The sequence below is a fragment of the Lactuca serriola genome, chromosome 3 (genome assembly GCF_051521515.1).
Source record: "Lactuca serriola cultivar US96UC23 chromosome 3, Lser_US96UC23_V15, whole genome shotgun sequence".
NCBI lineage: Eukaryota > Viridiplantae > Streptophyta > Magnoliopsida > Asterales > Asteraceae > Lactuca > Lactuca serriola.
The window spans coordinates 207720308-207792396 of NC_136410.1; the positions used below are offsets into that span (position 1 = coordinate 207720308).

A 72089-nucleotide genomic window follows, 5' to 3' on the forward strand; every position below is an offset into this window, starting at 1 on the left:
AACTATACTAGAGGAAGAACATATACAACTATACTAGAAAGAGAACATATACAACTATACTAGAAAGAGAACATATACAACTATACTAGAACGAGTAACATTACATTACATATACATGAATACGTTAACCATTGTGACCTGAATCGGAGCATGACTTCAATGTCATGGCCCGTGTTGTAGCCAGAGTCTCTTGAAGGGAGAGCGTGAGTTTGCGTATAGATCTATACTGGATTGACTATCCTACACCTTGCTGCTAGCTACAGCCGGACCTACAGGTCTGCGGGTGCCAAACGTCATTTCTTTTTACGGCCATTCGTATGTTGTTGTTACCAGTCAATAGTATGGTGCAATTAATCACATGATACTGTAACATCCCAAAATTTAAGACTAAAAATTTCTTTTAATAAAACATTACTTTAAGCAAATTCATCATTTCAAAACATAAACAGAGTATTAGTTTAATACATGTTCGTTATCAGAGTAAACATTCCTAGGCTGACTAATCTATGGTGTGTGCCATGCGATCATCCCGAGCTCCATCATCCACTACCGGAAGTACCTGAAACCAAAACTGTAAACCGTAAGCACGAAGCTTAGTGAGTTCCCTCATCATACCATACAATCATATAACATACATATACTGTCAGGCATATCTGGGTGCCCGACCTACCCCTTCGGTCCTCTCGACCGGATACTGCCTAGCATATCTGGGTGCTAGCCTCCCCTTCGGTCCTCTCGACCGAATACTGCCTAGCATATCTGGGTGTTGGCTCCCCTTCGGTCCTCTCGACCGGATACTGCCTAGCATATCTGGGTGCTGGGCTCCCCTTCGGTCCTCTCGACCGGATACTGCCTAGCATATCTGGGTGCCGGGCTCCCCTTCGGTATCTTTCAACCGGTAACCGGGGACTATTTCACCCCTAACACCACCACATAAAAGCATATCATAAACACATAAGTCATATACTGCCTAGCATATCTGGGTGTTGGCCTACCCCTTCGGTCCTGTCGACCGGTAAGTGGGGACTATTTCACCCCCTACTACCACTATCACATAACATCATATCATGCTAGCACATAAACATAACATCACATACTGTCAGACGTATCTGGGGTGTCTGACTATCCTTCGGTCCTAACAACCGAACTCTACTGATGAGCCAGGGAGCCCCGTCCTTGCTCCTACTGATAGTGAGATACGGCCCCAGCCCTACCTCACTCTTTCCCTATCTTGGGCCTCGCCCCTAATCTGCTGCTAATGAGATGTGGAACACCATCCACACTCTACTATTGGTGAGGTACGGGACCTCGCCCACACTCACCACCCTACCAGGCACATACAAGTATCACACAGACAACAAGTATAAACTATCACATAAACCATTCCTTGGGCACCCGCCCGCTATCATTGGACCTTGTCCTGAATATCATACTAGCATACTGTGCCTAGGGCTAACCCCCGGGTCTTCTACTCATAACTACATGGGCCGGCATTGTGGCCGTAGACCCATTCACACAAAGGGAAACTCACATGCACTGGCTGATCTGGCTGATGAACCCACTAGCTGCTGCACGACAACTCTCTGAACTTCAGCTCCACTCGCTCCCCGAACTACCAATATCAATACAACACTGAGTCTAACTGACCCTTGACATACAGACAACCAAGTCAACTCTGGTCAAAGTCAAAGTCCTGGTCAAAGTCAACCTTCCAGGTCAAACCTACTCGCCGAGTCACCCTATTGAATCGCCGAGTTCATATGTTCAGAGTCCTTCTCTTTGCAACTCGACTCGCCGAGTCAGTCCATGACTCACCGAGTCTACCGATTTCTGAGTCCTGACCTGTCCAACTCACTGAGTCTCCATTCGACTCACTAATTCGAGTCTCAACTCGAAAGGTTTGGGGGGTTTCGCGACCTGACTCGCCGAGTCCAAGAACAGACTCGCCGAGTCCAAGACAACCTTCAATAGACTCGCCGAGTTGTTCATCCAACTCGCCGAGTTCCTGCCCAACTTCATCTGACTCGACGAGCTGTTCATCCCACTCGTCAAGTTCCTTCTCGTCTTCATGCTACTCGCCGAGTCCATTTAGATCTCCATACATGCAGAGGACTTTTGAGTCATGCATGGACTCCAAACTGTAGATCTACCCTTCCCAAGCCTATTCCTCACGTAAAGTTGCAAACTTTACGTGTAGAGAAAGAGATCTAGGCAAAATACACCATAAACTAGGGTTTAAGGCAAGGAGGCTCCATAATCAACTCAAGGGCTGAAACTTTATGCTTCCCAAGACCAAAATCGGCTTAGATCTGAAGTAGCAACTCCAGATCCGGCTTCTAACTCAAATGGGCAACTAATCATGGCTAAAAAGCCCCAAAACTCACAACCAAAATAGATCTAAGGGAAGGAAATGACTTAATACCTTCAATACCTCAGAAAGGCTCCACAAACTCCAGATCTGAAGCCAATCCTTGAAGCTTCACTGATTCCCCTATTTCTTCTTCCTTCAAATCACCCAAAAATGGCTTGGAAGCTTGAATGCACAACAATGGAGGCTTAGGGTTCGCTTTCTGAATGAGGGAGGCTCTAAGGAACCCTAATGGAGAGAATAAGGAGCTTAAATAGCGCCCAAAGTCCCGGATTTAGGGTTTTCCTCGCACAGACCAGACTCGCCGAGTCCACTTGGCCGACTCGCCGAGTTGGTCACTTACACCTCGACCCGGATCCCGCTCGGACTCGCCGAGTTCCTCCTAGGACTCGCCGAGTCGCCCCTAAAAATTAGGGTTTCCTTTCCTTTCTTGGCCTTCAAAACTTTGGGTGTTACAGATACCTTAATATAAATCCGGTTTAAGGTAGTTAGTACAACAGTAGATCCTATAATACAACACTACAGTACTACAGTAATTTACCCTTTACATATATTTAGTGATTATTTCACTTAAACATTAATGTACAAACTATATTTTGTTAATGATTGTTACACTTGGGAAATTACACACTTTTACAACAAACGAACATACGGAACAGTTAAGCCTTGGTAGAAGGCTACCTTAATAGAAAATATAGGTTTTTCTAGGAGATTCACACTTTTACAAACACTTACAAACATTTACATACCTTTTACAAACTCATACTTAAAACCATGTTCAAACGTTTTGATAACAAACACCGACACTAAAATACTTATGAACTCACCAGCTTAATGCTGATAAACTCTTTCAAAATAACTTGTATTCTCAGGTTGACAGTAGACAGGTACTGAGGCCAGCTTTTGAGAAGATGGAGCGCATACAAGACTCATCTTATTATTTTGATTTACATTTTGGTGTCTATAACTGTAAAGAACACAATTGTATTAAAATTATATATTTAATGCAATGGATGATGTTGTTTGCTTATTTACTGTTATACTGTGTTGTGATACTTTACATGACGTCCTCCGCCCCAGAACGTTTCCGCCGTTCTTGGTTTTGGGGTGTGACAGTACGGCCACATAGGGTGTGTACGGTCGTACACCCTTGATGATCTTGAAAAATGGTCGATTTTATGTTAAACATTAAGAGTTTCTAGCACATAACAAGGTATGGAAGGAATACTCACAATCTGGAAGCTTGAAGGGGTGTTTAGAGTCCAAAAACTTAGTAGGTGTTCTTGGTGTTTTTGGTGAACTGAAGAACACTTGATGATCTACCAAAATGAAGTGATTTTATGGATGAAATCAGTGATCCATACAAGATAGTGAAGGGAATCAACAAAACAAGGGAAAAACTACTTACAATCTTGAAGATTTGGCTGAAAAATCGGATGATAGTTGAGAGAAAACCGAGTTCCAGACTTAGGGGTGTGAAAAGGGTTGAATGAGGGCTAAGACTCTCATTTATACATGAGAGTGTACGGCCAGAAGGGGTGTACGGTCGCACACCCAAGTGTACGGCCGTACACTCCTCAAGTTGGAGTGTTTGACCATTTTGTGAAGTGTTGAACTTGTGGAACCCATTTCTAAACCCTAACTTTGAAGGTACTAGGCTTAGAACACTCTAATTGACTCAAAACAATGCTAGAAGATAGCAAAACGAGTATGAACTTGATTGACTTGAATAACTGAACAAGATAGAAATTTCGGGTTGTCACAGCTATAAATGGTCGAAAGATTTAATGTACATTGCTAACCGATAAATTTTGACTAGCGAGGCTTTAATACAGATTATACATAAAAGCATGTTTGCAGCATATATGAATATCACAAACATTTAGAAAAGTTGGTTTTATTGGAAAATGTATTATCACATATTCACGGTCTTATATTTGCGATATATATCAGTGAGTTTTTTGGAGCTTTTATCTTTTAGTTTTTTAAGGAAAACTCGAATTCAACAAACGTCAGAGACAATATGACCTTTTAACTTTTATTATAAATGAAAAGTTTTTAATCTAAAACTTGAAGCTTTTTTATTTTTATGTAATTTTATATGTTTATAAACTACAGGATATTTTTATATGAATAAACGCTACAAATTACCGACTAATTTTGTCTAGAATAACCGCTTTATAATAAAAGTTAATAAAAATAGGTATTTAGGTGTATATCACTTCGAAATAAATGAAAGAAATTGGTTATTTTATTTAGAGAAAACTGCAAAAAAAAAAAAAAATCTTATAAATTGGCATCATAATCGATTTAGTCTTTATATATTTTTTATTCAATTAAGTCCTATTCACCGATAATCGTATTCAATTTAACATTTTTACATGGTCAACAGATCATCCAACTTTCAAGAATTACACTTTTGGCCCAGAAAAATATATAAATATGTATTTATTATAAAATAGGTGTTTATAAAAATATAAAAATATATATATTTATAAAAGAAAATATAAGACTTTTTATGTGAAAATATGTTTTTTTTTTATAAATATGATCTTATAAAGAAAAAATATATTCGAAATTTTTTTGAGAAAAAATGTTGTAAAAAAAACTCAAGTTAGGATGAATTCATAACAAAATTCTAAAATTTGGGTCAAAATGATAAAATTTTGACAAAGTTTATAATAAAATATAAAATCTAGGCTAAAAGTGTAAATTTTAGACCAAATTTATAAAAAAAATTGAAATCTAGACGAAAAATATAATTTTTGAAAGTTAGATACCTTGTTTGTCAAAGTCAAATTTAATAATTTTTGGTACTTAATTAAATAAAAAAATTATATAAAAACTAAATTGATCATGAGAAAATATATATATATATATATATATATATATATATATATATATATATATATATATATATATATATATATATATATATATATATATATATATATATATATATATATATATATATATATATATATATAGTTTTTCATTATTTATTAATACCCAAAATGTAGTATATTCGAGGGAACGAAAGAAATAGGTTGCGTTGCATGCCCGGGGTGGCCAGTGGCCTGAAGCAAATCGCATTTAAAACCCGAATTTCGCCATTAATTAAGCAAACCTTCGCAGATGAAGGTTTCGTGTCCGAACCGTTTGTTTGACTCCTTCCTTTACGTTTCGCAATCGCATTTGCTATCAGATCGATGTTATTTCACTCTCTTTATTTGATAATCGATGATGAAAGAAAGATCGACACTCAATTTTAAGGTCTGATCATACAAACACAAAATGGCTACCGCTAGTACTGGTAGCAAACAGGCAAAGGAAGTGATCCGATTGGAGCGCGAAGCTGTAATTCCAGTTTTGAAGCCTAAGCTCATCATGACTTTGGCCAACCTCATTGGTAATTATATATTTTTCTTCAATATATATAATATATTGTCGCTCATTGTTTTCAATATATATTCGTTTAAACTCGAACGAATGGAACCTCTTATCTTATTCTAGTTGTAATCCTTGCAAAAATTAGGACCCGTTGCAATGATGTATCTGCATTTTTTTTTTTGGCTCACATACTCGTTTCGTGTTCTAAATTTTGGATTATGATCACTTACGTTTATCTGAATTTCTTCTCCTGTACGAAATTTAGATACCCAAAGAATGGCATCTTGTATATTGACTTTCACATTCATGTGTTGGTTTTGTTAGTAGTGACATTTGTAGCCAGTCCATTCCATGAAATTTTTTCTATATACAACCTGCTACTTTACAAATGAAAAAGTAACTAGATCCTCTAGTATGTGTTGTAAGGTTTAACTAGAAGTTATTGATTTAGAATTTGAAATTATCAAATTTAACATCAAATGTCAAAGCGTCTTTGTTGAAATTCTTGATGCATTGCAGCACAGAGTTCCGACCGATCAGAATTCTTGAAGCTCTGCAAGAGAGTTGAGTACACGATTCGAGCATGGTATCTTCTTCAGTTTGAAGATCTTATGGTATTTATCTTGATTCATCAACTTATTCCATTGTCTACATCTTGTTCTCCAATAATTCTTTCTACCAGATTAATTGTATTTGATTTCCTTTGTTCTCTCTTGCAGCAACTATATGCACTCTTTGATCCAGACTATGGAGATCAGAAACTTCAGCAGCAACATTTGTCTTCAGATGAGGTTGATGTTCTTGAACAAAACTTCCTGAACTACATGTTTAAGGTACTGTATTCATTTCATCATCATGTAGCATGCATCAATTAATCTACCATGAACTATTATTATATTTGATCATGTAATCATGAAGTATTTTTTAATTATTCAAATTGGAAATGTAGGTAATGGAAAAGAGTAATTTTAAGATTGCTACCGAGGAGGAAATTGCAGTTGCACAATCAGGGCAGTATCGTCTAAATCTTCCCATCTCAGTGGATGAATCAAAGGTTTGTTACAGATTATATATATATATGCACTTGAATATGGTTATATTAATTAGGTGATATTATATTCATTTCTTTTAACATTTCTTCTTCTTTCTTTATATCCCCCTTTGTTATTGTAGCTTGATAAGAACCTGTTAAAGAGGTACTTTTCAGAGCATCCTAGAGAAAACCTTCCCGACTTTGCAGATAAGGTGTTTCTAATATACTTTTCATTCGATACACATGTGGAAATTTAGTCATTTTGTTAATATAATAAAAATATATTGTTCTAGTATATAATTTTTCGACGTGGCATTGGAATTGATCGGACAACTGATTACTTTATACTGGAGAAGGTGGACATGCTCATTGCCCGTATATGGGGATGGATCATGAGAGTAACTAGGCAAGTTTTCTTTCAATCCTCACTAATTTAATATTGTTCTTGTGATTGTATATATGAAATTATAAAGAGAAATTGTGCGTTGTGCTTGAAGGCTAGAGAAGTTATTTCCTAAAAAAACAAGGGCAATAATTAGGAAAGTTATGAAGAAAGAGGATGAAACCAAAGATATAAAGAAAGAAGGTGAAAATAGTGATGAAGAATTTCAGGATGACTTGTATGTTGAGCGGATCCGTATTGAAAATTTGGATTTCAGGTTGTAAAATAAAATAAAAGTTTTCTTTACATTAGTAACTGATAACAGTATCTAACTGACTCTAGAATGAGAATGTACTTTATTCAACCAGTTTACAGAATTTGGCAAGTAAGATTACAATCCAAGAGCCTACATTTGACAGGATAATTGTGGTTTACAGGTATGATTCATATTTTTGTGAAGATTTCATTCCTTGATTTGTTTCTGAATGTAGAAAGATGTTGTTCATATGCAGGCTAGCAGGTAGTAAGGCAAAAAAGGAAAGAGGGATATATGTGAAGCATTTAAAACAGATCCCAATGGCAGATATGGAAATAGTATTGGTGAGTTATTATTATTATTATTATTATTTTTTGGAATTTAAGTTCGATTAATGAGATTCTTGTAATTTATTGTATAGCCTGAGAAGAAAAATCCAAGTCTAACACCTATGGACTGGGTCAAATTCCTTACCACTGCTGTACTTGGTCTGGTTAGTCGTTAATATTACCATGAAATTCAATTCCTTAAATTTCCTCTTTATTAAAAAATATTCAAATTCCAATAGTTCTTTCTAGAACATTCTGCAAACCAAACGCCCCCATTGGTTCCCTCGTGTTTATTTGAAGTGTTTTTGTTTTCAGGGAGCTGCGACTGGTTCAATCCAGACACCCGAAGCTGACTTTTGGGTCATTGTTGCTGTTGTGTCTTCAGTGATTGGATACTGTGCCAAAATATATTTTACGTGAGTCTTCTTTCTCTGATGAAATTCAAGTGGATAAGATTAACTTATTATATGTTTGTCTTCTTGTGATGGTGTTCTTGAAGTTGGTAATAAAAATTATCATATTGGTTCAATTGATTTGTTGATTTTACGTTTTGTTGGATGTTTTGTGGTTTTAGTTTACGAATATTATACAATCCAAAATTGAAATGTAGGTTTCAGGCAAATATGGAAATGTATCAGAACTTAATTACACAATTCATGTATGACAAACAACTGGACAGTGGAAAAGGAACTCTTCTTCATTTGTGTGATGATGTGATTCAACAAGAAGTAAGTTTGGTATCTTACTTATTAAGACATTGTACTTTAAATTTTTATCCAAGTTATATAACATGGTATTTTTGGTAATTTTTTATTAAGACTTTATGATTTGAAAAATCTACCCTATTATAGTAGTAAAGATTGCTTTGTATTTGGATGACACTGCTATAATTGAGCAGTTTTTTCAACGCAGAATGTTGTAATAGGAAGAAATGAAAGTATCTTTCATGATCTTTAGTATTCTACGGTAGTGATAAAAAAAAAGTCATTAAATGGCATAACACCATGTCCTAATTGGTAGCTAACAAAATCAAATAGCCATTTCAGGTAAAAGAGGTGATCATTTCTTTTTTTATATTGATGGAACAGGGCAAAGCAACTTTAAAGGTATTACTATTGCTCCTTGTGATTAATATGAAGCCAATGAACAAATTTGCACAACTTAACATTAAAATGGTCATTTGTCATGTTATCTTACAGGAACTTGACAAAAAATGTGAGGAACTAATAAATGACGAGTTTGGTGAGAGATGCAACTTTGATGTGGATGATGCTGTCCAAAAATTAGAAAAGCTGGGTATTATTGCTAAGGTGAGTTTGCACCTCTGTTTTTCTCTTTCTTACATCACTTCATGAGAATATCTTCCCATTCTTGAAATATCTCCTATTTTCATTCATTCGGATTTAAGTAAACTACTAATTAAGGTTCCAAAGCGAGTAATCCATATCCTTAAAAAAACTTCTCCCCCTTGCACCATTCACCAGTGATAAGAAAAAAATCTAAATGCATGAATAATACTCCAATAAAGACATTCCTATAATTATCTCTATAAGTGTTATCACCCACACATTGGTCTCCTATAATGTATATATCATCTCCTTGTACTTCCTTGACTCTAGTTTTGAAAATGTGAATACATGCCAAATATCAAAGTGAGAATAAATTTTGGTATCAAACATTTGATGCATAAAGGTAAGCGATATGCAATATGTAAATAATTGAGGCAATGACTCATGCAAATGAACATGTAACATCTCAACCCAAAGTGGCCTCATATTAGGGGTGTTCATCGGTTCACATCCAATGTTTTTGGATAGAACTGATCAGATGGTATCATCCTTTTCATGTCAGATTTTTCAAACAGATATAATTCTGGTAATTGTAATCGACCAAATCCAACCAACCCAATTAAATGATGGGAAAAACGCAGCCACAACGGTAAATAACAATGCGGAATAATATTTCGTTTGACTAAACTATTCCCGTCTTGAATGAACATTTTAGGATGCAAACAAATAAGATATTTTCACTTGCAACAAATCAGCCTCAATGCAAGTTATATGATCAATATAATCAACCCAAAAACAATAAGTAATCAACCAATAAAGACATCAAAATTTTAGCGTGGAAATCTCTCAAGAAAGGAGAGTAAACCACGAGACTATTAGAGCCGCTTCAAATCCACAATCACAAAGTAGAGCAGCACAAAATCTTCTCTAGATGTACTAGAGGCATACAATAATCATCATATACTTGGAACTAAATCACATCAAGCATATGGAATCAAATAAGCAAAAACACAGAAGAATATCACCAAAAACGTTCCTAATTTCCAGCAGCAAACAGAAGCGACGATTCCCGAGACTCTGGAGCTGACCTCGACAATTCAACCGTTGGATCTGAAGGTATCATTGTCTGGAAGCTGCTGTCCAAAAATCAAAGAAAACGGACCGTTGGATCTCTGGGAAATTACCAAACACTGCAGGTGTATCTTCAAATATGGGAATTGAGAAAAAACCCCTATTTTGCTTCTTACTCTCTCTAACTTTCTTGGTGGCTCTCTTAGTGGCTGAAATTTTTTGTGTGTTTTTGAAATTAGGGCATGTAACACACACACACACACACACACATATATATATATATATATATATATATATATATATATATACACACACACACACACATGGGTTAAACAAGTGGGCTTTCCTCATGGGCTAAAAAACCCAAGAGAAAACCCAACAAATCTCCCCATTTTTGGCCTATGAGGAAGAGTTCGCCATCCCGACGATCGAGCAACATATCTTCAACTTCTCCCTTGCTAAAGCTTTATTCAACATATTGAAACCATTATCATCAGTATGAACTTTCTCAAGTTCAAACATGTTGTCTTCAAGAGCATATCTAATCCAATGATACCTCACATCGATATGCTTTGTTCTTTTGTGAAACATAGAATTCTTAGCAAGGTGAATGACACTTTGATTATCAAAAAGAACCATGTAGCGTTTTTGCATAAATCCAGGCTCTTGCATAAATCTTTTCAGCCATAATAACTCTTTGTATGCTTCTGTTGCTTCCATATATTCAACCTCAGTTGTGGACAAGGCAACACACTTTTACAGTCTTGATTGCCATGACACAGCTCCTCCTGCAAAAGTCATCAAATATCCAGAAGTGGATTTCATGTTGTCCTTATTTCCTACCATATCAGAATCTGTATAACCAACAAGCATAGATGCTCCATTTCCAAATGTTAAACCCAATTTGGAAGTACCACGTAGATGTCTGAAAATCCACTTAACTGCTTCTCCATGCCTCTTTCCCGGATTTGACAGAAACCGACTAACAACACCAATTGCATGGGCAATATTTGGCCTTGTACACACCATGGCATACATCAAACTTCCAACGGCTGATGCATATGGAACTCTATCCATCTCTTCAATCTCCTTCTTAGTAGAAGGGCAATCTCTATCAGTCAGCTTAAAGTTGGTAGTTAGAGGTGAACTAACTACTTTAGCTTTATCCATGTTGAATCTGCAAAGCACCTTCTCAATGTATTGCTCTTGTGACATATGCAACTTATTTGAAGCTCTATCTCTAGTAATCCGAATGCCAAGAATCTGTTTTGTTGGCCCCAAGTCTTTCATAGCAAAAGACTTGCTTAATTGTTTCTTCAGCTAAATAATTTTCTATGCATTCTTGCTAACAATCAACATATCATCAACATAAAGCAATAAAATGATAAAATTATCATCACCAAACCTTTGCATTCTTGTACCACTGTCTTGGTGCTTGCTTCAACCCATAGAGACTTTTCTGATGCATACACATAGTCTTTTTTTTTAAGAGATACACACATAGTCTTCTTTGCCTTTAACTTGAAAACCTTCAGGATGCTCCATATAAATTTCCTTGTCAAAGTCACCGTGAAGGAAAGTTTTCTTGACATCCATTTGCTCAACCTCAAGATCAAGGCTAGTAGCCAAACCAATAATCAGCTGAATGGAACCCATTTTCATGACCGGAGAGAAAATCTCATCAAAATCAATACCTTTTCTTTGACTGAACCCTTTGACCACCAATCTAGCCTTGTACCTAGGCCGTGAGGTATGTTCTTTAGTCTTCACTTTGTAAACCCACTTGTTCTTCAAAGCTCTCTTTCCCTTAGGCAACTTCACCAACTCAAAAGTATTATTTTCATGTAAGGAATTCATCTCATCTTACATAGCTTTAACCCACTCTCTTTTATGCTCATCTTGCACAACCTCTGAATAACAATTTGGTTCTCCCCCATCCGTGACCAGTACATACTCATCAACAGAATAACGGGTGGAAGGATGACAATCTCTTGTAGACCGCCTAAGTGTGACAAATGGTGGTATATCAGGTAAAGACAACTCTGGACGAAGATCCTCATCCAACTCCGACTGCTCCAAAGCATCATTGTCATCAGTACCATGTTGTTCTTCATTCTGAACATCTTCATTAATTGGCTCAAAATGTTGAGGGGGGACCCGATCCAAATCAACACGATCATCAGTAGATTGAGGAACTATCTTTGTCTTCTCAATATCTTTTAAACTCTGATCTTCAACAAATACAACATCACGACTCCTTACGAGTTTCTTCAGAACTGGATCGTATAACCTATAACCAAATTCATCTTGGCCATAACCAAGGAATATACATGGCTTGGTCTTCACATCAAGCTTTGATTTTTCATCTTTAGGAATATGCACAAAAACCTTGCGTCTAAAGACTCGTAAATGACGATACGAAACATCTTTGCCACTCCAAACCCTGTCAGGAACATCAAAAGACAAAGGAACACAAGGAGTAAGAATAATAACATGTACCGCCGTATTCAAAGCTTCTCCCCAAAAAGAATCAGGTAATGCTGCATGTGAAAGCAAACATCTAACTCTTTCACCGAATGTTTTATTCATCCGTTCTGCTAAACCGTTCAACTGTGGTGTCTTTGGAGGAGTCTTTTGGTGCCGAATACCTTGTTCTCTACAATAAGCATCAAAAGGACCAATGTATTCACCGCCATTATCTGTCCAAACACACTTCAATTTCTTTGCAGTTTGTCTCTCAACCAAGGCATGAAACTGCTTAAACATATCTAATACTTGATCTTTAGTATTCAAAGTATAAACCCATACCTTCCTTGTATAGTCATCGATGAATGTGACAAAATACAAGCAACCCCCAAGTGTCCTAGTCTTCATGGGACCACATACATCGGAATGTACCAGATCAAGTATATTCTCCTTCCTGGAAGGAGGATGAATCTTAAAGGAAACTCTATTTTGCTTACCTGCTAGACAATGAGAACATCTCTTCAAATTCACATCATGCACACCGCGCAACACATTTTTCTTCAATAATAAAGACATCCCCTTTTCACTCATGTGACCAAGTCTCTTATGCCACAAATCGGTCATGTCACAATGTATCGATGCATGGATCGATTCTTTGGAGATCCTTGGATGTGTCATGTATAACTTTGAGCTTCTTTCACGTCTTGCCACGATCAAAGAACCACGAGTGAGTTTCCAAATGCCAACACCAAAGGTACTATGGTAGCCGTCATCATCAAGTAAGCCAGCAGAGATTAAACTAAGTCTAATATCTGAAACATGTTTTACATTGTGTAAAACCAACTCCATCCCAGTCCCAAACTTCAAACAAATATCTCCAACACCAACAATCTTTGATAACCCATTATTACCCATCTTAACATTCCCAAAATCACCAAGAGTGTAAGATGTGTAAAAATCCCTTTGTGATGTCACATGACAGGTAGCACCACTGTCAACAACCCAAATCGAATCATCATGTGAAAGATTAACCATATCATAATAACAACAAATAAAGAACTCTTCGATAGCAGTGTTAACTTTAGTAGTATCATTACCACCATCATCTTTCTTGTGGTTGTTCTTTTTATTGTTGTAATTTGTCTTCTTGTTCTCCCTTTTCAACTGTCTGCAGAATCATATTGTGTGCCCTTTTCTACCAAAATGATTGCACTCATAGTCAGCAAACTTTCCTTTAGATTTACTGTGCTGCTTCCCTTTGTTATTCGGACCTCTACTTTGACTTCTCCCCCTGCTTTCTGTGACCAAGACATCTGAATGAGAAGAGGATCCTTGAGACTTTCTTCTCATCTCTTCATTTAAAACACCGCCTTTAGCCAATTCCATGGTGATAATACCATCTGGTGTAGAGTTGGACAAGGATGTCCTAAAAATTCCCCAAGAATCCGGTAAAATGCCAAGGAGCCATAAACGTTGTAACCGATCTTTAAAATTGATACCCATTCCTACAAGCTGATTAATAATTCCCTGGAAAGAATTCTAATGATCACTAATAGGATTTCCATCATGGTACTTCAAGCCAATCAACTGTTTAATCTGGAACAATTTATTGTTCCTGGTCTTCCGAGCATACAACTGCTCAAGCTTGTTCCACAAAGTACGATCAAAAGTCTCCACACTAATATGGTTCAAAACGTTATCATCAACCCATTTTCGAATATACCCACTACATCTGTTTTATCTTCAGGTTTTTCAGTATTAAACACAGGCATATAATAATCCTTCACATAAATAAGGTCTTCCATCTTGCCTCTCCAAACTTGATAACTAGAACCATTCAAATTTACAATCCTATTTGTATTAGCTTCTATTGTTCAAACAAGTAATCTAATAACAAGAACCAGGATTTGATACCAACCTGATGGGAAAAACGCAGCCACAACGGTAATAACAATGCATAATAATACTTCATTTGACTAAACTATTCCCGTCTTGAATGAACCTTTTAGGATGCAAACAAATAGGATATTTTCACTTGCAACAAATCAGTCCCAATGCAAGTTATATGATCAATATAATCAACCCAAAAACAATAAGTAATCAACCAATAAAGACACCGAAATTTTAGCGTGGAAACCTCTCAAGAAAGGAGAGTAAAACCACGGGACTACTAGAGCCGCTTCAAATCCACTATCACAAATATTAGAGCAACACAAAGTATTCTCTAGATGTACTAGAGGCATACAATAACCATCATATACTTGGAACTAAATCACATCAAGCATATGGAATCAAATAAGCAAAAACAAAGAAGAATATCACCAAAAACGTTCCTGATTTCCAGCAGCAAACAGAAGCGACGATTCCCAAGACTCTGGAGTGGATCTCGACAATTCAACCGTTGGATCCGAAGGACTCTTTGTTAAGAAGTTTCTGCCCAAAAATCAAAGAAAATGGACCGTTGGATCTCTGGGATATTACCAAACATTGCAGGTGTATCTTCAAAAACAAGAATTGAGAAAAAACCCTCTTTTGTTGGAACTAAATCACATCAAGCATATGGAATCAAATAAGCAAAAACAAAGAAGAATATCACAAAAAACGTTCCTGATTTCCAGCAGCAAACAGAAGCGACGATTCCCAAGACTCTGGAGCGGATCTCGACAATTCAACCGTTAGATCTGAAGGACTCTTTGTTAAGAAGTTTCTGCCCAAAAATCAAAGAAAACAGACCGTTGGATCTTTGGGAAATTACCGAACATTGCAGTGTATCTTCAAAAATAGGAATTGAGAAAAAAACCCTCTTTTGCTTCTTACTCTCTCTAACTTCCTTGGTGGCTCTCTTGGTGGTTGAAAATTTATTGTATGTTTTTGAAATTAGGGCATGTAACACACACACACACACACACACACACATATATATATATATATATATATATATATACATGGGCTAAACAAGTGGGCTTTCCTCTTGGGCTAAAAAAACCCAAGAGAAAATCCAACATTAAACACTTTTTATGTATTGGATTTTACAATTATTTATCCAATGTATCATATTGGATCTACCCAATGTTTATCCCTATTTTTATGCAATTACAACCAACTAATATACAATAGATCATTTAAATAGAAACCATACACTTTAAAGTTCAACCAATATACCATAACAGTTCCAAAATAAAACATACACTTCAAAATTCAACCAAAATACCAACTGCCAAGTCACGAATCTTCAATATAAGAGAAAAAAACAATATTAGTATGTTGCAATTCATAACGGAACATTCGAAAACATAAATTTAAAAGTGAAATATGAAAGCTTTTTGTCACTTACCAGCTTCTAATGCTTCCACTTCTTCAATTTTTCCATGACCACCAAATGATGTTTTTTGATGAATCCAATTTTGAGTATATTTGAGTGGACCTTCATAAGAGAAATATCACCATCCTCTATGACATCTCTTACAAAATGATATCTAACATTTATATGTTTGGTACGAGCATGATAAATTTGATTCTTAGCTAAGTGAACTGCACTTTGACTATCGCACCACAAGTCTACACAATCTTGCTCAAACCCCAAATCATCTAAAAAACCCCACAACCACAGTGCTTCCTTTACACCCTATGTTATAGCCATGTACTCAACCTCTATAGTAGCAAGTGTCACTGTTGTTTTTAGCGTCGATCGCCGGCTAACTGGAGCACCATGTATATTGAACATATAACCAATAGTAGATCGACATCTATCAAGATCACCAACATGATTTGAATCCACAAATCAAGTAATTCAACATTTATTTCCACCAAAGCATAAACCAATATCAGTGGTTCCTTTCAAATATCTCAAGACCATTTCATAGCTTCCTAATGTGCCTTTCCTGGGTTCGCCATGAACCTGCTGACCACACTGACCGCTTGTGAAATATATGTACATGTACACACCATGACATACATTAGACTGTCGATTGCACTAGCATAAGGCACACACTGCATGTATGTCTTGCCTTTCGCTGTAGTGGGAGATTGTCTACTAGAGAGCTTTAAATGTAGAGCCAATGGAGTCACCACTGAATTGGCATTTTGCATCCTGAACCTCACAATAACCCGCTCAATGTATCTTTTCTGACTTAAGAACAATCGATGGTTCGTCTCTCTCTTCTAATCTCCATACCCAATATTTTCTTGGCAATTCTCATGTTCTTCATCTCGAACTGTTTACCAAGTTGAGATTTCATCTATCTATCTTCACCTTGCTCTTCGAAGCAATAAGCATGTCATCCACATACAAAAGAAGATAGATATAATCACCTCCATGAAGCTTCCGCATGTAAACATAACAGTCATACAGACTTTTGGAGAACCCATGTTTCAGCATGAAAGAGTCAAATCGCTTCTACCACGGTCGAGGAGATTGCTTAATTCCATATAGTGATTTCGTCAAGCGACAAACACGAATTTCCTTATCAACAACCTTGAATCCATCAAGTCAATGTATATAGATTTCCTCATCTAACTCTCCATGCAAGAAAGCAGTTTTTACATCGAGTTGTTCCTGCTCCAATTCACCATGAGCAACAATACTCAATAAAACCCGGATGGAAGTATGTTTCAGTATCGGAGAAAATATCTCATTGTAGTCTACTCCCTCTCTTTGTGCAAACCCCTTCACTACTAGTCTTGCCTTGTACCTTGTAGCACCTAGTTCGGAAGGATCCTACTTTTTCTTGTACACCCACTTACAACCAATAGCTTTCTTTCCAACGGGCAATGGGATTACCTGAAAAGTCCCAAAAATTCATACTAAAATTTTTTTGTTTTTAAATTAATAAAACTATTATCCAAAACATCGTCATCAAAATCATGGCGAAACAAAGTGTATCAACATCACAAAACATCAGAGTAACATAAAATGCGGAACAAGGTGGTGTGTGCACTGCAATCATCTTGGGCTCTTCCCCTTCAAACCAGAAGTACCTAAAAACATAAATCCCATCATGGACCTAAATCCCAAAAAGCCCAATATACTAGTCAAAAGCCCAAATCAGAAGTCCAATGGCCCATCAAGGCCCAATCTTAAAAGTCCAACGCATGGCCCAAATCAATGAACGCCAAGCCCATGTGTCCATCTGCTGAGTAAGCGGGGTGTACTTAACTCGTACACCCATCGTACATCTCAAACTCCCAAACCACTTCATTAAGCACTTAAACAGTTAAGACTTTTTGCCGAACTCTCAGATCTGGTCCATAATGGTGACTTAATACATAGAGTTGGTGTAACATCCATAAATTTCACGAAAAATTTAAAATTTTTAAACAATCCAAAGTCATCTAATTTGTTTACAAAATAAGTTTTCCAAAACATGTTTATTATCAGAGTTTTCCCAAAATCATAAACAAAACATGAGGAGGTGCACGATCAAGCCTTCGCCTTCCCGCGCTCATCTGAGGTACCTGAAACATAACCCAAAACTGTAATCCCAAAGCTTAGTGAGTTTCCCCTAAAGTACCAACCCAATACAAAATCAACATAATAACAATAAACAACATGCATATAGAGCCTTCGGTCTAACTGGAATGCTCCACCGGCCTGCAGTCTACCTGGTACGCTCACAAAACCTTCAGCATGACTGGTACGCCACACTAGGCGTTCAGCCCATCTGGACAGTTCTTCGAGCCTTCGGCATGACTAGTACACCAGCATACAAATATCCAGCCAATAACAAGCAGAAAGATCCTACAGATCATTAAGCATAGCATCATCCTATCTACCAGGATACATATCTAGCAGATTACTATAATACTCAATCATACGATAATCAGGATAACAATCTAAAGGGTCGGCCTTGGTGCCTTCGACCCATAAATATAATGAGGAAAACTCACCCACACTGCTGAATCACACTAAAATTATCTGACTGCTAGCTCACTAAAATCCCCACACTATCACAACATAAAAGTCATCCAACATAAAAATCCCCGCACTATCACAACATAAAAGTCATCCAATTAATACTTGGATTACAATCTAAGCTAAAAGTCCAATATTAGGGTAAATGGCCACTTTACCGTTTTCCTTAGTTGGGCTAAGACCCAAGCCCAAATCTTGATCCAAAAGGCCCAACTATTAAATAACCATCATAGGCCCATAATTGGCCCAATTTTCCAAATTTTGCCCAACTCCAACTTGGACCTTACCCCAAAGTCCAATACTTCACTTGGCCCATAACATCAATACTCATATGACCCACAGAGGACCCAAGAATCTAAGCCCAAAAAGGTGGCCCAAGCTGGAAGCCTAAAACCGCAAAGCCCACAGATTACGTACGCGGGGTGTACCCAGTTGTACGCTAAGTGTACTTGCATTGGGGCTTGTATGTTGCGCGTACTGGCTTGTACGCCCAACATACTCCTCTGCTAAGCCATTATTCCCATTAAGCTCTTAATACTTTAAGTTAAGGCCCCAAATGTAGATCTGACTTCTGTGAGCTGAAATAACACGTAAAATAGCTAACTTTACGTTCATGCATGGCTAAATGAAGCTATTAAGCTTACAAATGACTTAATGCATGAATGATGACTAAGGTGCTGTTTGTTTTTTCTGAGGCAAAATGTCTGCAGTCTGCGGACCACATCTGTAGACCTCTGCAGCAGAAGAGGTGGACCAAACGTCTGCAGTCTGAAAAAAGAAGATTGTTTTTTTTAACATCTGCAGGCTATTAAAATAAACTAAAATCTAAATATACTGATTTTTTTAAATTACAAAGTGATTTTTTAATATATTTATGACTTTGTTATAAATAATTAACAAATCTAAATCAACTTTTACGTAATATTGTATAAAAAGTAAAAATAAAAATGGTATAAATTAACGTATATATTTGATAAAAAGTAACAATTTTGGTCGCAAAGTTATACCTAAACATTGTAATCAGAAATCAAAGAATTTGATATATTAATGGATGGAAATAAACTTCGATTTTTCAATTAAATCAATTAAAAACGTGTCATAAAATATTTTTCAAAGAAATTGATGATACTGTATTAAATAATGTTTTATAAAATTTGGCATAAAAATATAAAAATATATTATTTTATTTTATTTATATTTATATAAAAAACTTCAATGACCGTTATTCTAATAAATTTTTATTTATAAATTTGCCAAAAATATCATGTTTGTGTCGTCGATTTTTTTTAAGTATTATAATTTTTTTTCAAATTGTTTATCACTAATAAAGTTGGAATAAATAAATATAAATTCAAAAAAACAAAAATAAATAAAGATGTATGTGTTTTTTAGACTAGAAGATGTCTGAAGATGTTAGAAGACTCGGGTCCACATCTGCGCCAAGAAGAGGGCACGCAGACATTTTTAGGTCTGCAGTCTACAAAAAAACAGTCTACGAAGGCTAATGTCTGCGCATGGTCTGTGCCGTGCAGATAGAAGAGGCCAAGAAGATCTGCGGAGAAAAAACAAACACCACCTAAAACACCATAAATTTGGCACCTTTATGCCAAGGAAGCCTCTAACAAGGTCAGATCTAATGAAATGATCCCTTCAAATCGTCCCAAACCATCAATCCATGTAAAAGGGACCAAAAGTGAGCCAAATCAACCCATAAAGAAAACTATACATTGACAAGTCAAGGTTTGAACTTGATACCTTAGGAAGCTTGCAATGTGATGGAGGGTTCTGGATCTCAAGTCTCCCACAAAGCTATGAACTTCACTCTCTTCTAGGTTCTTCAAAGATGGACCAAAACAACACAAATTTCTCCTCAAGAGCTCAAAGATGCAAAAATGGAGGCTAAGGGGACATTAAAGGTTTTCTGGAGGTTTAAGGACAAGAAATGAGGTCAACCCTAAAGGTTAAGGATGAATATATATGGTGTAACACCCCACTTTAGGGTTTCTGGAAGTCATACATAACCCCCATCGTACATAAGCGTACACACCTACTGTCCCGGTCCAACTCTAGCCAGTACACTAAGCGTACCTAATGGTACGCCCCGCGTATCAGCTTCAAGGGCTAAAAAAATGCAAATTTAATAAATGTAGGGGCAAAAGCAAACATACCAAGTTTGGGGTGTTACAGTTGGCAAATTTACATCCATGCATAGCTTAATGGGACCCAACACTCAAAAAGAAGCTTAATAAAGTTCGTAACACTTGCATGGACCAATATCTTTCACAAAGTTTGCATTTTTATGAACAATGGGACCTCCATGGAGCTAAGATCTAACATCCATTGCTTATGGAGTAGATCAAAAGCTCAACTTTAACTCAAAAGACTCAAAAATGCATAAATAACACCGTAAAACAGATCAAGCACAAATCACCATCAATGTGAGAGCTTTTTACCTCAAAAGGCTTGCAAAGGTGAAGGTAACTCTGGATCTACAAGCTCAAGCTATCCCTCCAAGTGTTCATCTTCTTCTTCTTCACTACAAAACACCAACAAACTCACTTTCAAGCTCAAATCTCACCAAATTCACTTAGGGTTTCATTTCCAAGGTATATAGAGATGGAGGCTGGCCAATAAATGTCCAAGAGGTTTTTTAAGTTGTTTAAATAGGGTGAAAACCCTAAAAATTAGGGTTTGTCCAAACCGTGCATACACCCAACATACTCCCATCTTAACATCAATCTCCCTATCTTTGGCTCTCATAATCATATCCTGTCTTACAACTGGATGGGCTAACAAACCGTCGAATATCACTCCTCAACATCTCATGGCATCTCGTCTTCTTCATCTCCGTTTCCGCCACATACTGTAGAACCAACAACGCCCTCTAACGGAACATTGCAGTGATCTCAGCCACTATCTCAGTAGTCTGGCAAAGGCCCTGAAACTACCTCGCCAACTATTGCACCTCAATCATTGGTGCAAACTCAGCTCAAAATCTAGTCACAAAATCGTCCAATGTCATCGTATCAACTACTTCATCACCAACGGAGAGCCTAACCTCCTCCCACCAGTCTCGAGGTCTGTCTTTTAGAAGACATGAAGCAAGTTTGACATTTTCCCCATCGGTGCAACTTCTAGTGTCGATGGCGTTAGTGACATCCACTAACCAATACCTGCTCGCGATCGGGTCCTTCTCCCCGAAGTACTCTGGAGCCCCACATGCCCGAAACTCCCTGAAAGTCAATGAAAGTGCCCCAATCAAGCCCACCATCTCAGAACGGAAAGAGCCCAAGCACTCCTCCAACACCTCCACGATACCCTCCTTGATCGTACCAAAGATCATATGAGTTTGCTCAAGTATGTTGCGGGTAATCTTAGAGGAAATAAGCTCCCACATCTGATCATCCAACTGCATGGCTCTAGAACCCAAGCTAGAACCCTCACCAGCACCAGAACCACCAACCGGTCTACCTCGAAGAGTCACCATACTGAAAATAGACCATATAAACCATCAGAATACACATCAATAAATATATTGAGGAGTCTCATACTCTACAAGTTTCCTGGTTTCACCATAATTCTCCTTGACTCAAGTATGGATCCTCTGCTTCCAGTAGTATGGGCCCACACTACCTTCCACATCTATCAATACTTTCCTCAAGGATCGCTTTAAATCTTCCAAGTCACTCCTTATCCACACATACAATCCTCCACAAAACAAGGCTCCCAACACTAAATCTCTTCCTAGTTTTTCCTAGGGTAAACACCACACCAATCTCCACCATCAACTGCAGAAGGAACTCCTACCAGCACCCTTTAACTAGCTCATGAATACAATTACATATTACCGACACCAAATAATTCTTCGAATGAAAGGTTTCACACTACAACGGTTGGACTCAAACAAGAGTTGCATAATAGAGTTAAAACCTAACCTTCTAAAATTATTTAGTTTCTGTAACATGTAATTTAGCATATTTTCTTACTAGTTAGCCGAAGTTAGTGAGAACTCTTAAAAAGTACAAAGAAAGCAACATTTGAGCATTGAGTAATCGGAATCAAGCATAATCTAATCAGGCCACCCTACCACTGATTGATCAGTACTAGCATGCAAGTCTACCAACTGATACATTAGGCATAAAAAGGCATCTCATGCAAATCCTTAGCCCTAACTAGCATGCGAATCATAGATTCATAAATCAAAGCATATTATAAAACATGTACGGGTATTTTGGAAAAACTTACTTGAGCTCGGTCGATTGCATGCACCACACCCTTTTCTTTTATTAGAAACTTTTTTTATAAACCATTTCTTTTTTAGATTCTACAAAACCATCAGTTTGAGTTCAGACATACCCGGGAGTATGTCCGAATCCCTCAAACTAAGGCTTTGATACCAACTTGAAACGTCCCAAAAATTAAGACAAAAAAATTTTCGTTTTTAAATTAATAAAACTACTATCCAAAACATCATCATAAAAATACTTGTGAAACAAAGTGCATCAACAACATCATAGTAACATAAAATGCGGAACGAGATGGTGTGTGCACTACAATCATCATGGCCTCTTCCCCTTCGAACGAGAAGTGCCTGAAAACATAAACTGAAAACCGTAAGCACAAAGCTAGTGAGTTTCCAACATCATCATAAAAATACTTATGAAACAAAGTGCATCAACAACATCATAGTAACATAAAGCGCGGAACGAGGTGGTGTGTGCACTACAATCATCATGGCCTCTTCCCTTTCGAACCAGAAGTACCTGAAAACATAAACTGAAAACCGTAAGCATAAAGCTTAGTGAGTTCCTAGAATACCACATACCATACATAATAAACATATAATGGGCCCCGTCTGTCATCAGGCCCCGCCCGACATCGAGCCCTGTTCGGTATACAGATCTGTTAGTCATCGGGCTCCGCCGGTATACATTTAAACATAAAAGCATATAAACACATAACACATGCAATAATCACAAAGATAAATATCATATAGAGTGGTCATTGGGCCCCGCTCGGTAAACGTATAAACACATGACATATGAAAGAGTTGCACAAACATCTAGCATGCAAAACATAATAAACCATGGGTCGGCATTGGTGCCTTCAACCTCTGCTAAACACAGTGAGGAAACTCACCTCTAGCTGCTGAAGCACTCAAATGAATCTCAGTCTACTGGTTCAGAAAATCCTCGTGCTAACATCATCATAATTATATCCAATTACTAATTAGATCTCAACCCATAACTAAGAATCTAAGCTACTTAACCCATAACTAGAGTAAAACACCATTTTACTCTTTTTCTTACTTGGCCCAAAACCAAGGACCAACCCAGCTACTTAAAAGACCCAATTCCCTAAATGGCAACCCAAAGTCCAATATGGCCCAGTTTCCTAAATTGGGCCCAAAACCCATAATGGGCCTAAATCCTAGGAATCCCAATATACTAGCCAAAAGCCCAAATCAAAAGTCTAATGGCCCATCAAGGCCCGATCTTAAAAGTCCAAAGAATGTCCCAAATCCATAAACGCCAAGCCCATGTGTCCATCTGCTGAGTATGGGGGACGTACTCAACTCATACGCCTTAGACTCCCAAAACACTTCATTAAGCACTTAAATAGTTAAGACCTTTTGCCAAACTCTCAGATCTGGTCCCTATGAGCGACTTAATACATAAAGTTGGAAACTTTACATCCATGCATAGCTTAATGGGACCCAACACTCAAAAAGTAGCTTAATAAAGCTCTTAACACTTTCATGGACCAATATCTTTCATAAAGTTTGCATTTTATGAATAAGGAACCTCCATGGATCTAAGATTTAACATCCATTGCTTTTGGAGATCAAAAGCTCAAATTTAACTCAAAAGACTCAAAAAAGCATAAATAACACCATAAAATAGATCTAGCACAAATGACCATCAAGGTGAGAGATTTTTACCTCAAAAGGCTTGCAAAGGTGAAGGTAACTCTAGATCTAAAAGCTCAAGTTGTTCCTTCAAGTGTTCCTCTTCTTCTTCACCACAAAACACCAACAAACTCACTTTCAAGCTCAAATCTCACCAAATGCACTTAGGGTTTCGTTTTCAAGGTATAGGGAGATGGAGATTGGTCAATAAATGTCTAAAAGGTGGTTTAAGTTGTTTAAATAGGGTGCAAACCCTAAAAATTAGGGTTTGCCTAAACCGTGCATACGCCCAACGTATGTGGGTGAAGCCTACGACCAACAAAGAGCTAGTACGATAAGTGTACCCATAATGTTCGCCCCACGTACTTGCCAGGAACCAAAATCAAAAAAGGATTTTGCATTAAGGGTAAAAAGGAAACTTACCAGAATACGAATGCTACAATTCTACCCCACTTAATTCAGACTTCGTCCTCGAAGTGCACTTCCCCAAATAACTCTTGGTAGTGCTCCCTCATCTCATCCTTCGGCTCTCACATCCATTCTGAATCCTTGTGATGCTGCCACTAAACGTTCACCAACTCAACAACCTTGTTCCTCAAGGTTTTCATCGTCCGGTCAAGAATCGCCACCAGTCTCTCGATATAATTTAGGCGATCATCCACCTAAATATTCTCTAGTGAAATCATCGTGGAATCATCCACTAAACATTTCCACAACTGAGAGACGTGGAATGTGTTATGGATCTGACTAAACTCCTCAGGAAGATCCAAGCGATAAGCAACCCGGCCCACCCGGGCTAAAACCCTGAAAGGATTGATGTACCTGGGGACCAGTTTTCCCCTCTTCCTTAATCGGATGACACCATTCCTAGGTGACACCTTCAGGAGAATCATCTCCCCAAACTAGAACTCTAGATCTGATCGGCGCTTGTTGACATAGCTCTTCTGCCAACTCTGAGCTGTCTAGAGTCTACTCCGAACCTGCTGAATCAACTTGGTTATCTTGAGTACCATTTAGGTACTCCCAATGACTTACTGACCGACCTCACCCCAACATATCGGGGTCCTGCATTTCCTCCCATAGATCATCTCAAAAAGATGTTGATTAATATTGGCGTGATAACTGTTGTTATACGAAAATTTCGCGAAAGGGTGATACGTATCCCAACTCCCACCGAAATCCAAAACACATGCCCGAAGCATATCCTCTAAGGTCTGAATAGTCTACTTGCTCTGACCGTCAATCTGCGGGTGGAAGGTTATAGTGAAATGGAGACGAGTACCCAAATCGTCGTGGAACCACTTCCAAAATCTGGAAGTGAACCTGACGTCCTGTATGAAACCACAAAAACTGGCACCCCATGTCATGGTACGACCTCTCTGATGCATACCTCAGCCAACTTCTCTGTAGAGATACTCTCCTGAATCGGGATAAAACATGCACTCTTAGTCAATCGATCAACGATGACCCAAACCGAATCCACTCTGCGCGCAGTCCGTGGAAACTTTGTAATGAAATGCATGGTATTCTCCTCCCATTTCCAAACGGGAATATCTAACGGATGCAACTTGTCGTGAGGTTGCTGATGCTCGGCCTTGACTTTCCTGTAAGTCAAGCACCTCTCCATATACGAAGCTACATCCTGCATCATGCAAGGCCACCAATAATCAGGACAAAGATCTCTATACATCTTCGTCACCCCAGGTGAATGGAGAACCTCGATTTTTATGCCTCCTCCATCAGAACCTGTCGCACACCACCCTAATATGGAACCCACACTCTCCGATGAAGATTCAATAACCATTGGCTATCTTAATCAAAGGAAGCCACACGACCCACTATGCACTCACTCTTCCGGTGCACTTCCTTTATAGCCTTAATCTGTGCTTTCGGAGAGACACCCTCTCTTCTTCCATTGCAACCAACCAACTCTTATTATTTCCATTCTGTATAGCTTCCTTGAAGAAGATTGGATCGTCTTCTTCCATCAAGAGTGCATACTCAACCAAATTTGTTTGCCCGTAGTGCTTCAAGGGTTGATCAAACCCCAACTTTTTAACTTTATTATATGCTTGCCTCGGTCTAGTAGAGACCGAACTGTCCTCGAGTTGTTGTCTCTCTGGTTCGTATACGTTTTCTTTTTGAACCATCTCATGCTCAATATCATCTTGAATACCACCATGATCTTCCTCTTGAACAAGACTAGAACCTTGTTGGCTTTTAGGTTCTATATCAACTACCTAAGACTTGATCGTCTTAATGTCATCACCATTTCGCATTGTAGCTTTCGAAGCTACATTTGATTTCTCATCAAAGGTAACATCTCTAGTAAATATAAAATTGGAATCTTTCAAACACCAAAGACCATATCCTTTCACACCGGATGCATATCCCAAGAAAATTGCCTTCTTGGCTCTTGCCTCAAGCTTTCCCTCACTAACATGATAATAGGTTGTACACTCGAAGATTATGAATTTCTCATAATCTACATGTTCCCCTGGCCATACCCTATAAGCTACATCTCTATCTAGAGACGCATGAGGAGACCAATTGACAATGTAGCAAGCTGTAGCAACCAACTATGCCCACCATTCTCTGCCCATACCAACATATGATCGCACACACATTGATCTCTCTCGCAATGTTGGATTCAGCCTCTCTACAGCCCCATTCTGTTGTGGTGTTTTCCTGAGTGTTCAATGTCTAGAAATTCCTTCATGATCACAAAATTTCTTGAAGGCACCTTCAATTTACTCTATATCGTTATCAGAGCTAAGTGTCTTCAATTTCTTGTCTTTTCTATTCTCAACCATTGCTTTCCACTTCTTGAACGTGTTAAATACCTCATTCTTGTGTTTCAGAAAATAAATCCAAACATACCTAGAATGGTCATCCACAAAAGTGACAAAGTATCTGGAACCTCCCTTGGAAGTGGCTAAAGCAGGACCTCAAACATTTGTATGCACATAGTCTAAAATTCCTCTGCTTTTTTGTTTGCTTGACTTGAACTGAACTTAATATGCTTTACCATACACACAATGCTCATAAAAATCCATGCAAGGATTCTTCAAATTCTTCAACAAACCTTCTTTACCAAGCATATCAACACTCTTTTCATACATATGACCAAGTCGTCTATGCCATAACTGAGTGCTTTCACATAGGCCACCACCACTACCATTTGTTCCAACTGTCGCATCATCTATCACCGTTGTACCCAAAAGAACATAAAGGTTTCCTTGACCAGTACCTTTCATTACAACCAATGAACCACGAACAACCTTCTTTACTCCTTTCCATGTAACTATCTTACACCCACCGGAGTCCAATACACCTTTAGAACTGAGATTCTTTCGCAACTCAGGGACATGTCTCACATCCAACAAAGTTCTAACCACTCCATCATGCATTTTGATTCTAATTAAACCATGCCCACCATTTTTCAAGAATGATTATTATCCGTTACCACGGTTCCACCATCTATGCTTCTATAGTTAGCAAACCACTTCTTATTTGGGCACATATGGTAAGAGCAACCCGAATAAAAAATCCATTTACTCAAGATTTCTTCATCAGAAGTTACAAAGTAACAATCATCTTTGGTTTCTTCTCCCGAGGCTTAACTAGCTTCTTGTTTCTCTTGTAGATTTCCTTTGTTGTTCTTGTCTTTGTTCCATCCCACTCTCGTGTTAGGACAGTTTTCTTTGTAATATCTAGGCTCGCCAAACTTGAAACACCTCCTTTCTGCAAGAGGTCAAGATTTAGACCTAGACTTTCCTCCCTTGCCTTTTCCTATCTTATTACTTCTACCTCTTGCAAACAGTCCTTATACCTGGTCTTTGTTACCACTAGCAGTGACCATGTCATCAGTTACAATCTTTTGAAGATCATCAGCTATAATTGACCTTCTAGTCTCATCTATTGTAAGACTGTCACCCACAAGTATCAATGTTTGCACAAGATTCTCATAAGACTTCGGCAAGGAAAGAAGTAGTAAAAGTGCTTGATCCTTATATTCTACCCTCATATCAATGTCTTTTAAATCTGATATACACCAATCAAATTTACTGATGTGTTCCCGGGTTGAAGAACCTTTATCCATTTTGCAAGTAAATAATTTGGACTTCAAATAGATCCTGTTTGTTAGAGTTTTCGTCATGAAATGTGCCTCCAAATTTTCCCACACGCAGTTTCCAATTCCTCATTACCAACCGGGAAAGCAACATCCCTTTTAAGGCATAAAATGATTGATGCTCGTGCTTCAAGATCAAACTCCTCCCAATCCTCATCAGACATATCTTTGTGCTTTTTTGTCTTACCCACCAAAGCCATGTGTAACTTTTGTGAGATAAACAGATTTTTCATTTACATCCTACAATAAGAAAAATCATTCTTCCTATTGAACTCCTCTAATTTATACTTCTCAACTTTAACTGCTCCACTGGTAGATGCCATTTACCCGCTTGTTTTAGAATCTGCCTCTCTTAGGACTTTTATCGAACACCTTGTGTGCATAACACAAAATACCACCTAAATACCTTAAATCTAAGCTCTACCACTCGAATTTGATATTAAGCTTTGATAGCAATTGTTACTTTGGTGGAAACAATGCATAAAACAGAAAGCAAATGCAGAAAATAGGAAAATGACAACAGCTAACCTCTCTCTGTTCATATTCATGTTATGCCCTTAGACCCAAGAACATGCAATGACAATAAACAATAAGGAAAGTAAATAGATAACGAATAAAAAAAACAAATTTCCATGGTTCAACAATAACCTGCTTACATCCACAAGAATAGAGAGAGCTTTGTATTAGGTTAAGCAAAAAAAAAGACCTCACTTTTTGTCCCCTTTACAAACTTACGTTCTATTTCTCTTTGCAGTTGAGTATTAGCATATAAAAACAAACATACATGGGCTATTCAAAGTGGGTCATTTAACTCAAAGTTGTTGGGCTAAGCCAAGCCAACTCAAATTGAACAAATGTAATAAGGTCAGATCAAGAGTCCTAAGGCTATGATATCATAACTATGCACAACCCCCATGTCATCCACTCGGCGATCTATCAATAGTAACACAACCCAACAAACAAACCTGACAGATATACTAACTTAACATTATCCTAATCTATCACATAGTTATATACATATAACACACAGGCACCTTACCACTCATTAGACTTGTAATGTCACATATAATATAGTGAAGAAAGTCATCGGCTCTAGTTAATCGACCATAATCCTCGCACACGAGTCAACATTGACGAACCTGTTAGCACGGACCACTTAATACTAATCAGAGACTGATCCTCAAATCCATCCAAGTTTGACCAAAAGTCAAACTAGTCAAAAACAGTCAAGGACAGTTGGGCCAACGCGTCGCGACTCAGCTCTTGGTCGTGTCACAACTACTAGGCGACAAAACAGCTTCAGGCTCACGTTCCATAAGTTAATGACTCACAAACATACTATCATTCCGTTATAAAATGGAACTATTAAACTCATTTTCAGTATAACCTTCACCAATATCTTAATCAAAAGTTTCACCAAAACCTTTAAAAGTCAAACATTTTAATTCTTGACGTTTCTATAATTTGTAAATGAAATTCATTTTTAGTTATAGTTATAATATGAACCCATTACTTGATTCCATCCAACAATTCCATCATTCTTCATAATAAGATCAAAACATGATATTTCTAACACCAAAGGTTTGATCGGTAATTATAAAAATCTTCAAATCCTGTCAAGATTTTAATATTCATCACTAATAACCAAAAATTTCCCACATCCCAACTAGAAAAAGCTTATGTACTGGCATTTAGTGAAAATGTGATAGACTCCCATCTTAGTTATATATTATGGCTTGTCCTTATAACTTAATCACTTGTAGTTTTCATCCATTAGATATCTTAAACTTTATTATCCTTATATCTGGTGCATTACTAGTTTGCCAAATCCCATAAATTCATAATATTTTTGCCAAACATATAGAATACTTGCATACATTCCATCGTAACTTCCATCCACACTTACAAAATATACTTTCTCATTATTACCCATTTAAGGTGGCATACTTTCACTTTTCTCTTTTCCTCATGGTGTAATACAACAAACAAAAACTATATTATAAGATACATTTTTTTTCTTTTACATGAAGTTATGTGATGAAAATAGCAAGTGATCATATATGCATTTATATTAATACATGAAGTTATGTGATGAAAATAGAAAGCGATCATATATGCCTTTATATTAATTCAATGGTAGTTATTTATAAATAGTTTTTGTTATCATATGTGCTTCTGAATTTAGGATGCAATTGGGAGGTATTATTGTGCTGGTCTTAAACGTGCAAATGAGATCATTGGCACCACCACAGAAGAGATGGTACTTAAGGCAAGACAAGAAGGTGGTCCTTAAATGTGTTTCCATGTGTGTGGTAAGCTCTCATTCTTCAATATTCATGTAATTTCCTAAGGAATACATTTTAAATTAGACTACATGCAAGAAATAACAACCTACTTTCATTTCATTCCATTAAAGCATTTTAGTTTCAATTTATTTTTCTTGTTAAGACATTGTGGTCTATAAATCAACCCAGTTATAACATTGTACTTTTTATTTTATTTTTTAATTAAGATGTACTTTGCAAAATCTATTTGATTATAGCAATGTAAATCGTTTATATTTGGATGATGTTGCTATAATTAGGAAGATTTTAAAAGTTCAATGCTTTAATAGAGATAAATGAAAGTGGGACATTTAATAACAAAAAAAAAACAATATAGGTACTTTGGTAGGTGATGCAGCGTTGGCCAACTCAAGTGTTTTTGGAAGAATAGCATTGCACATTGTTTTTTCCCAGCATGCATGGTGGTTTCTACTTTCTACTTTCAATTTTATGTTTAAAATATCAGTTAAAATTAGACTTAAAGGATTCAAAGTAGAGAATTATATATATGTTATATATAAATGTTGAAATATTTTTCCTCATGTATTATAGATTGAATCATAATATATAAATATAGTCATTTCAAGTGTAGTAATCTTTTTTAGCTTTAGCACTATTCAAAATGACTATCTTATAATTTATCTAAAATAAAGATGAATTAATTGATGAATCAATACAAGAATCCATTTTAAAGAGTTAAATGCAAGAAACAACAATGTTATTTTATTGATTAGTTTATTATAACATTTTTTATTTCTTAGAAATATCATTAAAATATAAAGAAAATTTCAATGTTATAAATAGCCAGAGATTTCCAAGTATGAAAGTTGAAAGTACGATTTTATAATTCCTAAATTTTCGAAAGTACAAATTCCCAAAATAAGAAAAAATTGGAAATACAAGGATGTAAGATATTATAGTGCATAAAAATGAAGATACAAAGTTTCTTGCATTTAGCCATTTGAAATGAAATGACCATGCTTAAGAATAAGATTGGCGGATTGAATACATAGTGTATTATTAGCTTTCTAAACATGTGTTACCAATTGAAACGATAATTTCATGCTTAGGACATGTTATTTTTGGAGAACTAGACAGTCTTGTAGAACGTGTGGTTTGGTTGCGAGTCCGCAAAATGTCAATGGAAAAACAAATCAAATTTGTATCCTAAATCTTCACCTATCACACACAATATACCATTAAACTCGTAAAAGTTTTAGGTGGTGTTTAGTATACAACTATCAAATAGGGAATGGAACATGAAATGAAAATAAAAAATTAAAAAAAAAATATTTATTTGCTACAAAGGAATAGAATTGAACATTTCTCACACAACAAAATTCTTTTTTGTCAATGATTTTTCTACCGGGAAGAGTGTATTATTTTCATTTCTTTAAGAAATGGGATGTAATACTAAAATTTTTTAAAAAATTCAAAACTTACATTAAATAATCTTCTTTTTTTCAAAAGAAACAAAACATTTATTTATTTTAATTATATTTAAAGATTTTAATTTATTTATTTTAACTATATTTAAAGATTTCATGGTTTAGCATTTTTATGTGTTAGTAAACAATTCTTTAGATGATATATAATTCGTTCGTGTCAAATATCCGCATCTTTACTAAACAATTATTTAGATGATATATAATTCGTTTGTTTTAAATATTTGCATCTTTACGATCTTGAAGATAGAAAACGGTGCTCAGTTTTGGATAGATTCTTGAAAGGGGAATTTGTTCGACATTGGAAAACTCAAGTGTAGGGGTGTGTATGGGGCGGTTTGGTTCGGTTATTGGTTAAAACCGAACCATAACCATTATGATTGGTTAATGAATTTTGGTAGCTATTGGGTATGGTTAATATTGGTTATGGTTAATGGTTTTTATCGGTTAACGATTTTGGTTAATGGTTAATATTAGTTAACCATAATGTTCAAAATAATATAAATGGCGAAAGTATATTGGCATAAAAAAATGAAAATAGAATACAAAAAATTCTTCGACGCCAATGTTTGTAACCTAGCTTATAGTAATAGAATAAAATGTGTACCTTTAATACTTCCAATGAGATAACATATAGTCACATTCAAAATCAAAAACATTTAATAAAATTACAAAATATTAAAAAAAAATTGACATTAATAATTTCATATATTGATAATTATATTAATATTAAATCAAAGTCAAACATTCATACACACTCAATGCGATTAAATCAAAAACTATAAAATAAAATAGTCAAACATTCATATTGTGTGTTATCTGGATAAAAAAAAAATCAATTACTCATATACATTTAATGTGATTAAGTCAAAAACAATAAAAAAAAAGCCAAAAAAATTAAAAAAGAAAAAAAAAATACATTCTTAATATATCACAGAGTCAAGAAGAACAAAAAAACTTAATTTACCTAGAAGTCTTGATTATAAAGTCAAAAAATCATTCGAATAGGACTATAAAGTCAAAACAATCTTTGATTAGGATTAACGGTGTGAGAAGCCTTCAATTAGGAATATGAGTGTAAAGATTAAATTAATTGTGAATAATGTTTACAAATTGTAGAATTAGCCGATTAGGAATTACAACATTAATCAATAATCTAACTCAATGCATCATTTGAAGATTTTGTGTGTCTGCATGATCAGTCTTTAATGGTTTGATTGCTCGTTCATCTCCTGATAAGTGAGGATTAATGGATTATATTTTGAAATTTTAATTGGTCTTAAAAAAGTTTGAATTTATTATTATTTGTATAATCTATAATTTTTATATATTAAAATATAAAGTTAGCAGTTCGGTTAATAATGGTTCGGTTAACCTATAAAACCATAACCGAACCGTTAGTTACTGGTTAACAAAAATTAGAAACCAAACCAATGGTTTTTAAAATGGTTCGGTTTCTAATTTTTGTTAACCAACACTAAACTTTTCTCCGCACCACTATCAAAAAGAATACATGCGTATAAATTATTGAGGAGAAACGTACCGGTAACCACGGTAGGATCTGCTATTGCTTCTTTGTGACCTATTACCAATACTCTTCCTACACCACCAGCATTCTTTACCTTAGGACAATCTCTCTTGAAGTGTACTGTTTCACCACACCCGTAACAAGCCTGGCTTACTCCCACGCCGGGGACTTGGGTGATTGGTTGTGTTGGTGCCTTACAGAAACAGGCGATGTGTCCCTTTTTGTTGTAGTTTTTGCAATGCATTTCCCAAAAAACTCCGGTGTGATGGAAATTGCACTTGTTACACTTTGGAAGAGTTCCAACATATCGATTGGGGGTGCTGGAGTAGCATGAACAACAGCAGGAACAGTAGCAGCATAGACTGCAACAGTTTGTTGCTTCTTTGAGGACTCCTGTGACGATTAGCCCTTCCTTTTGTTCCAATACTTCTTTTTTTTGCCACCTTCTTTGGTTTGTTCATAAATGGATATCATGAAGCCTTGGCAGACTCCATGATCCACGAGATTTTGTGCTAGACGTTTGGCACTGCCAAAAGTAAGTGGGTTTGCAGATATCACGTTCCTTTGGTTCTGGGGAGATAGTCCCCAAATGTAGCTTTCCACTTTCTTACTTTCTGGGGTGACCATCCTAGGACATAATATATCCAGGTCACTAAATCTGGCAGTATAAACAGCGATGTCAGAGTCCTTCATCGTCAGACCCCAGAGTTCTTGCTCTAGCTTTTGCACTTCGCCCCTCGAGCAGTATTCTGCTAGCATCAGAATTTTTAAGTCTTCCTAGCTCATGGCGTTGGCTACTGGGAGAGTCAATGATTTAACATAGCCGTTCCACCAGGAGAGGGCTCTATCCACAAAAGTGCAAATTGCAAATTTGACTTTGCTAGCTCCAGGGCACGCACAGATTTGGGTTTGGCATTCGTGAAGTCTTTATAAGAACACTCCATTAGGTGTCCGTGGCTTTCTCCGTGGTTAGAATTGTTGGCACCACTACCCGTCCCACTAGGCTGCCATGGCGGCTATTACTACTGCTTAGAAAACATCAAGGTCATACTGTGGAGGTGGTAGCGGTGGTGGAGTTGGTGGTGTGTTGTTGAAACGTCTGTTTAATTATGTGGTGGCATCTTTCTCTATAAGGTTTAGAGAGGAAGTGATGATAAGTCCTCTACAGTGGTTATGAGTTAGGTGATATTGAACAAGATATATCTTATTTCTAAACGCATCATATCCTAACTTTTACAGTGTTCTATTAAGCGATTTCTAATAGAAGTCTACCAATATAAGTAAACAATCGCAATTTCAATTTATGAAATTTATAGTAACACTTCTTAATGACTTTTGTATAGTGTGACCCATACCGGGTCCTCCTATAATCACATAGTGTATACAAATTATATATAACTAAGATCAAATAGACCTTTGAATAAGTGATCCTACTCTAAGTCCACAACCAAACAAGGAACATGAAGTAAAGCGAAATCACCAATTCTAAGTCTATAAAATATTAATTATATTTAACCCTAATGTATATACTTAGAAATTATAGATCTATCAGCAAGGGTCCTTTGTTTTCACATGATTGATTCTGGTAAGAAGGCCCTTCTTGACTATTAGTCTATATAACTATCGAGGCCTAAGTATTGTTGTTCTAGTGCTATAGTTCCATAAAATACTCCTATAGTATTTTAACTTCATGTTTGGTTCTAGAGTTTCCTTTTGTATATAGAGTTGTTAAGTTTTAGACTTGTTGCAACACCACGATCATTCCCAAACACATGTTGGTCGTATCTCAAATAAATATAGTTGATCAAGCTATATTTATCCCAGATATGATTACATAACTATCCAGGCTTAACCGTAGTTTCCAACTTATCTAAATACTTTTATGTAGTTCTTACTGTGATATTGTTTCTGGTATGTACGAATGTTCGTATACTTCTTATAAAATACTTATATCTTACAAGTAAACTTTTAGTCAGCCCCATTGTATTTATAGTTGTATACCTTGTATGGTTTGATATACTTAGTTCACTATAAACAATCTCTGATACCAACCTGTCACACCCCAAATCAAAACGACGGAAACGTTCGCGGGGGGGGGGGGGGGGGGGGGGTGGGGGGGGAGGGAGGCGACGTCATGTACAGTATCACAACAATTGAGTAATAGTAATCAAAGTACAACAAACATCATATTGACAATGTATAGTTTTTACATCTGTGTTCAAATTATTGTATACTTGACACCAAATATGTATAGCAAAAACTAAAAGACGTGGCTCTATGATACTTCGTCTTCTCCAAAACTTGAGTGGATACCTGTCTATTGATTTCCTGAGAATACAAGTGGTTTTGAAAAGAGTGTCAACAATTAAGTTGGTGAGTTCATAAGCATTTTTGTATGAGAAGTCTGTCATTTTTTTCTTTAAAATGTACTTGTGTGCTTCTAGAAAATCCTATATTTTTTGTTGTAAATGAATCATAGTCTTAATACCCTAATACCACAATGTGTAAATGTTGTTGTACTTTGAAATAGCATGATGTCGTTTTAATACACATAAAAACCATAAAATGAATGTTTCTTGAGATGTAAGTTTCCCTATATTGGAAAGTAGTATACTGTAGTTGTACTTGTATAAAACTTTGTGAATGTATGTGCTTGGATCCACCAGTTGTACTGTAAAATATTGTATTGTTGTTTTATTATTAAATAAACCAATTTTGAAGTTATTTATGTATTCGTACACTAATCGTATTGTTAATACCAAATTGTGAGTTATTATAACCATGTTTGATGACCTAAGATGGCCTGCTACGATGTTCTTCAAGCGTCGGAATTTGTATGGCATTTGTCACCCTGGGCCTGCCGGCCTAACTTTAGCTAACAGTTTAGGTGTGGGATTGTCAGTCCCGTATAGATTTATACACAAGTGTCACACTCTCCCTCCAGGAGACTCTGGTTATAAATTCAAGACTTTCGTTGGTACTTAGATAAGTACTTAAGGTGTGTCTCACAAAGCTCTTTTGACGGTTACGTATAGAATAATGAAAAACCATTTTGTAATGAATAAACTGTATGTATGTGTCCTTTCTTAGTGTAATCGTAGAGTTAATAATTATACTTTTATATAGTTATTTTTTTATTGCATCCCTGACTTGTAAAATGATATGTATGTTCCCTAAACTATACTCATTATAGTTTAAAGTGTATATTCTACTGAAATGAAAACCTTTGTATTTTTAACAACTATGTATATTTATAATCGTAAATTTGTGATAAAGATATTCCATGAAATTTAATGTTTTTGTACAAACAGTAATAAAAATAAGTTGCGAAAATATTCTATTTGTTTAACGTGTTGAAATAGTTTTTATACTTATATATAAAAGGCATATATAATTAAGATTGAAAAGACTGTCGAATAAATGATTCTACCCTAAGCCCACAACCAAACAAAGAACAGGACTTAAGACGAAATCATCAATTCTAAGCATGTAGAATCTTAATTTATATATATATATATATATATATATATATATATATATATATATATATATATATATATATATATATATATATATTGGAAAGTAGTATATTGTAGTCGTATTTGTATGAAACTTTGTGAATGTATGTGTCTGGATCCACCAGTTGTACCGTAAAATATTGTATTGTAGTTTTATTATTAAATAAAACTATTTGAAGTTATTTATGTATCCGTACACTAATCGTATTGTTAATACTAAATTGTGAGTTATTATAACCATGATTGATGACCTAAGATGGCTTGATACGACGTTCTTCAGGCGTCAGAATTGGTACGACATGTGTCACACCGGGCCTGCCGGCCTAACTGTAGCTAACAGTTTATGTGCAGGATTGTCAGTCCCGTATAGATCTATACACAAGTGTCACGCTCTCCCTCCAAGAGACTCTGGTTATAAATTCAGGACTTTCGTTGGTACTTATATAAGTACTAGAGGTGTGTCTTACAAAACTATATTGACGGTTACGTATAGAATAGCTCACTTGTGTGTCTAAACAATTATGAAGAGGGATGTCGTAATCATAATGTTTAGACCTTTTGTCATTCTCACAATTGCTATCTACTCAAAATCTACTTAGTGAAAGAGTTTCCGTACCATCATTTTCATGAATCTAAGAGAAACCTTATGACACTTAGATTTTATGGTGTATGTTCCTATCCATGTGAATTTGTCATAACCATAATCACAAGACAAGCTTAGTGACAAATCCAAACTCATATGGACTGAACTTGTTCAATCTTAATTTCTTGCCACCTAGTAGCACAATGCCCACCATTGCTTCCGGGTTGTTATGCAAACAATTGAGAACTCATAGAACTCACAAGCATAATCAACTTTTGACTGGAATATAGACACATAAATAAGAATATGTCAACACGATAGGTTACAAACCTCAAGTCGTGGGCTAGTAATTAACAAAACTCTTTATTAGTTCTTGAAACTATCTCAGAATCTTTTAGACTCCCACTGTCCTCTTGACATATAAGACTTCTCTTTGTCAAGAACCATTCCTTGACAATACAAATATTCAAGAGATAGTGCGGATTCTTATCAAGTTAACACTTCTCACTATTGGTCTTATCTGGTCTTTGTTTTATCCAAAACATCACAACTTACCAATCTCAAATGTACAAGAATAGGAAACATCTTACTCTACATTTGACAAGTGTTATGAACTTTCTAAAGACTATGTCACTCAAGTTACAATCTTGGAGTATAACTCCAGGATTTGTTTTTGGAACGAAGTATGAATTATCTTTTGATTTAACCATTTCAACAATTCACGATTCCTCTCCTCAGGCAACAAACACACTAAGTTGTCCTTAGAGGATCAATTGTGATATGGTTCCATAATCATTGAGATAATCATAAAACAAAATACACAAGTACTCTCCCATCTCTTCAGATTGGAGAAACTTTTATCTTTCTGCCTTATTTGATTATTCTTATTCATTCTGCCATACATTGAAACTTTTCCAATGTTTCAGATTTACACTTAAACTCGTAAGCATAATCATATTTACTAAACTTTAGTAAATCATAACGAATAATCTTATCTACCTTTGTGGTGGACCTGACTAGTGCACAACTTAATGTACTCGATCCTTTAGTCCTTCTCTTGACTCACATGCGAATGTGAACAAGGAATTAGTCTTAATTTACCAAAGATGAAAATTCTCATTCATCACACAATACAACTTGCATGATTCCAAGTTTCTATCCAACTGAAACTTGGGTGATGAGAATATTTCCTTATTTGGTAAATTATGACACTGCCACTAATGAAAGATTCAAATCCATTTACCCATATTGCTTATCAATGGAAACATATAAGCAACAACCTTTTTCACAAATGCCATTGTAAGGATACTTAAAATAAATAAAATCAAAACCATTTTTTTATTTAAAACTTTGCGGAAAACTTATCCTTACAATCCATATGGAAAACTTGTTGTTATCTATTCCTAAGCAATATATCATAACTCTTAAGTAACAACTCAAAATTCTGATCACCGAACCATAAGATCGAAATCCATCTTCACAATCAGAATCAGCATATACTTCCTTTAAGTTTCTTCACTCTTCTTTGATTCTTAAAACATCAATATGTGACCCAGTCACATCATGCAATAAGAATCTCAGAATGGAAACTTAACAAAGTTAGATAATGGACTTTACCTAAAGCAGAGTCAAACATTTGACTTTACTATCCTTATGGACTTGTAGGTAAATTTGGCAGCTTCGCAACCAATGCCCTTCCTTTGGCAACAGAAACATATGGAATCTTTGGAAATAGACTTAGCATTTCTCTTTACCATTTGGTCAACTGAGTTGACTATGGCCAATTCCTTTCAATTGGGAAGAGAAAGTTTTTCTAGACTTCCAATGTTACCATTGTCAATGTCCATGGAAGTTTGGGAAGTTGATCTTCCAATTAAATTTTGCTTTACCAATGCTCCAAATCATTTCTGATTCAGCATCATCAAGCAAAAAGGTAAGATCATTAAGGGTCATATCGTGATCTGTCATCAGGGAATGACTGAAGAACCAAGTCAACAGCCAGCTACCTCGAGACTTCGACACCCGACTCTCCCGGCTTGTCAATATGGGATTTAATCTCCAAGACCTAAGCAAATATAGACTTTGTTTGCCAATAGGGATTGAGTGACTTAGAACTTATCAGGTCTTGAAACTTGTGGGATAGGGAGATTTATTGGAGGAGGTGGAGGAAGTGAAGTATGATTTCCAGTCCCTCTAATGCACAACAAAGGGATTGATCTTTCACCTTGGTTGCCATTTGGGATATCATCTTCATTAGGAAGCTTGTTCCTAAAGATTTAGGAAGACCATAGATGTCTAAACTAGACTTCTATAATGGGGGAAATTCAAGTTAGTTGATTTAAAGTCCTTAATATAACACCCAATATGAAATATTAAGGCTAGGATCCAAAAAACTATTTATAACTGGAAGAGGGATGTCGTAATCCAAGTTATAAAATAGTTGAAGGTAGGTAAATGACGATTTACCAATTTCCACCATAAGAACGAAATATTTTATTATTAGGTTTTATTGGTTTTGAAACTCCTAGATCTTTTGAGATGCATTGAACTTTTCAATGGCATGTTTGAATCTCGATTGTGCCCTCTCAAGTTTGTGACTGGGATGCCAAGGATCACAAACAAGGTGAGAATAACCATACAAATTGACTTGGTACCCTTAACTTTATCACCTAATCGATGTGCCAGTTAGCCACACAGCTCCACCGATCTATAATAAGGTCAAGTTACCCCTTGCCACACTTACTAGTTCTAGTTAGTGTGCTGGTTAACCACACACGCTCCACTAATGACTTGGTAAGGTATAAAGTGTAATTTTATGGGTTAGCACCAAATTCACATTTTCCTAAAGTAACTAAGATTGGGAATTATTAAGGTATAGTTACTTTATAATTTCATTATACTTTTAATGAGGATTAAGGTCATATCCTACCTTTTTCGACTAACGACCCTCCACCAGTCAAGGAAGCGGTGGGTGAAAGTGGACACCCATTAAACACCATTTTATAGGCAGTAACTTTATACCCCCTTTATAGACCGGCTTCGTGAATGAGGCCTACTAATGGTAAGATTGACATATTCTTATACATATCTATATAATTAAAATTATAATAATAGTATAAGGGTGTATTTTAAACATTTAAAATACTTGGTGGTTTAATCTATTAATTAAATTATACTCTTAATTTAATTAAACTTAAACCATGTCTTTATGGAATTATTAACTCTTTTAATTAAACACTTTAATTAATTTAATGAAGTCCATAAAGTTTGAATTTTTTTTTAACTTTTAAAAAAAGATTTAATTTAGAATTAAAGTGTAAGACTTTACAAATTCCAAAACTTGAGGGCAAGATTTGAAACTATTCCAAGTCTCTTCAATTTGTAACTTATGAGTTTTAATGGTTCATAAAAATGAAGACTCTTCATTTTATGAAACCTCTTTAGTTCTTTAATCACAATTTAAAGAAGTGACTTTTGGTTATCCATAACTTGAGGACAAGTTATGGACACCATCATTGCCATTAAGATCATGAATTAATCAACCATGCAAGTTACAAACAATTCCTATGATCTTCTAAAGCTCATAAGAACAAATATTCATATCAAGAATTTCAAGAATCATAAATAAACCATATAAAACTTGAAATTTTGATAATAACCACTTATTTGGATGAGAATAAACATTACCATAACATCAAAATCAAGCTTTAAGAACAAAAACACTTTGTGGTAATGATTGTAATCCAAAATAGGCCAAAAACAAAAAAAAAAATCACTGAACAGTCACCACCTCGTGGTAAACTGGCAGATTCCAAAAAAACGATTTTTCTTGCAAATTGCATCAAGTATACAGAAAACAATCCTAGGCTCTGATACCACTGATGGGTTTTGAGCATTCTAACACTTCCTAAGTGTACATGCAACCCTAATAACCTTGAATGTATGTTTTCTCTATATAAATGCAAATTTCTTTTTCAAGGTTATTTCCTAACTAGCATGGCATGGGGAATATATAAAACATAAAAGTAGTAGAAATACATACCTTGTTGTTGCTTGGATTCCTTCAAGACTTTGTGAGCCTAGCACCCCCAAATGTTATGCCTCAAATGCTTCACACAACACTACAAACTTGGAATAACTTGAGAGAATGTCACTTAGCCTCAAAAATCGGTTGTGTCCTCTTATGAATACCCTAGTGCCGATTTTGCATGCTATAGGGTTTCTTTTATAGTGTGTCATAATTAGGAGTTACAAATGTAAACCCTAATTGTCATGACTCTTTATTTCTCATGACCCATGGGTTTGTAACTCCCATGGACTATCCATGGAGCTCCATATGTTTATAACCAAACCCATAAACCATGGATCATTAATCCACCATAAAAGAATTGATGATTGTCATAATCAACCCTAACTTCTAAGTCTGCATGCATGCAACTTATATACTAAACCCTAATACAAAATAATGCACGGTTGGACAGGCCCAATACCGGCAACTAAACTAGGCTATGGACCGAGCCCATGACGCAATCCACTAGACTCAACACCCATGAAAGTGCACTATCTAAGGAAACAAACGTGGTTTCCAGCTTGGGTTCGTTAGCCCTCGTTTCTAAAGGAAAAAAGTTTTGTTGAAGAAGAAGAAGAATTGGATCTTGCTGACTATGATCTAACTGGTGAAGAGTATGCCCTGATGGTGTCCAATCCTAGGAAATTCATCAAAAGAAAGTTCCCAGCCAATAAGAACCGAAACTGGCAGGGAAGTTACAGTTCTGAAAAGGTGAAGGAGGAACCGAAGATAGGTTTGAATTCAGAAGAATCCAAGAAAAAGGCGAAGATCAGTGGTGACTCAGGATTTGATTGTCACTATTGTGGAGGGAAAAATCATTTCGCTAAGGATTGTATGTTGAAGAAACAGTCAGAAAAGATAGACGAGGAAGATGAGGAAGCGAGCCTCCTGAGACGGTTGGAGGAAATCCAGAAAAGAAAATCAGCTGCTGATAATAAAACCAGGAATGCTTTGATTGTACAGGATACATGTATCGGTGACGAATTCGGTGAAGTAAAAGTGTGGTCCACGGATTCAGAGGACGAAGAAGTAAGAAAACTCACTCATGGCAAGGTGATGCTGGTGAAAGAAGAACCCGCAGCAAGAAGGTGTTTCATGGTGACCAAAGGAATATCTCAAATGAGAGGATATACTACTGACGGTGGGCTAGAAGATGAGAAGGAGCAAGAGGACAGGTGTTTTGCTGCGAAACCTGTCAGTGTGCAGATCAACGAATGTGATGAGTTGATCAAGAAGGTACAAAATATTATCACTTCTCTGAAAATACATGTTACTAACTATGAAAAGGAACTGAATAGCTTAAAATCTAAATTTTCTGAGTATAAGTAGCAGTCTTACCCAAACCCGTGTCACAAACTCTAACCTGACTGATCAAATTAGCAGGATATCATCAAAGAGTGAGGAAAGGAGGATGTGGATTGAGCAGAAGGAGAAGGAGTTGATTAGATCTGAGGATGAATCTATTTATTTGCAACGAGACAATCTTAAACTTTTAAAACAGCAAAATGTTTTTTGTTTGATTACTAAAAGACTTTATTTTAATATCACTCAGTTGCATCTCGACTGTGAAATAGGAAAGAAGATACATCACATGATTTTACCCTTCCTTGAGTTAAAGGAGGATGAAGTCGATGCCGAAGCTTACAACTGTGAAAACGTTGTATCTTCTGATGAGGCCTCACCTGCATACAAAATTGGTCTTGACAAAATTGAGTCCTATATAAAGTCCAAAGACCACAAGGACATGCTCAAAAATTTGTTAGATGAGAATGATAAATTGAAATTAAGAACCGAAACTGTACATAAATTTGACTCATTGAATGCCAAATTAAGTTTAGAAAATAAAATTGATGTTGAAAATGCTTCTGAACTTAATGAGGATGATGATCTGAGTGAAATCTCTGTAGAGGATGTGGTGGATTGCTCAGAAGTTGTCAAAAGCAAACCTGAAACTCACAAAAATCTCATTTCTAAAAATTCCGTTGTTCGCTCGATCGTCAACAGACAAGACCAAAATTCTCAAGGCAAAGGCTGTGGTTTATCAAAAGGTTTAGACTACTCCCAATCAGGTCTACACAGTTCAAGGAGTCACTCCTCAACAAACAGCAGAACTAACTGCTATGGTGGTAAAAGACAATGCTACTGGATGTGATGAATTCTTCTGGTCAGTACCAATAGACAATGCTGATGAGACAAAAGGCCTATCTCAGAAATCCTCATGGAGAGTGAAGGGAAGGTATGTGCCTGAACCACTGAATGAGCCTGCAAAATATGATGTGCCAAGTACTAGTGGCACCAAAACGTCTTTGGGCGAACCAGCACTCACTACTAGTGAAACATCTTCGTCTAAGAGCAAAAGCAATGCTCGTGTTTCGAAGAAAAAGGCTAACATACACAACAATCCAAAATAGGTGGCATATCGAAAACACCAAAGAAATCTGAGATACAAGAAGAATCTCTCAGAAAGAAAACATTTTTGGAGATCTCAAAATCATCATTATGTTAGGTACGAAAGGACGCATAAGTCTCGAGGAGAATCAAGAAGTGACCGAAAGGATAGTTTCGATCCACAGCATGTAAGGAACGGAAAGGAAGGTTTCGGTCCGACGCAAACTAACAACCGAAAGGATAGCTTCGGTCCTCACAGAGTCAGCAACCGAAAGAACGATTTCGGTCCTCAACCCAACAGCAACCGAAAGAATGATTTCGGTCCTCAACCTAATATCAACCGAAAGAGTAGTTTCGGTCCTCAAACCTACAAGTTCAATCAGACGAACAGAAGATCCAATGTCACTTCTAAACCCAACTCTTCTCATTCTAATTCTTATCCTTCAAAAGATTTAAAGGGGAAAGGAAAGCTCTTTCCAGAAGAGGACAGACGTCCAAAAGAGATCCAAAAGAATGCAGACGTCAAGACCTCAAATCCTACGCCTACTGAATCTAAGTCAAACAAAATTAAAGTTTTTACAATAAAAAGAAAATATGAAAATACTTTAATTAAAAGAACTTATTTGGTTGATATTTCTCTTACCATTCCCTGTCCTGTAAACGGCTCACAAGGACCTAAGAAACTTCGGGTTCCTAAATCTGCTTAATATTTTGCAGGTTATTTGTGATGAGTAGTTTGACGAAGAATGGTATATTGCTAGTGGCTGCTCGCGTCACATGACAGGAAGAAAGGAAGAGCTGAGAGAGTTTCGGTATCTCAAGGATGGTGGAATCGTGAAGTATGGAAACAACTCGTTAGGGACTATCAAAGGCTACGGCATGATTACGAATGGTGATTTCTCTATAAGAAAGGTCGCATACGTTGAAGGATTGCAGCACAACCTTATTAGTGTATCACAGCTGGTGGTTGGGACCGGATTGAAGGTATCGTTTGATGATGAAGGCTCAGAGATAGTCGAGAAGAAGTCCAATAAAATTCTATTGAAATCGAAGCGAAAGGGGGGAATGTACCCTTTAAACCTCAATCCAATTCGGGGGAAACCGACAGTTTGCTTACTAACGAAGGCTCACTCAGAAGAAAGTTGGTTATGGCATCGGAGACTGACTCATCTTAACTTCAAGGATATCAACAAGCTTGTTTTGGGAGATCATGTTCGATGTCTTCCAGTTCTTAAATTTGACAAAGAACATTTATGCGCAACCTGTGAAATGGGAAAGCAGAGTAGAAAAGGTCACCCTTCTATTATTAATACTAAGGTGATTGAACCACTGGAGCTATTGCACATTGATCTGTGTGGCCCTTGTTCCATTGAAAGTATTGGTGGAACAAGTATATTTTGGTTATAGTGGACAACTTCTCTCGGTTCACATGGGTGTTTTTCTTGAAGCAAAAATCAGAAGCTACTCCTAAGCTCAAGCTCTTCATAAAGAAAGTTGAGGTCCAACTGAGGAAAGTCGTTCGCAACGTAAGAAGTGACAATGGCTTGGAATTCAAGAACAAGGATTTCGAAGATTTTCTTGCTGAGAAGGGAACGACTCATAATTTATCGGCTCCATATGCTCCACGGCATAATGGAATCGTTGAAAGGCGAAACCGATCTCTGTGTGAAGCAGCTCGAACGATGTTATGCTTCACTTCCCTGCCTTTATATTTCTAGTTTGATGCAATTGCCGCTTCTTGTTATACTCAGAACAGATCATATCTAAACAAGCGATTCTCTATCACTCCCTACGAGATCTTGAACAATCGCAAACCGAATGTGAAATTCTTTCATGTGTTCGGTTCAAGATGCTTCATCTTCAACTCTAAAGAAAATCGAAACAAGTTTGATGATAAGGTTGATGAAGGCATATTCTTAGGTTACTCTGTACACTCTAAGGCATATAGAGTTCTAAACAAGCGCTCTAAGAAGATTGAAAAAACATATTATGTCACTTTTGACGATAGCTATGTTAAGAAGATGAAGACAACCAAAGGTGCAACACAAGAAATCTTTCCAAAGACCAGTCAAGTTACAGCTTCTATTTCAAATATTTTTTTAGCAATATATGCTTCTCTTTGATGAGCCTCAAACGACAATCAATTTTGAATCAAAGGCGAAAGACAACAAAGTTGACAGTCTCAAGCAAGTCATTGATGATGTTGCACAAAAGATGGCTGCTGATCAACCTAAAGCAACCGAGAGGTCAGTCTTAAGTGAACCTTCCAATAACCGTCCTTCCGTCCAGGGGGAGAATTTGTCTTTACAACAAGATCAAGGTCCTTCTGTCCAGGGGGAGAATTCGTCTCTATAACAAGATCAAGGTCCTTCTGTCCAGGGGGAGGGTTCGTCTCTACAACAAGATCAAGGTTCTTCATTCCAGGGGGAGGATTCAACACCTCAGTCATCCAGCTCAACCGAAAGTCCAACTAAAGGGTAACACTCTGATCCAGATGTTGAACTCCTATCATCATTCGAGGGGGAGAGTACACATGTAAATGATGATGATACTCTATCTGAATTTGAAGAAGAGGTCAATGTAGAATTAGATCCCTCTTGCGATCCTAACTACCCACCACTTGTTAAATGGACCGAAGACCATCCTCAAAGTCAAATTATTGGGGAATCTTCAGAAAAAGTTTTAACACGATCACAGATCAAAGCGAAACAAGCTGCACTATTTTCTCAAGTGGAATTTTGCATATTCAATTCTTTTGTTTCCAAAGTTGAGCCGAAGACTGTTAATACAGCTCTTGACCATTCTGACTGGGTCCAAGCAATGCAAGACGAGTTAAATAAGTTTGAAAGAAACAAAGTTTGGCGTCTTATTCCAACACCAAAGGATGCTTCAGTTGTCGGTCTCAAGTGGGTTTTCAGAAATAAGATGGATAAGGAGGGGAACGTGATTCGTAACAAAGCTCGGTTGGTTGTGAAAGGCTACTACCAAGAGGAAGTATTGATTACGAAGAGACCTTCGCTCCAGTTGCAAGATTAGAGTCGGTTAGAATTTTTCTTGCCTATGTTGCACACAAAAACTTTGAAGTCTATCAGATGGACGTCAAGTGTGCCTTTCTCAATGGAGAAATTGAAGAAACTATGTATGTTGAGCAACCACCCGGCTTCGTGAACGAGAAGTACCCAGATCACTGTTACATCCTAGACAAAGCGGTGTATGGCCTAAAGCAGGCTCCTAGAGCATGGTATGAAACTCTCACTCGATTCTTAAAAATGTCTAAATTTAAACAAGATTCGGTTGACCCAACCTTCTTTCGTAAGAGATAGGGTAACCACCTTATGATAGTCCAAATTTATGTTGATGACATCATCTTCGGCTCCACGAATCCCAGCTTAACAGCTGAATTCAGGAAGTTGATGGAAACTAAATTTGAGATGAGTTCAATGGGTCCAATTAACTTTTCCCTTGGCTTAAACATTAGATAGGGACCCGAAGGCATTTTTATCAATCAGGAGGCTTACACCAAGACACTGCTTGCAAAGTTTGGCATGATGGGAGACTCCAAAGTGAAAGTTCCAATGGCTTTTGGGACAAAGCTTACACTATTGTTAGAGAATCCAGTCGCAGACATGATGCTCTATCGTCAAATGATTGGGTCATTAATGTATCTATCAGCCAGTAGACCTGACATCATGTTCTCAGTCTGTTACTGTGCTAGATTCCAGGCTAACCCACGTGAACCTCACATGCTAGTCGTGAAGAATATTTTTCGCTATCTGAAGCGAACCTCCTCTCTCGGTCTATGGTATCCAGCAAACTCAGGGTTCTTTATTCAAGCATTCTCAGATGCTGACTTAGGTGGTTGTGCACTGGATCGCAAAAGCACCACTGGAGGATGCCAGTTTCTTGATGGCAAATTGGTCAGCTGACAGTCAAAGAAACAAACTTGTGTCTCACTCTCCACTGCAGAAGTTGAATACATTGTTGCCGCTTCATGAACATCTCAGGTTGTATGGATACAAAGTCAGCTTCGATATTACTGCCTGAATATGAAGAAAACCCCACTATATTGCGACTCTGAAAGTGCAATTAGGATTTGTCACAACCCAGTGCAACACTCAAAGACTAAACACATAGCACTGAGGTATCACTTCATCAAAGATCACATGGAAGATGGCAACGTGGAAATTCACTTCGTAAGGACGACTAATCAACTGGCAGATATATTCACTAAGGATTTGTCTGAAGCAAGTTTCAACAAAATTTTACAAGGCCTAGGAATGATGGAAGCAGAATCTGTACCAAAATCGCCTCCGCTTCAATAAAGGTAAGAAGCGAAATAGAGCGAACTGAAATGAACCGAACGTTCGGTCTATTTCGGGTTCGGTTCATCCAAGAACCGAAATGAACCGAACACTCGCTCTATTTCGGGTTCGGTTGTTCTGAACTCGCTCGTTTCTTTTTCATCACAAGGCATTTTGGGTGTATATTTGTAAAATTTTTTACTACTCTTTTATGTTTCTTTTATTTATTTTTTTTATAAAACTTAAAAATGTTTTTTTTGTTTCATAAAATACAAAAATATCGTTTATTTTATTTTATCCTAATATTTTTCTTTGTATAAGTTTTTTTTCGGTGGTGAAGCTCCAGCAGGTATATTCTCTCTTCTATAAAACTTCTTAGGTGTCCCTAGAAGCATGTTGTTGCATGTTGACTAAAGCCTCTTTCGATTTTGAGTGAAGCCTTAATAACATGATACATACAAATCATGTTTTCCCAATCTAGGTTGTTACATTCACTCTAAACATGAGCTACCTTACTCTTCTCATATTGAGGTTAGAGTTTTCTGCTTGGTCCTTCTTTTATAGCAGAGGTACATTCGTTTCTTATACCACCGATATCAATTTTCTTCATTTCACTTCATCTCACTAACGTAACCCTTGAGACTCTCATCATTTACCACTGAGGTTTATGGTTACACAAAAATTTGTGTTAATGATCTTAGTTTTGTGTCACTACGTACTGAGTGAAACCCACAGTTCAACACCTTTAATGAATTGACGGTACAACATCATTATATTACAGTTTTTATATGAAATCTCTTTTTATTTTGCGTGATTCTTCTGAAAATTTCTATTACCAAGATTTTTTCTTCCCCGAGGATCCAGTTAAATGTTTTTTAGATTTCTTATTTGCCCACAAGTCAATAAATATCTTCCCTACCTACTTGTTCAACAGATCACATTGGTCTCACAAGTACTTTTTTCAGTTTCGGTCTTATATTAAGTATCAATATCATGAATTGAAGCGAAAGCCACCCTTTATAGCCTTAATTAAAAAGATGCCTTTCAATACTTCTTAACAAGTACTTGATCGTTATTTAATGGGAAACCACACAAGCACTTTAAAGTCTCTCTTGACTTTGAAGGAAGAGATTTGTGCCCAGAATCAGTTGCTTTATGTCTTTTTAAGACATCACAAATTATCACAAAAAGTTTGCTTTATTTCTTTATCTTTTACACTCTATGCACGAAAATTTCTGATTTTCCAAAATCTGGTTCTATTAATGGTGCCCTAATTGTTCCAGCTTCGTTTCTTCAATTATTACAATGCTCGATAAAGTTAAAAGGCAATGACGGTTCATGTGAAATATGGGGTGACGATTGGGATAAAGTTAAGGCTGACTCAGCAGTTATCCAATCGTTTTGACGATTTGAAAAAGCGCTTTTTATGGAATGGCGTGTAAAAAGGAAATGTCCTTTCTCTTTCCTGTGTCATCATCGAGTATGACAAGTGTTCATCCGTCAAATCGGGCGCAATTTTCGAATTAATCCAAGATATCAGCCGGATTTTTCTTTCTCCTACTTGTACATATAAAAGGTTTTGGCACGCTAATCTTTACCCTTTTATCACTTACAAAACTCTCTCAAAGAACAAAGGCGATTCATCTCACTGTTCATCTTCCTCTCCAAGCTTCAACAATGGCAGACTCCTCTTCAGTTCACGACACATCTGTTCACTCCACCCTTCTCACAATCAAACCTCAACAAAACCTGATCATTGATCTTACTCCCTTCATCTATGAACCCTACATGTTGTATGTCATTGAATGTCTCAAGTACTCACCTCTGGTCGATGCTCTGTCCAAGGTCGAAGTTGTTCCCATGTCCTGCCTCTCACTCACCTATTTAACTGCTTACTATGACAAGGTCGCTGAGCGGATTCACTTTGAAATCCACAATGAGAAGACCTCCATCTCCAAGAACCGTTTCTGTGCCCTAATTGGTCTCTCTTAAGAACCAACTTTGGTAAACCCTGAATCGATCACTACAGGTCAATTGTTCTCCATGTTCTATCAAATGGGTTACACTGAAACCCTTGCCACCATTACCATGTTCAAGAAGTCCTGCCTTCCTCCCCCATGGAATGGTCTTTTTACTCTCCTGTTCAAAGGACTCTCTAAGTGAAGTGTCGGCTCAGATGGAGCAAGCAAGTCATCTATGACAGTGCTTTATGGGCTATATCACGGGATCAATTTCGATAATGGAACCATCATCTGGCAACAACTGGTTCAAAGCTTAGTTTCTTCATCAAGACACTCAGAGATCTCCTGTGGGAGGTACTGGTCCATCATCACCAAATGGGCAATGGATCGTCTCCACGTTCCAATCATGTCGGACTCTCTTCTCTCCTCCATCGCCACCTTTCATACCACCAAGATTATCGTCACAGATCCCACTAAGTTTTCCTTCATTGGATTGATCCTTGATGCCATGCTTGCCTGTGTGTCTGAAGCAAGCAATGTTCTTCAACAATACAGGAATCATCCTTCTTCTGGTCCAAGGGAACTCGCACCAGCCATGGTTCGCTCCATTGAAGAGGCTGATAAGCCAGCAAAGAGGGGAAAGAAAACCAAAACCCAGAAGGAGGGGAGTGTCGCTAAACCAACCAAGGGTCAAAGCCCCAAGAAGCGAAAATCAGACAAGGTTACTCCTTCACAACCTAAGCAGAAGCAACAGAAAAAGCACGCTCGGAGACTCATACTCCAATCTTCAAGCGATTTAGACTCAGAGTATGTTGCTCCCAAAAACAAATCTACTGCTCCTTCAGAATCTGACAGCGAAAGTTTTGATGAGGAGGGTTCGGGTCGTGGTGATACCCCGGCTCGCTCACCTACCCCAACAAATAACTATTTGCTCCCGACCCCCTTCACCTCCACCCGTTTTTATACCAATCTCCATCCCTCCAGTATTTCCCATCTCTACATCTCAACCATCAACCTCTATTCCCATTCCTGATCCAATCTTCACGAAAACTGCCACTACCACAACCACTAACGGGGTTCATTCTTCAGCACCCAAACCACCATTTACAACCGGACCACCAGTTACAACCGAACCTCCCGTTACTACAAAACCCTTGTCACCTACCCTATCCACTGACACCACTCCAGTTCTTGGCGGTGAGGACTTGGAATTTGATTCCATTTATTTCAGTCCTTACCGTGTACAAAGTGATGAAGATGAAGAGGCTCCTATAACCAAGCGCCATCTCAAAGCAGTCACTGACAAACTTGATCATCTGCTTTCCTCCTCTTCAATCGGTGCTTATTCTGACGCTGCTTTATAGGCTTTGTTCTCCTCCGTAGTCCAAGAACACAATGCCTCCCTATCTGCTGCAGCCAAGGCCATTGATGCCTCTACTTCCCAGTGCCAAAGGGCCTCCCTTGCTGTTGAGGCTTCCACAAAGGAGTGCAAAGAAGTGACCGCAAAAGTAGATAAACTATTTTTTGAGGCTCACTTATTTTTAGATTCTTTGCAGGCGGCTGCTCAGAAGAACTCTCAAACTGTGAACGCTTCGGTTGATAACCTTCAGCGCTCTCTTCAATCCGAACGGTCCAACCTTGAAGCTGTGCGACAATCAATCGAAGCTGTCAATGCCACTCTGCATGATAATGTCAATGATCGATTGACCCAACTGGAGGCAGAGTTGGCTGTGGAAAATCGTATCATGGATGAGCTCGACAAAAGAACCTCTCAGCTGAAGATGCAGAACCTCAGGCTTTGCACTGCAACAGTTGAGCTCAATGATTTGAAATCTGAGTGGGAGGTTATACGAAGCTCTGTTGGCGATGTTCACTCCATTTTACTTCACCTCCTTGAAGCCCATGATCCCATCATAACCATTACCATCCGCAGGCATTTGGCTGAGAAAATCAGGCCTGCATTGGACATCCTTAGTCGTATTAAGGGTGTTCCGGTGATTGGTGTCCAGCCGAAACAAGGGGGAGAAAAGGCAGTGAAAACTCAACCTCCTACTGAGCCTAAGTCATCCACTGAACCGAAGGTTAATGAAGCTTTGGTCAGTAATAGAGACAAGAAAAAGAAGAAAATTGGGGAGGATGACACTGATGATTAAGAAGATGTTTATGAAAAGGATCCTGCTAAGCCTTTTCAGAAAACAAAATCTTTTGATAAAGAGCTTGAAGAAAAGTTTAAGAAACAAACGGCTGAGTTTGAGCAGAAGCAAAAGGAAAAGGAGCTCCTGGAAAAGAAGAAGTCCGTTTTTCCTGAGTGGACTCTTGATTCGCTCCAAAGGTGTGCTATTGATGAACCAAGTACACTTTGGCTTGAGCCTGTGATGTCGTTCGGGCTTGAAAACTCTAAGGATGAGCAGTTTGATATGCCAATCACACGAAAGGCATTCATCTTTCACTGCTTCAACTCAATTGTTGCCATCCCATCTCCAGACCCGAAGGTGGATCGGGATCTATTGGAATTCTATCTGGTGCCCCGCAAGCCCTGAACTCCCGAAATGTCAAGGTACGCGCTCCCATCAAAGCCATCATCTCAGTACGGAAGGCTCCCAGCTCTCATCCAAAATCTCCAATATACCCTCCTTGACCGTGCCAAAGATCACAGCAGTCTGACTCAAAATACTGCACGTAACCTCGGCGGATATCAACTCCCTCATTCGTTCCTCAAGCTGCTCGGCCCCTGAACCCGAGCCTGATCCCTCTCTGGCGCCTGATCCGCCCGCTGGTCTCTCTCGCAACGTCACCATACTGAAAATATAATACATCCACTATCAGAAAACTCATCACTGCTGCGAGATCAAACACACTCCCTACTAGGTTCCCGGGCTTGTCTTGGCCCTTCCCGAATCAAGTACGGATCCTCTGCTTTCAGTAGTACGGGCCCATACTACCTTCCACATCTATCCGTACTTTCCTCAGGAATTGCTTTGACTCCACCAGGTCCCTTATCCACTACTACTGCTCCCAGCACTATCTCATCCTAGGCTTACCCTAGGGAAACCTCTGACTCAACTCAACCAGTCCTCAGCTGCTGAAGGTCTCCTTGTGATGCCAATTAGCCATCACCTGGATACCATCACATGTGACGAGGCTCAGATAATCCTTCAAGTAAAAGACTCGTCCCTACAACGGTTGGACTCAAACAAGAGTTGCGCAATAGGGCCAAATCCAGCACTCTGAGATTATTCAACCCTGGTCACATGTGACGTGACGTATCCACCTAATGGCTAACTCCCATCACTCAAAATCCAACAATGCACAAAGCAAGCAGCATTCGGAAAAGGGGAAAATCTAACCACAACATACTCAAGCAATCCTATCCAAACAGCAAGAATCTGAACTAGCATGCAACACAAACTCATAAACTCAGGCATAACCTAAAAAGGCTATCCTACTACTGTCTAATCAGCACTATCATGCAGCTCAAAAGCACAAATAACAGGCACATAAGGCATCATCCCTAGATCCTTAGTCCTATTCTAGCATGCTGTTCTACCAACTGATAATCATAACATAAACTTGTATGGGTATTTTGGGGTACTTACTTGAGCTCGGCTGATTGCATGCACCACACCCCTTTTTCTCTTTTCAAAATTTTTATCTTTCTGAATTCTTTTTGCTTTTCTAAAACTGTTTTTAGTTCTCAAAAATCTTTTTACGAAACTGTCTTTTCTTTTTTGAAAACTTTTCATCCGACCCCTCAGTTTGAGTTCAGGCACACCCGAGAGCATGCCCGAATCCCTCAAACCAAGGCTCTGATACCAACTTGTAACGTCCCAAAATTTCAGGCTAAAAATTTATTTTAATAAAACATTACTTTAAGCAAATTCATCATTTCAAAACATAAACAGAGTATTAGTTTCCAAAATACATGTTCGTTATCAGAGTAAACATCCCCAGGCTTTCTAAACTATGGTGTGTGCCATGCGATCACCCCGAGCTCTTCCCTCCGCTACCGGAAGTACCTGAAACCAAAACTGAAAACCGTAAGCACGAAGCTTAGTGAGTTCCCCACCCTACCACATACCATGCATAACCACATACTGCACATACTGGGCCACGCCCCCTATCCTGGGCCTCGCCCCTACCTCGGGCCTCGCCCGCTACAACGGCCCCGCCGCTCCAGGCCCCGCCTAGCTTCGAGCCCCGCTCGGATACATATCTGTTTCACTTAGGCCTCGCCTGTCACAGGGCCCCGCCCACTAACATATAATAACACATAAACATATCACATCACATCACATAAGCTAAATACATACTAACAGATCTTATTCTAAGGCCTCGCCTATCACTGGGCCCCGCCCATGTCCTGCTACTGATGAGTCATGGAACCCCGTCCATACTCCTGCTGATAGTGAGATACGGGCCCAACCCACCCTCACTCCTTCCCTAACTTGGGCCTCGCCCCTGATCTGCTACTACTGAGATATGGAACACCATCCACACTCTGCTATTGGTGAGGTACGAGACCTCGCCCACACTCACCTCCCTACCAGGCACATACAAGTATCACACAGACAACAAGTATAAACTATCATTTAAACCATTCCTTGGGCACCCGCCCTCTATCATTGGACCTCGTCCCGAATATCATACTAGCATACTGTGCCTAGGGCTAACCCCCGGGTCTTCTACTCATAACTACATGGGCCGGCATTGTGGCCTTAGACCCATTCACACAAAGGGAAACTCACCTGATACTGCTGAACTGCTGCTGCTAATTCCTTTGACCGCTACCTGACCACTGACTCTGAACTGCTGCTCCACTAGCTCCCCGAGCTACCAATATCAACATAACACTTAGTCTAACTAACCTTCGAAGGTCAACTAAGTCAACTCTTGTCAAAGTCAAAGTCCTGGTCAAAGTCAACCTTCCAGGTCAACCCTACTCGCCGAGTCCACTTACTGACTCGCCGAGTTCTTATGCTCAAAGTCCTTCCAATCGTGACTTGACTCGCCGAGTCAGCCCCTGACTCGCCGAGTCTACTGATTCCCGAATCCTGTCCTGTCCAACTCACTGAGTCCTTGCTCGACTCGCTGACTCGAGTCTTAACTCGAAGGGTTTGGGACTACGCGACCTGACTCACCGAGTCTAAGAACAGACTCGCCGAGCACAAGGCAATCTTCATCCAACTCGCCGAGTTGTTCATCCAACTCGCCGAGTTCATGCCCATCTTCATCCGACTCGACGAGCTGTTCATCCCACTCGCCGATTTCCTCCTTATCTTCATGCTACTCGCCGAGTCCACTCGAAGGACTCGCCGAGTCCATTCGGATCTACTTACATGCAGAGGACTCTCGAGTCATGCATGGACTCCAAAATGTAGATCTACCCTTCCCAAGCCTATTCCCCACGTAAAGTTGCAAACTTTACGTGTAGAGAAGGAGATCTAGGCACAATCCACCATAAACTAGGGTTTAAGGCCAAAGGGGCTCCAAAATCGACTCAATGGCTGATACTTTATGCTTCCCCAGCTCATAACACACTTGGATCTGAAGTAGCAACTCCAGATCCGACTCCTAACTCAAAATAATATCATTATGGCTAAAGAGCCCCAACAACCACACATAAATCTAGATGCAAAAAGGGTCCAGGAACTAGTTTATACCTCCAAAAGCTCAGAAATGTCTTCCCAATCCCGGATCTACACCCCCCTTCTTGCACTCTCAAGATTCTTCTTCTTTTTCCAAGCTTAATGCACTCTTGAAGGCAATCAATGGCTCAAATAGAGGATATGGTGGCTAGGGTTTGATATCCAGGGCTTAAGAGGCAGTGAGGAACCCTAGGAAGAAGATTAAGACGTTTATATAGGCTCCAAGTCCCGAATTTAGGGTTTTACACGCACAGACCAGACTCGCCGAGTCACCTTGGCCGACTCGCCGAGTCGGTCACTTACTCCTCGACCCGAATCCCGCTCTGACTCGCCGAGTCGCCCCTTAACATTGAGGTTTTCCTTCCTTTCTTGACCTTCAAAACTTTGGGTGTTACAGGTACATTCAATTTCGGCAGACACTTCTTGCTATCCTCCCTTGGTTGTTCAAGGTGGTAAAGACTGTGAAGCCAACTCAGAAGAAATAATCTCTCGCCTCATTTGACACAAAGGGGGAGATTGTTGGGCTTATAGTGTTGCGTCATGGGCTCGATCCTTAGCCTAGTTTTGGTTGCCGGTTTGGGCCTGTCCAACCGTGCATGTTTTTCTACTAGGGTTTTAGTATTTAAGGTGCATGCAAGCATCCTTTGTAAGTAACGCTTTTATTATTTTCTCACACAAGTATTGTAAACCCTAGCTCGCCTCTACAGTGGAAGTTCTTCATCGAGCTTTGCTGAGGTGTGACTATTTTTGAATCATAAGCAGTACTTTGATTCTATTATGTGTTCTTTATTCTATTGTGTTTGATTTGTTCGTTCATCATCTTTACCTGTGAAAGATCTAAACAATCTGAGTTTTCATCTCATCAGGATAGCTAGAAATACATACCTTGTAGTTGATTTTGATTCCTTGAAACCTTGTGAGCCTAGCACCCCAAGTGTGATGCCTCAAATGCTTCACACAACACCAAATGCTTTTGGAATGACTTTAGAGAGAATGCACACACTCTAAAAATCGGCCTAGCCCTCACTTCTCTTTGTGTAGCCGATTTTGGTGGAAAGTATGTTCCTTATATAGTGTGACACATCTAGGGTTACACCATGTAAACCCTAATGTGTCATGACTCTTCATTTCCATGACCCATGGGTTTGTAACTCCCATGGAGCATCCTATGGGTTTAACCCAACTTGATAATCTATGGAGCCTCTTAGCCCACTATACAAGTTATGGATGATTTACATAATCAACCCATATATTTAATTAGCTATCTTTTGATCACATAATTAATTCCAAATTAATTCTTGATCAATACTAATTAAATAAAACTATTAATATATTAGAACTTATAATATATTAATAAACCACAAGTGTTATTTCTCTCATTTAGTCTATCCAATTGCATGGTGCCATGCAACCCAAATGGACCATGTCGGGTCAGGTCAAGTACATACCAGAAATAGTTATGGACTTAGACACCTTATCCAACACATACTACCTTTCACACCTATCCATAGTCGATTTAGAATTCACCCCAAGTTCCTAACTCACTGCAGTAGACCACCTGATGTGTGTTTGGACCATTACAAAAATCCACCAACACGAATTAGACTCCTGACACAACAAATGGTTCAAATATGGAGCTTGAAACCAAATATGTGGCAGAACAAAGAACAAAATAACAAAAAGATACATTTGAAGATCAAACTAGACCTAGCTTGAAACTACTGTGAAAAAAAAAACCAAGTAGGGATGAAAGTGGGTCCAAAACCGGACCAGATAGACCTGGACTTGGAAAACCCAGAACTGGTTAACGAGATTTTGTAGAACCGAAAACCGGACCGGTATATAGGAGCCTGTTCCAGTTAGGTTCCGGGTACGGTATCGGGTAAAGTGAGTCTAGAACAGAAAAACCCGTAAACATCAAAATGAGTAAGTTGGAACCGGATAAAGTGGGTTTAGAACTGGAAAACCCGAAAAAACCGGAATTTTTTGGTAATTACTACTACTTAGTAGGTTGAACTTTAAAATTTTTAATATTGATATCCTAATTTTGGGGCACTGTAAGTCATTGAATATGAAATCAAAATTGACAAAGTTATAGTCTAAAATCATGTAAAAACTTTGAACTACACTTTCAAACGAATGAGATATGCATGTGTTAATGTTTTCACATAATTCAAAGTACAAAAACAAATAGCAAAAAAGTTGAAAATTTTCAACTTTTATATCCCGACTTCGGGGGATTGTAAGTCATTGAATATTAAACCAAAAATGACAATTATAGTCTAAAATTATGTACAAACTCTAAACTAGAAGTTGGAAAAAACCACATGTCAATCCGACTTGAAACGAATTATATATGTATGTTTTAAAACTTTCACAGAATACAAAAAAGCTGAAAAACTAAAAACTTCCAGCTTTGATATCTCGATTTTGGGGGACTATAAGTGAATCCGACTTGAAACGAATGAGATATGCATGTTTTAAATGTTCCACAAAAACCGATTTTGGCTCCTAAAAGTGGTTTCGGGTCCTAACACCAGTTCTGCTTCTTTGACCCGATTTGCCTGGACCCGATGGACCCAAACCCGAATAAAGCCAATTTTTAAACCCAGAACTGGAACCGATTCTATATATTCTAATTCTAAAAGTTCCAGTCCGGTTTTTGGTTTTAAATCTCATCCATAAAACCAAGACCTATTAGTTTGAGTTCGAGATCAGTACTAGGATTCACGTCCTAATAAGACCGGTTTTGAATTGTACGCAACAAATTGAATTAATAAGAGTTCAATTTTCAATAAACTTCAATTAACTAACTCCTTACAAATGATAGACATTGGCTTTATATAGCCTTACAATCTAACGGTAAAAGAAATCAAAAGAAACATACTAACTATGCCAATTAATGGCTTATTTAAAAACATTAAAGATGTAATAACAAAATGGAATAAAAGCTAGGAGTCAGTCTTGGGAAGTGGAAAGGGCGGCCTTGAGACTTCCGAGGTGTGAAACTTCCGATGTTTCTCTTCAACTTTCGAGGCTTCCATTGCAACTCCACATGTAAAGTAGTAACAAATCCCAAAGAAAATTGCTACCATGTTATCCATTACATCTAAATGTCCCATTAGGACCGGGTAATCCATCATAACCCATACAACTTTTGCATCCAATCCCCATCTCTCAACCAAACTCCTTTTCGCAACGACCATCAGAAGAATATGACCAATTGCGATCGTTCACAACCAGTCACAACCATCCTATTCACAATGAGCCAGTCCAAACAACTCCAAGCGCTCCGATTTTTTGGACCCATTAGCAACATCTCATCCAATCACACCGAAAACGAGCAATTTTGATTGCAATGCGTTCTGACAGTTCGGAACGGGTCGTAACGCCTCACCATCTATTCCCTTGTTTCGATTTCGGAACTGATTCCCTTACTTCCCACTGTAATTGACCATCGGACCCAATTGAGTTCGAATTAGACATAGAAATTGTAGGATCGCCTTCCAAATTCACATCATCCCATCCCTCTTCAAAATGAATTTCAGAAAGGTCATTATCATTAAGATAGGATGAAAAGAAACCAAACTTCCTTTGTAAGGTATTCTAAAAGCAACTCAAAAACTTAGATTGATGGTCTGAAACACCCGCCTTGGAAACTTTACGCAAATACTCCACTTTTGAAAACATTTTAGGCCAAAGGAAATGCCCTTTTAACACTTCCAAAGTCTTGACCATCCCAAAATGACCAACCAATCCATCACCATGTGCTTCTCATACTAACCATTCATGAATTGGACAATTTGAAAAAAAAACGTCGTTTCTTATTGAAGAGAAAATCATATTGTAACAAAAACTCCCTTCGGCACCATCAGCACATTTTCCAAACATTCCACACTTGTGAAAAGTGAAAACAATGAACATAAGCATTTTCATGATATCTGGTGCTACACAACCGAATTATCCCACGATCAATGCACTTGAAAAGAATAAAGAAATTTAACGTATGAATGGTAACCACACATTTTCTATTTACTCCAAATAATTGCACAACAAACCGATCGCGATGATATTGTCTTCCTTCTGTTTGCAACGACACAGGTGATCCAATCGCATTGATAAAACTAACACAATCTCAACGATAGTACCTCTCTTCCTATAGAAACGACGTCATTGATCCCGTCGTAACGACACAACTTATCTGATCGTAGTGATGCAACAAATCGCAACAATTATGACTTTCTTCGGATCGCAACGATGTCTCTCCTCATAACTAATTGGAATAATGTAAGCTTTTTTCCTTTTCTGATATGCCTTCACTCCACACACGGATGTTCTTCTTCAAACAACTTGAAGAACTTATTGAATTTTTTCCTAACCATGCCTTCCATTTGTGGAACAAAAACCACTTTCTCACCTTCCCATGAACAATATTAGAACCCTACAAATTAACCTTGTGAAAAATTAAATGGTTAACAATGGTCTTTTGAAGGAACGGATCATGGGGTGTACTCGTAGGTCAATGATCAGCATGTCCCCACATCATGGCTTCCTAGTTGAAGGAAGACCATAAGAATAAGAATCCAAACACTAAAAATTTCCTCCTATATGAATACTTGGGATTTGACTCTTCATGCTGATTCACTCCTCCTTCTTTGCTCTTACAAAGATGGTTCGTAACAGAATGGATACCATTACCAACTTCACGCCATCTCTCCTAGTGACAAATTAAAATATCTATTGTTAGTGGACAACACTAAAATTTAGAATCACCATGAAATGTTACTTTTTGTGGCTGATCACAACCACCATGAACACTTCTTTTTGAGATCTCCATGATTACCTCCACAGTTTTGTTTTTGGCCATGGAGTTGTCTCCTTCTTCAATTTCTTCAACGAATTCCTTTCCCCCATCGTTATCATATTTTGGGAACGGAATCTTCAACCTCCTCTTCCTCAATTGCTTCAGCCCTCTCATCTCTAACCACTAAATGAGTTTCTTCCACAATTATTTAAGCAATTTCGTCTTTAAAAATGAAATTAACTTCTTCCACCTTGACGTCAGTGACATCATCTTGGGTTTGTAAAGTTTTAATTACCAAAGTTGTCTCGGCAGTCGTGGCTTCGTACTCTTCTACTTCCTCTTTGATTGCAACACCCTCTGTTAACATCTCCACCCTTTTGTTCACATCAACAATCTTCAAGGTCATTGGTGCATACCTCTCCTGGAGTTTTCATTTTATGGATTCCCAAGAAGAGAGCTTCCTATTTCCTTCACGAGCTCTTTTTCCTTTCAACCCTTCATACCAAGATGAAGCTTCCCCTCTTAACCTTATAATTGCATATTTGTAACTCCATTCATCGCGAAAACTCTTGAACTAAAAAAAATTCCATTTTCTCCTCCCAATCCAAATATTTTTTCTTGATTGAATCCTCCAACGAATTTAGGCAATTCTTTTATCTTTAACTCCTCCACATGTTGCAATTCACGTTGGGGTAACCTTTGAGGCGGTTCTTATGTGACTTTTCTTATGGACTCACGAAGATTATAAAGAAACCTTGGATCATCCCAATTTATCATAACCGGACTCCTGATGAAACTTGGAAGGAACCTTTTTTTATTGAACAAGAACTCAAAAACACCCAATCGAAACTGGGCTCACAGGAACTTAGGGAAAATAATGTTTTACCCCAGCAGTATGAAAATATAGTTTTAGACTTTATTCATGTAAAGTAATTAGGAAAATAATGTTTTACCCCAGCAGTGTCACTACCGGCTGAATGTAATAAAAATGCAGACTCTAGGTAGTATTAGATGTACAATACACCTCGGGGAGTCTATTTCGCCTTTAATTCTTAATGTGTTAATTAAAGGTCTGAATGTGAACTCGTATGTAACCATGCTGATTGACGATCGAATAACAGATGACCCTCCAGGTCACACGTAGTATGGTGACATTTTGTCACCCCTGGGCCTAGTCGGCTCGGACTATAGCTAGCAGTCGGGATGTGGGAGTGTCTGTCCCATATAGATCTATACACATAATGCCCGCTCTCCCTCCAGGAGACTCTGGTTACATGATGATAGCACAGTGAAGTGTCATATCGAGAAGTAGTATGTCACATTCTGTTTTAGTATATTCTCTTGTATTAGAGTATAGTGTACTTCTTGGTATAATGTATAGAGTGTTCTCTTGTATAGTATATAGTATTCTCTTTGCATAGTATTTAACATGTATTGACTCATAACAGTACTAACTATAGTAAGTGTCATGGTAATAGTAGTAATGAGTGGTAATCCTTAACTATACCTATTATAGTTAAATAGAGATATTGGTTGCATGCCTTTGATACACAAAGGTATTGAACTGAAGTGAAGACTTTTATATCCAACACAAATATATATAATATATAACTAAGAATTCAACGACAGTCGGACAGATAACAATATACCCTAAGTCCACAATCAAACAAGAACAGGAAGTAAGATGAGCTATCAGTCCTAAGTCCTTCAAGTCTTACTTATATAAATATATTGGTGTAGATATGGTTTGGGAATCAAAGAAGTTTAAAAGAGTTTGGAAATAGTTTTATAACAATTTAACATGAAAAATGCGTTTGATAAACATTTAAAGCAGTTTTGTTGGCAAAGCAGTTAAAAGTACATGAAATCCTTTTGGTTTCAAGTTATAAATCACATGTGATTGATACTATAACTTGTTGGGTTCAACTTGTATTCCCACCATAAAAACATTTAAAAACATTTAAAAGGTCAATTAAGTGGTATGAACTCACCTGCAGTGAATGGATTTGATGGAAGTGTCGGGTAGGATGTTAGGTGTCAAGTGAGGACTTGAACACACACACGGATCCTATGTAACATGTAGTGATACATAAATGTATCTAATTAGTTATTTAGTCACTAATTTAGTAAGTAAAGACACTCTAATGCATGAAAACACTTTGCTTCAAGTGCTAGGAGTGCTACGGGTTGCATCTAAGGATTGTATGGTCTCACTATGGAGTTTACACCTCAAATGGTCACCCTATATGTGCTTACGGTTGAGGGACCACTTCCCCCATGAGTTTACGGTCATAAACTCATGGGAATGGTGCTTTTGAGTGTTTCAAGGTCGCATGCGTCACAAAGAAGTGTCCTATGGTTGAATCAAAGGTTTAGGAAGTGGTTAGGGCTCGAAATGGCACACTTTTTGGAGTTTACGGTCCTTGGACCACCTTTGAGAGTTTATGGCCGTAAACCCATGAGTTTACGGCCGTAAACCCATGTGTTTACGGCCGTAAACTCATGGTTACTCCAACCATTTCGTGTTTTGGTGTTTCTAGTTCATGCATGCAAGGTTCTAGCCTCTTGTTCAAGCATTAGAAGGTGTTAGGGGCATCAAAACACCCTTTGGGGGTGTTTACGGTTTTGGGAGATCCCCAAACCGGAAACTCATGTTCTTGAGGGTTTTTGGTGTTTAGTCAATGGATTATCAAGCATACTAAGCAAACAACTAGCTAGGAGGAGTATACTTACTTATATGAAGCTTGTAAGAGTGTTTAGGACCCAAGAACACTAGTGTGTTCTTGGTGTTTTGAAGATCACTTGAAGATCTATGTAAAAATCGAAAATCCATGGATGAAATGATGTATAAACACTAGATTAAGTGTTGTAGGAAAGAATCTAGGAAGGAAAACTTACATTTTTGGCGGATTTGGAAGAATGAACTTATGATACTTGAGAGAAAAACTTGGTGTTCTTGAGTGGGAAGCGGAAGAATAAGGTCAAGAAGTGTAAACTCATGCTATATGTATGAGTCTTGGGAAAATGGTGTTTACGGCCCAAACACCTCTTGTTTGGCCGTAAACACCTAGCTAAGGTGTTGGATTGTTTTGTTTGTTATACCTCACTAATAACGACACCTCCTTTTATTTAATCGTTTGACGAAAAATAAAATAAAACACCAAACGGACTTAAATCTGGCCAAAAATGTACTGAAATGTTTTTGACTAATATTTGAAGTGTTTGACTGTAGAAATTATACAAATGAAAATTTCAGGTTGTCACAACAACATACACTTAGTAATCACACAATCAAATAGCATATAACAAGCAATTCTCTATACCATAAGGCATCAGAGAAACCTGACATTACTATACAATAGTTCCTAAAAGAACCTTAACATATCCACTAGCATGTTTTTCTAACACCTCACATACCAACAAATTCAAATTCAACACATATAACAAGTATGGGTATTTTGGGAATCACTCTTTTGTTCAGGCTCTAGCTGACTGTACACATTGCATCTTCTTGTAAAACCAAGGTTAAGTTAAGGAGCATGTTCCTGATCCCAAGCCAACAATCAAACAAGAACATAACAAGAGACCGAGCACATGTCCTTAACCCAACCCTTTTATTATAATTTCTTTTTCAAAAACTTTTTGTGAAAATTATCATATCCTAGTTTGAGTTTGGATTCACACAAGTGTCCCTCCAAATTGCTCAAACCGGAGCTCTGATATCAACTTGTAACGTGCTATTTAAATAATATATTGCGTAAAAAAATAAGATTGACCAAATGTGAACAAAATCAACATTTGGTTACTTTCTTAAGTTATTTTCCCATATTTTTCTATTATTTTTTTGAATTCAAACCCATGTCAACCCTACCTAGCTTTCAATCTTTCATTTTTTGCCCACTTTTTATTTTTTCCGAATTTTGTTGAAACTTACTTTATAAAAAAATTTCAACTCTATTTTTATATGTTTTCTACAACTTAGTTTGTTTTAATAAATAGTTTTTTTCAACTTCTTTTACAAATGTGTTTTTATAAAAATGATTTTCTTAATACAATTACTATTTTTACATATTCATTTTTATGTATAATCTTATTTAGATTTTTCTTTTCAAAATTTCATTTTTCAAATTCCTTTTTTTATATATCCGTTTTCATGAATATAAGATGCAAAAACATATAAAGGTTAGTTTCTTTTAAATATTCTTTCACAAATCGATATGCATTTTTATTTATAATTATTTGCAATCTTATTGTAACTTATATCTTGCTATAAAATAGTAGAGTTTTCAAAGTACAATGCTATAATTATGTATGTGTTTGTGGTTGTTGGTGCAACTTTGTTTGCATGTGATTGAATTTGTATGTGTAGTTTGTCACTTCATGTGTATATGGTTGTGGCAAAAAAACAAAAGGTATATTGCTATTTCTGTTTTGCCACACATTCTCTAATCTCTCTCTCCAAACTAGGCAATTTTCATATATATATATATATATATATATATATATATATATATATATATATATATATATATATATATATATATATATATATATATATATATATATATATATATATATATGTTGGTCTATATGTTGAAAGAAATGGAGTTATTACACAAATCAGCCGAATTATTATCACAAATACCTCACAAGACTCGGGGAAGAAAAAAAAAACATGACCATGTAACCGTTGCCAACTTTAATACAATGAAAGCCTCATGTGTGAATCTGGATTTGGTGGTTTTTGAATAAAAGCTGTTTAATTTAGGAATCAGCTAAAGCAATAAGCTGATCGACTACAGATGGATCTGCTAGGGTGCTGATGTCACCAAGCTCGTCCAGCTGTCTAGATGCAATTTTTCTTAGAATTCTTCTCATTATCTTTCCACTTCTTGTTTTTGGCAGACTTGGTGCCCAATGGATTCTATCCGGAGCTGCAAATGCTCCAATCTGATATATACAATAATAATAACCAATTTACTAAAAAAATATATGCAAAACATACTTGTAGATTTTTTTTTCTTAAAAACTTATGAAAAATCTACCTGATTATGGCATTGTATACCTTAACATTCAGTTTTTCCTATTACAACACTGTACTTTCAAAAATCTACCCAAGTATAGCATTGTATTTTCAATTCTTTTCTTATTAACATTTGATGACATTGTTTTAATTGAATAAATTTTCCCATGTTGTAATAAGAAGAAACTAGAGGAGGATGCTATAATAAACGAATCAATGGAAGTACGCTGTTGTTTCTTGCATTTAAACCAACTTAAGGGCTTAATGCAAAAAATAGCATTATACCTTTTTATATTTGCTTATTATAACGTTTGGCTTTCATTTCTTTCTATTACAACATGGTACTTTGAGTTTTTTTTTTTTTTTCTTATTAGGCAAAAATGTATCCAATTGTAACATTGTACTTCCATTTTTTTCCTATAATAGCAATAACTTTATCCAATTAACTCTCTATGGAAACTCATATGGCATTCCAAGCCCTAAATAAATAACAACTTATTATTAGGCATTTAAAAAGACTTTTTAGATTTAAAAATGAAAACTTACTTGGTTTCGAACAACAAGCACAAGGCTTTTGCGAAGATCTTCACTATATGGAACGCCCTCCACCAAAGTAACAAATGCATATATCCCCTGCCCTTTCACCTAATAACACAAAAACATATCATAAATTCATGTACCAACAATGCCCCTGAGAGAGAGGAGAGAGAGGTACCTCATGTTCAACACCAACAACAGCTGCTTCAGCACATTGAGGATGTGAAACTAGAGCTGATTCAACTTCTGCTGTACCAATACGGTGTCCACTGTTGATATTCCAAAGCGTTATAAATTAATAAATAAAATACAAACTTTTAGTTGAGTACAACTTGTTTGCTATTATTCTGTTGATTTATTTATATTAGATATACCTGACATTTATTACATCATCAACTCTCCCTGTCAGCCAATAGTATCCATTCTTGTCCCTAAAACAAAACTTAACTTTCTCAGCTAACTGAAGAATATAAAATATATGATGGTTGTGTTACCAAATATACCTTTATAAGCTCATTTTTTGGTTATATACCATTTATGTCATTTTACATTTACCAAAATCTGTTTACTTTATCAGAGCTTATATGAGATGAGATGATGTAAAAGAATAAAATTACCTACTGCAGCCATCACCACTAAAATAATAGCCAGGAAATGGCTTAAAATAAGTTGTTTCATATCTATCATGATCACCATAAAGAGTCCTAAATGCCCCTGGCCATGAGCTTTTAACACATAAATACCCACTGCATTCCCCTTCAATTTCTTTTCCCTTCTCATCCACTATCACAGGCTGCATTTACCAAATCAATAATAATTAAATAACTAACAATTTCATTTTATTTGTAGGGGTAGGGTAGGGTAGGGTACCTCAACCCCAAAAAATGGGAAAGTAGCAGATCCAGGTTTTTGAGCCCATGCTCCAGGTAAAGGAGTAATCTGGAGACAATAATGGTGAGCACCAATCATAGTTATTAGTAAATAGTAATAGGGCTAAATCTAAGAAATAGCATCATATACTTTCATTTATCTGTGTTATAGCATTATTTCTTTCTATTATAGCATTCTTTTTTTATCTTCGAAAACCAGGAGATGTATCCAATTATAACATTGTACTTTAGAGAAGCCTACCAATTATAGCAGTGAAAATTGTTTTGTCTACCTAATTGCATTGCTATAATTAGGTAGATTTTTCAAAGTACATTGCTATAATACAAAGTAGGACGCTATTTTCAAACTACATTTATTCTTCTTTTTTTTTGCAGTTGTTAAGGGTAATTAATATGAGGGTGAGTATACCATGAAGCCTCCTGTCTCTGTTTGCCACCAGGTATCTGATATTGGACACCTTGAATCTCCAACTACATTGAAAAACCACCTGTCAAGTCAATAAAAGGAATTTTTGGATGAAGTACATACAATAAAAATCTTTTTTTAACTAAAATAAATAAATAAATAAAGAATATGAAAGAACCTCCATGCACTTGGGTTGATGGGCTCGCCTACACTACCAAGAACCCGTAAAGATTTACGAGAGTATCGAGTAACATACTGCATAGTCAACACACACACACACACACACACAAGATTAATATGTGATTAGGGGAAAAATTACAAATATGCCCCCCTCCCTCCCAACCTAAAAACAGGGTCAAGAATTTGAAACAAATCATGGCTGCTAACAGGTGGAAAAAGTGGGTCGATCCATTTAAGTGTTTATAACATTATAAACATTTCTTCATTATTTTTTCTCACTTTGAACACTCCTATCCTTTTTTAAAATTGATTTCATACTTTCATGACGATGAATCTTCAAGTATGTGCTTTTAAAATGATAAAGTTTTGTAAATGACTATTCAAGAATTTCTTTTATAAAAGTGACTTGGTTTATAACTTAGGATTTTGTACAAAAATGTGTGTTACATATTTTAAAAAATGATAAACTTATTTTTCTTGAAATTTTAATTGGTTCCACAACATCAACTTTTTAAAATATGACTTTTTATACCAACCACTTTTACAAAGGAAAAAAAAAAAGGTTGATTTTATAAGGACAAAATATTTTGTATACAATCATATTTTGTAAAAATAAAAATAAAAATATATTCATACTTAGCATAGATATACCTCCGATATTGGTCAAGTGATTAGTTAGGGGGAGTAATTGTGGGAATTTAGCAAAGATAAAAGAGCATCTTTTTATTCGGGGATATTTTGGGTATTTTAGTTGCTGGAACAGATTGCATATAAGAAGGTAGAGGAAAAGAGGGTAGGGTATCTTTTGTAGAATTTCTGGTCATTGTACCTTTGGGAGAGAGCTAGACTCTCAAGATTCTAGTAAGCAATAGGCTTTTTCTTGTGTTATTTTTGAGTATTATCAATTACAAACAGTGAAGCTTGTTTATTCTTAATGTTGTGATTTATCTTCTCATAGCAGACCTTCCGCCCTCTTACGTAAGTGAAGTATGGTCATAGAAGAGGAAAAGAGCAAGGTAACATTGTTATTAAACAACAATGCAAATATATATATATATATATATATATATATATATATTTCTATTGGTATTGTCGATAACAAATATATTTTCTTATGGGTTGTTTTATTGAGGCATGACCTAATCAGGGAGTAAAAAGTATATGGTTAAACAAAAGATATTCATTCCAATAGAAACAGGAAACATATAACAAGAAAATTAAGAGAAAAACTTGCCTCATTTCCATCACGCATAAGAGATCGCACTAGTGTTGGAGCAGTGTAGAATATTGTCACTTTGTATTTGTCAACAATCTCCCAACAACGTCCAGAATCAGGGTAGTTAGGAACCTAATGCATTTAAACAGAGTTAAATAGCAACATACTTTCATACTTTTGTTTCTTATAAATTGTAATTTATAATTTATAATACCCTACTTTCATTTTCTCCTATTACAACATTGTATTTTGCAGAATCTAGCCGATTAAAGCAATGTCATCCAAATAACTCACTCTTATAATTGGCTAGAATTTTGAAGTACAATGTCTAAATAAGAAGGAAAAAAATGAAAGCATATCGCTATAAGTGGGTAGATTTTTCAAAGTACAATGCCTTGGTAATAGGAAAAAAATGAAAGCAGGGTGATATACATATACGTACCCCTTCATAAAGTATAACTGTTGCTCCATTAAGCAAAGGTCCATAAGTAACATAGCTGTGTCCAGTAATCCAACCACAGTCAGCTGTACACCTAAAATTTTGTGATGACCATTAGAAAATATGATGACATGTCACTATTTCAAAAATCAAGATTTATTACCAATATATGTCAGATTCTTTGTAATCGAATGCATATTTGAATGTTGTTGCAGTGTATATCATGTATCCTCCTGTGGTATGCAGAACACCCTATCACGTGCACCAGCATATGATTCAATTAAAAAAAAAATGAGAAGAAAAACCCATAATTATAAGAAACTTAAATACCTTGGGCTTTCCAGTGCTTCCACTTGTATAAAGAAGAAAAAGTGGATCCTCTGCATCCACCCACACCACATCACACGTAGTAGGATATTTAGGAACAACATCCTGTAAAAAACAGTCCAAAAGGCCTAAAGTTTAATGAACATGATGATATAAATTATATCTGTAGGTGAAAGTGAAATTAAATAGTATTACTACCTGCCACCAAATATCTCTTCCTTTCTGCCATTTAGTATCTTCCTTCTTCATGGCTGATTCATTTTCGTACGTCAAGCATGAATCTATTTTTTGTAACATAGAAGAAGAAAACAATGCCATTGTCATGAATAGGCAAATAAATAAATATATATGCATTCAAAAAACATCTACTATATATAAGATCAAAAGATCTCACCTACAGATATTCCACTTTGAGATGATTCTGAGAGTGCAGCATCAACAATCTCCTTGAGATTGAGTACTTTTTTCCCTCTTTTAACCGCATTGCAAGTTACCACAATCTTTGGTTTGCAATCCATAATTCTTTGAAGAAGTGATTCTGCAGAGTATCCAGCAAAAACAACCTGAAAGTCAAACCAAAGTCAATGTTTAATATTTCTGGATAGTCATGAAATGAAATTTTATATAATTTGAATTTGAATGGCTTTACCGAGTGGATAGCACCAATGCGAGCACATGCCAGCATTGTGATTGGCAGTTCCATGAGCATGGGTAAGTAAATAATTACAGTATCGCCCTTTTTAACACCATTGTCTTTCAAAAAATTTGCAACCTGTCACAAGGATTGCCAAATGTAAGAATAAAATCACTGCTTTTTGATTTGTCCTACCTTTTTTCATACATACTATGGCTTAGCTTCTCAAAGCCCAAAAGTCCTTTTTGGAAAAGTTACAAAAAGTCAGGATTTCCTGACTTTTCCAAAAAGTTGATTTTCCTTGTATAAAAACTCCAAAAGTAGCTTTTTAAAACTAGTTTACCAAACATCTTTTGCTTTTTTTTCTTTTTTAAAAAGGACTTTTGGCTGTGAAAAGCTAAGCCAAACAGCCCCTAAGTCATTGTACGTCACTCGTTAAAAGGTATACAACTAAGTTTTGCTGACATGGCGTCTATGTGGCATGTAAGTAAAATGACTAGCATCCATGATAGGAGAAAAAACTTAAAAATAAATCAATTTGCTCTTTATGGGTTGTTTCTATATGGGACCCACAAAATAATTCAAAAAGCTCATCCAATAGCTTTTTCATTTCTCAAGTGCTTTTTGGTTTGAAAAAGTTGCTGCAAAAGCTCCTATTGTGGTTGCTCTATCTAGTAAGTAAGTTGATATTCTGTGATCTTAACCCATTTGATAACTTGTATACTCAATATAAGAGTAAGTAAAAGAAGTTGTGAAAGAATCAAACCTGGCAGACTTTCTCAAACAGTTGTCTGTAAGTCAAAGAGCCATCAACATCAGGCTCATTTCCTTCCCAATGAAGTGCAACTTTATCGCCATTCCCAGACTCAACGTTTTTATCCAAGCAGTTATAACAGATGTTGGTGATGCCACCCTTGAACCACTGAGTAGATAGATAGATAGATAGGAATGACCAATGGCCGATTTGTCTGAAAGATAAAAAGTATTGTTTACCTCAATTTTGATTTTCCCTTTTGTAACATCAAGATTCTCTGAGTAAACCTGTTGACCCCATTTCTCTTTCCAATAGAATTCTGATGCAATATCAGACCAAAAGCCACCAGGGTCTACAATTGATCTGTTGTACATCTCCAAGTACTGAAATGGTGCCCCAAATCATCAATTATATGATGAAATTGTTTATGAAAAACAACAGAAAATAAGACTTGTTTCCTTCTTGTGATTAGAGTTCACTTAGTATTTTGAAAATCCAAAGTAAAAAACTTCAGATTGAAATAGTAGTTATGTTCTCTCTTTTTTCTTCTTAGGTCAAAATATTTTCTCATTGAAATTATAG

General features: G+C 37.0%; 2 protein-coding genes and 1 long non-coding RNA gene across 4 annotated transcripts in view; 1 reads left to right on the forward strand and 2 right to left on the reverse strand.

Annotated features, from left to right (window-relative positions):
* The first annotated feature begins 5462 nt into the window (after positions 1-5462).
* Positions 5463-31439, forward strand: LOC145094790 (uncharacterized). The gene is made up of 16 exons (XM_079032831.1): positions 5463-5777; positions 6278-6372; positions 6478-6591; positions 6708-6812; positions 6932-7003; positions 7085-7197; positions 7289-7450; positions 7542-7610; positions 7686-7773; positions 7851-7922; positions 8074-8174; positions 8369-8486; positions 8805-8864; positions 8958-9068; positions 30721-30847; positions 31197-31439. The coding sequence occupies exons 1-15, from the start codon at positions 5663-5665 to the stop codon at positions 30826-30828; spliced, it is 1503 nt and encodes a 500-aa protein (XP_078888957.1). The 5' UTR covers positions 5463-5662; the 3' UTR covers positions 30829-30847; positions 31197-31439.
* On the reverse strand, positions 22914-29642 carry LOC145093554 (uncharacterized). Of its 2 annotated transcripts, XR_013702913.1 has the most exons (4): positions 29184-29642; positions 23326-23380; positions 23178-23258; positions 22914-23086 (listed from the first exon to the last, which is right to left on the reverse strand). It is a non-coding gene; the product is annotated as an uncharacterized LOC145093554 (long non-coding RNA). The 2 variants fall into 2 exon arrangements; XR_013702912.1 differs by lacking the exon at positions 23326-23380.
* A 34255-nt stretch (positions 31440-65694) lies between the features above and the next one.
* ACS (acetyl-CoA synthetase) overlaps positions 65695-72089 on the reverse strand; it is a 6923-nt gene continuing 528 nt past the window's right edge. The window contains exons 2-18 of the mRNA XM_079031708.1: positions 71747-71890; positions 71520-71675; positions 70769-70891; positions 70514-70682; positions 70318-70400; positions 70123-70224; positions 69956-70044; positions 69796-69886; positions 69372-69485; positions 68136-68212; positions 67961-68039; positions 67532-67600; positions 67279-67454; positions 67036-67092; positions 66840-66930; positions 66671-66769; positions 65695-66051 (exon numbers count right to left, since the gene is read on the reverse strand). Of these exons, the coding sequence (XP_078887834.1) occupies positions 65866-66051; positions 66671-66769; positions 66840-66930; positions 67036-67092; positions 67279-67454; positions 67532-67600; positions 67961-68039; positions 68136-68212; positions 69372-69485; positions 69796-69886; positions 69956-70044; positions 70123-70224; positions 70318-70400; positions 70514-70682; positions 70769-70891; positions 71520-71675; positions 71747-71890 (1905 nt within the window). The 3' untranslated portion in view covers positions 65695-65865. The remainder of the gene's footprint in view (positions 66052-66670; positions 66770-66839; positions 66931-67035; positions 67093-67278; positions 67455-67531; positions 67601-67960; positions 68040-68135; positions 68213-69371; positions 69486-69795; positions 69887-69955; positions 70045-70122; positions 70225-70317; positions 70401-70513; positions 70683-70768; positions 70892-71519; positions 71676-71746; positions 71891-72089) is intronic.

Coding starts and splice junctions, on each gene's coding strand:
- LOC145094790 (XM_079032831.1), top strand. CDS start 5,663: ATGGCTACCGCTAGTACTGGTAGCAAACAGGCAAAGGAAGTGATCCGA. Junction 6,592..6,707: donor TCCTGAACTACATGTTTAAG/GTACTGTATTCA, acceptor TTGGAAATGTAG/GTAATGGAAAAGAGTAATTT. Junction 7,451..7,541: donor ATTGAAAATTTGGATTTCAG/GTTGTAAAATAA, acceptor TTATTCAACCAG/TTTACAGAATTTGGCAAGTA.